Source organism: Rhopalosiphum padi, chromosome 3 (genome assembly GCF_020882245.1).
Source record: "Rhopalosiphum padi isolate XX-2018 chromosome 3, ASM2088224v1, whole genome shotgun sequence".
Classification (NCBI taxonomy): Eukaryota; Metazoa; Arthropoda; class Insecta; order Hemiptera; family Aphididae; genus Rhopalosiphum; species Rhopalosiphum padi.
The window spans coordinates 79,767,209-79,828,156 of NC_083599.1; the positions used below are offsets into that span (position 1 = coordinate 79,767,209).

The window sequence follows — 60,948 nt, forward strand, 5'->3', positions numbered from 1 at the left end:
TCCAACAGATATTTTGAAAGTTCGATGGTAGATTTAATTGTAACTCTTAATCCTTCAGCTGTTTGCTGGGTTAAAAATTCATTTGAAGATATGAGTCCATCTGTAACTTTTGACTCCCAAGAATCTAACCATTTCATTGCATTTTCAAGAATCTAAGTACATTATTTGAAAAATGGACATGAATTAATTAGGTAATTAATAAAATAGTGTTCTTTACATTGAGGTAAAAATATTTCCACAAAGTTTTTCTAATACTACACAAAATATAAAAACATTACTTAAACGTAACTCTATTTTTATATTATTATAGTTTTGAACAATAAACTACAAAAGCATCATGCAACATAAAGATATGAACATAAAACACAAAACAGCTATATCGAATATCAAATGCCAACAAACATAAATATTTGTTAAACATAAAGAAAAACCTCAAAATCATAAGAATTTTTTCTGATTCCTTCTGCAGGAAATTAACGGTTTAACGTATCAAATAAATTATTTATAAACAAGGCAAATTTTTCTGTTTCTTCAGAATTTATAAGATTTTTTTCGTTTCTATTTCTATAAAATTGTATACCTACAGCCATTGAGTTACTGAAAAGCTAACATAATTATTACAATTAGTTGATAATTTTTAATAGCATTATTATTTAAAACATTACTAAATTAGATATCAGATTTACCTGAGTTGCAAACTTAACTTTCATTTATGACAAATTAGTTAGATATATATGATTACTAGTAATTTTTGGACATACTTTCCCTAGTTTATTTTTATCAAGCCTGTACACTTCAGAAAAATGTTCCCATTTTACTAATGGTTTGGAAGGATCCAACTAAATTTATAACATATAATGTAAGTATATAAAAAAACCTTTTTATGTATTTATATTACCTTTAAACATTTTTTTTCATATAAGCGATTACGTATCGTCTTAATGAGGCGAGGTGCGTCACTAAAAACAAAAACTTTTCTAGTTTCATCAAATGAATTACAAAAACTATTATTTGTATTCCCTATCTTTTCTGAAATGTCTAAATTATTCCACATAGTCTTGTTAGTCCCAAGACCTGTGCTCCTGCATTCTCTAATAACAGTATTGCTTTTACTACTAATTTGGTCAAATCCATTCCTTAAAATTGTTTAAATTTTTGTATATTAAATCTGAATTTTTCTAATCAATTATAATTTATATACCTTTTACAGGATCTTTGGAGGCAAAAACTGCAATAGGTTGTGTAAAACTATCTGCAAGAATAGACCACATAAAGACCAAACCATGGTCTGCTTTTTCAGTGTCTCTACTTGGAAGTTCTCCTCCAAAATCTTCCAATCCCGAATAACTTAAAGTATGACTGTTGACTGATATACTTGATCTTAAATATACCTCATCTAATAGTAAAATGCCTTTTTTTTTATAGTCACTTTTACTTAACATTTTTTTTTTTTAGAAGTTTTAAGAAATTGAGGTCAAATCCACATTCATTATTAATTGCCAAAAGATACTTCTAACAGTTTTTACACAGGGAAGTGGAAGTATGTTTTGGTTTCTTAGAAATCTATATCCACTTGGGCTTCTGAAAATTATTAATTTGTATGATTATTTATTCATATTATATTTTGTAATAACTTACCTAATCTGTAAAATTAAGCATAATATAATCCAGTTATCACTATACCTTCTCTGGTTCTTACATTTAACTTTAGCAGCATTACTAATTTCATTGACCAAATTAGATTGACAGTCAGATTTCTGAATTATTTCATTTAATGTCGATGATGAGACGTTGGATATTTTAGTTTTGATATTATTCAACTGCAATTTCAAATTTTTAACTGTTTTATGTGCTCTTGAGAACTTTTGGCTTACAATTTTTTTGGATTTAAGAATTGTTTTGAATTTGTTTTTTTTGCTCGATGTTAAAGGTACTCTCAAAGACTTTCCAGCTGATAATATTTTGAATTTTTTATTTATGGTGTATTTTAATCTATTACACCATACACATAATTGTCTATTTAGAACAAAATTAAATTATAAATGTTATTATTTTAAAATTAATTTATTAAGGAAAATTTAAAATTTTTCAGAATTTAATACCTAGCGCCATCTTCTATAATATTTAAGCAATTTGCATGTCTCCAGTGACCATTGAATTCTATAAATTGAGAGCCAAAAGAAGTTTTTAAATTTTTATCAGTTTTTACACCTCGACAAACTTTAACTTTTACAAGTATATTTAGCATGTATTCGACATTCAATACATCATAATTATCTATTCCAACTTGTGATAACTGAATTTGTTTCTCATTAAGGTAAAATTTAAAAATTTTGGCTCAAAATCTATAAATATATATTTATGGTAAAGTTAAGTTTGTGTCGGAAGTAAACAAATTTTTTTTTTTTAAACTGAAAAATTATTATGTACTATACTAGTTATTATGACAAATATTTAGATGTAGATGTAACTATTGTTTACTTGCCTTTTGATATAACTAATCGTTTTTCCACAATTCTTTTATTGTATACTTGAAATGGACTGAGAGTAAAATAATTTTTTGCTATAACAGATTCATTATTAGTAGTAACATCACAAAACCAATTCATGGGTAGGGAAATTGAACTTTCTTCATTTATCAATACATTATCTTGAATTACTACCTCAGATATTGATTCAATCACACCGTCAGATAACTGGGCATTTAAAATAAATTTATTTTTAATTTACTTTTGTTATTGTTATCAAAATTATAATTTATTCAAACCTCAATACATGCTCGTTTAGCAAATGGTGGTTCAAACTCATAATTTCGTTTAACTTTAAAATAATTATGTTCGTTAAGGATTGTCATTGTTTCATTCATCTAATAATATGTTTAAATTAGTAAAAATAAAATATTTGATTAATATACCTACCTAATATTAAATTAGTATTTAATTATTTAATAAACCTATCTATAATCTATACTATTTCCCAAACTAACCTGGTTTATATCATTTACTTTATAACTTAAATTATTGATTGGTACAACTCCAGATTTTAATCGTGGCTTTCTTAAACAAATCTAAAAAAAAAAACCTATTATTAAACCAACCAAAAAAATTTGAATCTAATAAATTTTAATTGTATTAGGTAATCATATATGATTATACCGAGATTTGGCTACTACCATTACCAGACTCCCATGATGATGTAATATCACTAGGTTTAAAATGGTTTGCACAAACTCTTGAATTCCTGTTTAAAGGACACCCAATAATATTTTCCCAAACATTAATCATGTTTTTAGGAACACCAAATTTAGATATAGCACTTTGACTACACCCAGGAACACAACACTTGTTGGAAACCATATTGGAATAAAGTAAAATATTTTATTTGTAAAGTTCACAAAATAAACTATTAAAAATTAAAACTGTGTTTCAAATGGATATTGGTGCAACACTGCTGAAAAGCAAACTATTGAGGATTGTTTAATAATCTTAATGCCAAACTCTGAAATATCCACTATCCAATAATAAACATTCGCGGGTAAATGTTTAAAGATAACATTTATAATGAATAATATTGTTTTTGAACGCAGGAGCGCTTAGCAACTATTCTCACGCAAACCATCAGCTGTTTATATTCGAGAATCATTGGTTATCATTTTCTGTAGTTACTTTTAATGTGTAGTTTCGTAACCTGTTTATCTTAAGCCATGCTATGAAGCCAGCATTGCTGTAGCTGATTAGACGGCCGCCATGTTTTCAGTTGGCAAAACATTACATTCATTATACAGAATGCATTAGGAATAACAGTTTAAAATGGTAAAATAGAATAATAATAATTCTAAAAAATGCATAAAAAATAATTATATTTTTAAAAGAAACAATTAAATATTAAGCATTAATTAATAGGTACTACCAAATATAGTAAGTACTAATGTAATGATTTAATTTATAATTATTAATTTAAAAAAATATGTACTATTTAAAGTATGTACATCAAATAGATACATTGATATAAATATATATATTGTGACATAAATAAATATAAAAGATAATATTATTGATTATTAAATAAAATTAACTTAGTTAATTACATACGACGTTTACTAACAACTGTGGAATTTTTTGTCTTAGCAACATAATGCAAACGAATTTTTAAATATTCTTTGCATATAATTGTCACTAAATCTAGTTTATGGCTATCCAATAAACTTTCTTCGGAACATCTAATAGTTTTAAAAATATTATAATTAAAAACATAATTTTTTGTTAAAATTATTATTTTAGATGTTAAAGGCGAGGTAATAGTAGTAAAATTGCTTGTAAAATCAATAAGTTTATGTTCAATAAACCGAACTATTTTAATAACAGCATCTGAACATTTAATTAATTCTCCTCTATTTTTTAGATCTAATAATATTGAATAATTATATTTATGATTATAATTATGCTCATTAAAATTATTTTCTAATAAATTGTCTGTACAAGTAGAACAGTCAATTTTTTTTAGTAGGTTTTTCACAATAAAACCACATATGTAATATAGTATATTGTCTTTAACAACATCAAAATCTTGGCCTTCAAAAGATTTAAATAATGAAATACTTGAAAGAGATTCTTCATTAGAATCTGTATTTAATAAATCATTAGATTGTTTACGCCAACGTATTTCAAAAATACTTTCTGATATATTGTCAAAAGCAATACAATTAGCGGCATAAGATTTTTAAGATTGCATTTTTTAATAACATTTTTTTAATGATGTTTTTAACTCAACAACATTAGGGTTATTGTTGTTACCAAGTCTTTGGCGGATTTTAGAAAAAAGAATTTCTAAATGATCTTAAGAACATTTATAAGTTAACAGATATTTATATTGGTGATTACTATTAAAAAGATCTTCAACCATAGAAAACACAGATTTTACTGCAATAGTAAATCTTAAAGAATATATAACATTTTATTATTTAGGTATTTAAGAATAACTTACAACTATCATTTTTCAAACTTTCAATTAAATCTTTTAAGCTGTGTACTTTTGTTTGTGTCCTGCGTAACTTTTGTTGGAGATATTTAATTTTCTTTCGTAATTTTAATTTATTGGTGTATGAACTATATGTTTGTACTTCTTTATTACAATACGTTTTTAATGCGTTTTCATCTATGGAACTATTTGAACCACGGATGGGTTCACAAATAGGTTCAAAAATGGGTTCATCTAAAATGTTATAACTGGTATTATACATTAATGCAACATCAATAAATTTGTTATAATTATATTGTTGTATTTTTTTTAAAATTTATCTCATAAAAAAAAGTGCCCATAGGTTAAATTAATTTGGAATTTAGTTTAGTATATCAAAATAATAATAATTATGTATAAACAATATGTAAATTGTAAATACCTGCACCATTAGGTAACTCATTTCTTTGTGCAGGTAGTTTTCTAATTTTTTTTGGTTTTGGTTGTAAATGAGATGGAAAGCTCTTAAAAATAGAAGGCACAGAATCAACTTTTAATAATGGTCTTTCCGAATCAGGTCTATGTACAAAATGTTCTGTGGTAAAATGTTCACTACAAATTTTACTCCACTTTGTAGGTGTTAAGTTTTTTCTCTTTAAAGCATTTACCCATTTTTTTAATAAAATTCTATTCTTTAAAAGAAAACTGAAAATAATGTTAACAACAACATTTATTAAACAATAAACCTGGGATGGAAAACGTTTTTAATTTTTCCATTTCCGTTATTGTTTATTGATTTAAAAAAATATAGTTTTTGTTTAAAATTTTTGATAATTTCGTTTTCTTTTTTTTTATATTCTTGTAACTTATATGAGTTATTATAGTACCGCGCAATATAGGTAGATACAAAAAATTAATTAATTAATAGGCGTAATTAGAGGGGGGCTTGGGCAGAATTTATGGGTAAATTGTAAAATATGTATATGCATATAAACATTAGTACCTATTAACTTAATTTTTGCTTAATTTTAATTTAACTTAATATAATAAAATATAATGTTTCATATTAACCAATAATCATTCAAATCAGTTGCAAATACCAATAGAAACAATAAATAATAATCAAATTAAAAATTAAAACATTTTTAGGAATTTAGCACCCCTAACTTAAGGGACTAGTTACGCTTGTATTTTAACGGCTGTGTGTATTTTTATTTTAATCATAATTTATATAAAATTCAAAATTTCAAATTAAAATGTTTTTAAATTTTAAAAATGCATGGGTAAACTACTAAATAGCAAATCGTAAGTATAATAGTAAAGATAAACACTGATTAAAACTAAAAATAAAATAAAATAAGTTGTTTTTTATTTAATAAATGATAATAATTTAATATTCAATAATATTAAGTTATAGCCAAGAATGACTTTTTCTTAAACTACAACTTAATAACAACTTTTATTTTTTTTTAATTATTACAGAAATATAATTCTTATATATTTTTTTTTTCGTGGTATAATTTGTTTTTGTTTTAATTTTTAATTTTGTTATAGCATTATTTTCGTTTTTTTGGATTTTTCGTTATGGTTTTAAAGTTATTTGTGTTATTTTTTGATTAATAACGTTTTCCGTCCCTTCAATAAACACATTCACTTAATAAGCGCAAAATCTTGATATTTTAAAAAGTTAATAAAATACTGAATGGAAAAAATGTATTGATTGTCCCTTTTTAAATCTATTGGAACAACCATAGACCGAACAAGAGACAACCATGATGATGGACAAATTATGAATTAATTTCAAAAAGAATATTGTGTAGAAATACTAGACAAATTCTTTCATATAGGTACTTTTTTGTGGTAATATATTCCCTATTTACTGCATAACAAATATGCATTATAATAATGTTTTGCAAACTGAAAACATGGCGTACGATGGCGGCAACTGATAATCAATGCTTCAATTGATAACGGTAGTTCGCAATCTAGTATATAGAAATCTGTCAACACGGTCGTATTATCATTATTATTGTTACTATACTCCTTTTGTTTTTGTAGACGTAAATTTTTTTAATATTATTACATTTGAACGTTTACGTATAAATATTATTATTTACTCAATGTAATTCGTGGAGACGTCCACCATTATTATTTTTATAATTATTTACTTGAAAATTATAACGCGGTCGAAAAGACTGGTCGGCTAAGACGAGATTAGAAATTGCCTAAATGTTACCCCTTAAGTAATAGCCGTAGCGAGGCCCAACTATTAACTACTAGATTTTTGATTATGATTTATGATGTTTTATTAAATATTTATATATTTGACATAATATATACACTACACGTATACTTTCAATGGTCCCCCCACCACCGAAAAACAATCTTAGTTGCTGCTGAATATCTACTTAATTAATATTTATTTTTATTTTTGATGAATTGATTTTACCTGAATAATATAACATATTAACATGAACTAGTGGAGTACCCGAGTTTGGTAGTTTGGTTGTATACTATATCATGATTATATGTTAAACAATATAAACTATGTAATATTCGTGTATATAGGTGATAAGTGCCTATAATATATTAGTGAAGAAATGGGAGTCCCAAAAATAGGTAATTCAAAAAATAAACTTGAATTTTGAATCACTTAACAGTAAATGTTTTATTTTTAGGTACATAAATATTATTGATTCGATTCATCAAGACCATCTACTATCCAGCTTCCATCATACATACAGAGATTATCAAATGATGGTGTAACATTAAAGACAGAATCAACTGATCTAACAAATGTATTATTATTTATTATTAACTGTATCAATCACTGGTGGATTTCAGTTCAAGAGGACAAAGAATTATAAGTTATAAATAATTTATAACTATTACAGGAAATCAATGTAGTATTTATCTAAGGTCTTTTATAAATATAAAATTAAAATCACAAGGGTCACCAACCCAGAAATCCTTAAAATCAAAAAAGTATAATAATAATATAATATAATTATAATTATAATTATATAATATAATATAGAGTAGTTAACTAAGGTTATAATGAAGGACTGGGTTTTAATAGGTCCATTGATTAAGAGTATATTGAAACAATGAATTTTTCATTATTAAAATTGATGATTATTAAATTAAAAATAATATACCATGGTAGTACCAAACACTCTATGTTAGCACAATCAAAATAAATGTATGTTATAATATTATATTGATATAATAATATTATTATTATACCTTATAAGGGAAATAAAATGATGATTTACTACTAATTATTATTATTAAAAATTAAATTATGCTTTAGATTTTAAATTCAATTAACTTTTGAATAATTACTTGATTTATTTAAATTGTATTTTTTTTCTTTTAGGTTTATTATTACAAATCTGACGTGGTTGGTTCTGAATTTACAAAGAAAGCATATACATTACTCGATGAAGGAAAAAGAGCTTCCACAACGGTTGTACATTATTTTGGCTTAATTGAGGGAATTGTAGAGACCTCACATGGAAATAGAAAAGGCAAAATTACAATACCACATGTTATGACCACAAAATCGGAATTACATTCACAACAATGTGATTTGAAAGAGCAGCCTAAAAAGTATATAGAAAACATACACAAATTGATGTTCACCCAGGTTTAATTCCAGTTTTGGCTCCAAGGGATGCGAAACAGTGTGCAAACTCTGTAGGAAATGAGCGTAAAAAGCGTTTGTTATCTAACGATGATGTAATTGGGCTGTAACTAACACATAATGAAATACCGGAGTATATTCATGTCATGCAATTAATTCCAGAGTTTGTTTTAGTGTTTTTCACTATGCCCATGATGACTTTGTTTGATGAAGTAATTCATATGCCTGAACTAGTTCTTCACTATGACACAACGTTCAACATAACAGGCTCTAACAGCCTATTATCTGACTTGAAGATTTTTACAAATTTCAAATATAATATAAATTAGTTAAAATTAATTTAATGATGCCTATTTTAGTAATACAGAGTATTCTGATATGTTGGCTATTTTTTATGAATGTGGTAAAAATACACTAAATGCTTCTCGTCAATATTTACAAAAATATCCAGAACGAAGACAACCTTCACGAGCTACATTTATCAATGTAGCAAAAACATTGCACCAAACAGGTAGAATTAAATTTTAATAATTAACAATAATATAAAAATTTTATAAATTATATTAGTACCTACTTACAATCTATTATAGAAAATATTTTGTAAACAAATATTAAATAAAGCGCAACTTGGTTTTATTTAAAAAAATACAGTTTATTCCTTAATACATAATACACTATAAATTAAAATGAAAGATTATAATACAAACATGAATTTAAATAAATAGGTATCAATTAGACAATAATTAAATGGTACTCGGCATTAACATATTTAAAATAAGACACAAAATACACTAAAAATAAAAATTTTGTACAGGCAAGTTTCCAGATGGCCATCGATCAAAAAATCACCCTGCTGTAGATGATTGTCATACTGTTGGTGTTTTAGCTGCATTTAGTTTCACACCACAGGCATCAATAAGATCCGTAGCTCGGTAAACAAATATTAGTAAATCAACTGTACATCGCATAGGTACTAAAAAACAATTCATTTCACCAGTTCAAATTGCATTGTGTTCAAGAGTTGAAACCATCTAATCCAGAAAGAAAATTGCAATTCATATCAGTAATTGTAAGCTTATATGATCAAGATAGCTATACATTGAACAAAATATTATGGACTGATGAAAGTCTTTTTAACAATAATGGCATGGTAAATCGCCATAATGCACATTATTGGAATGATTCAAATCCATTTTGGACAAGAGAAACAAAGTACCAAGTTCGATGGTCCATAAATGTACGTGTGTGAAGTTGGGGGACCAAAGCTAGGAGACTATTTTATGGTGATAATAATCCTTGAAAGCCCGGGGCATTTTATTATAATCCAGTCGCCCGACAGTTATATTGCTAAAAACCGCAAGATAGCGCTATGTAATTCAAAAGTATGCCTCAAACAAACATACAGTCCTAGTCGACCGACCGGACTATTTTACATATAAGATCGCGGTACGCGCGGACTTGCAGTTTTTGATTTTTTCGACTGTTCCGGGAGGTGTCGCAAGATGAAATTTACATATTCGGAAAGCCAGGAAAATTCCAGAAAACTTGATTCCAACAGGTTCTGTCGAATATAAATTGATGGCAACGTTGGATGTTGGACCATAAAAAAAAGTATATAATTCACTATAAAAATTTGAAGCAAGCTATCGCCAACGGGTTGATTGTAGAAAAGGTGAAATTTTTTTTTAATTATTTATTTTATGTGTCCGTGATTGTAATTTTTTATCGGAATTATTTTAGGTTCATAGGGTAATCGAATTTCGACAATCACCATGGCTTGCAAAATACATTGAATTAAATACCGAAATGAGGAAAAGAGTAACCAATGAATTTGAAAAGGACTTCTATAAGCTTACGAATAATTCCATTTTCGGTAGGAATTCATTAATTAATATATAATTAAATATAATAACTAAATATTATTATAGGTAAAACAATGGAGTCAATGCGTAAGTGAATGATAATGGAATTATCTTCATGCCCACGGAGGTTAAAAAAACTTTTCAAGAAGCTGGTTTACAAAGACTGCCATTCATATGGCGATAATTTAATGGCAGTCACATTACATAATAAAATTATTAATTTTTGTAAACCAATGTATATAGGTATGGAAACAATTTAATATCAATCTCGCTCCATAATCAAATTAATTAATTTTTTGTAATGTATATAGGCTTTGCTGTATTGGAAACTAGTAAGACGCTCATGTACGATTATCATTACAATACCATAAAAAGGCATTTTAATGATATAGAGCTAATGTACACGGACACAGGTGATATTTATTAACAATTTCACATTTAATTATTTATTTTTTTTTATTTTTATTTTTATAGACTCTGATATACCATGTTTCAACTGAAGATTTCTACGAAGATCTTAAGAACAAACTTGGTCTATTAGAGTGTATGGATACATCGAGTCTACCTCAAGACCATCCATGCTATACTTCTGCACGGAAAAAGGTACCTGGGCTATTCTCCGATGAAACCGATGGGCGTCTTATTAGCGAGTTCTGTGCATTGAAGGCAAAGTCATACGCTTATGTTATAGCTGGAGATGAGATAATCAAGGCTAAAGGGGTTCGATGACATGTGGTTAAAAATCATATGTCTTTTGATGACCATAAAGTGTGCCTATTTTCTACTGATGAGGGTGATCACGACCCCTACAGAGAAATGTATCTATTCGATCATATAACCATGAAATAAAAACAATAAGGTCTAGAAAGATGGCTTTGAACAGATTTGATGATAAAAGAGTTGTATTAAATGATCGAATACATACTTTAGCACATGGCCATTTTAGGAATAAAATTGTAAAATAATTGCATGTTTATTTTACGTATTTGTAAATAATTTAAAATGTATTATATATTTTGTAAAAAAATTCAATATGTATTATATATTTTTGTAAAATAATTGCATGTTTATTATATTATACTTGCAAATAATACAATATGTATTTTATATTTAGAAAAAATATTTATGTTTGTATATTTATTTATGAATTACGCTTATAAATGATTGTATATCAGGTTATATTTGAAAAAAAAAAACATTGTTAAAATATAATATTCGTTTATTACATATAATAATATATATTGTATACAATTAAATTTCACGAGTTGTTTATAAACCAATTTTTTATAGCAAATACTTTATGAAATGTACATTGTTTAGTATTAAATTCCATATGGAAAATACAGCACGGTAAAGATTCATCATTGCATATTTGATCCAATCGAAGGCAGCCTATGTCTTCAAAGTTAATGATTGTAACGTGTGGTATGAAGTCTATAAGAAGTTGCTTTTTCTGCTCACCTTTGACGTAAATGCATTTAATATTCTGACGACTTCTTCATACTCGATATCTCCGTGTTCGATAGTTAATTGATGGAAATTACGTTCCAACCACTTATTAGTTTTCCTACTTTTATTGTCCTGTTTCAAGTTTGAATTTTTAAAAATCCAGTGTTGAGTTGCATATGATTCTATGTCTACAATAGACATCTCTTTAATCATGTATGTATTATTCATACCAAGCAAACATTGCATGTCTAAGATGGCCGAAGACATTATTTAAAAAAAAAAATGTTTGAATAGAATATACTCAAAATTATTTAGTTTTTTCTAAATGAGAAAAATCATATCGAATAAGAGATATTGCAGTAGAAACTTCAGCATAATTATTAAATAGATCTGAAATACGTTGTTCAGAACTTGATAAATTATTTTCCACGGATTTTTTATATTCTTGAAGATTTTGAATATTACTTTTCATAACATCTATTTCTAATTTCAAGTGCTACATCATTTTGAATTTTTTTAATCAAGTCTTCGAGTTTTGATAGTTTTTTTAGCTTCACCAGCTTGAGAACTACCAAACACATTCATGTCTGCAGCACAACTAAAGTTATTTTTTAATGTCATGTATATTTATCCAACTTATGCGTATTATCAAATCCAATCCATTTTACATTTATTTGTTTCCCCTTTCTACGAATAATTTTTTCGACTAAATAGTCGTTTGGAAAATTTGTTTTACTTATTTCTTGTGCATAAAAACAACCTTCAATAGGACTTCCATAATAATCTTGTAACTTGTATGTGGTGGGTAACGTTTTATTTATTTTAATAATCTTGAATATTTCTGTAGACCACTTTGGTAAATAACCTTTTGTAAAAACAGTTTTATATGTGCTTATACGAACGTTATCACCAACGTTAAATTTAGTTTTTACATTTATAATTTTACGTTGTTTTATTCTCACTGATGTAGGATTTTCATCAGCTTGCTTTGGTGACATTCCTATTGTTTTAAGTTTTGAATTATTGTACTCATTAATTAATAATGGCAAAATAGAAATCCATCACGTTTAGACATTTGGAATGCGTTTTATTATCCCCGCTTCACATAATTCTTCGTAAATCGAAAGTATTTCGTTTGAAACACCTGTATTACCAGCTTTCTTTGATGCTAGAAGCAAACTTAAACGAGAAACAAGCTCGTTTGGATTGTTCCAAAATATATAATTATGTGATTGCAGATTCATAAATAACCCACTACCAGACGGGAATAGATTTTTGATTATATCTTTATATTTTTTTCCACCTTGTCGTATTTTTGACCCATCAGCTGTTAAATGTGCCGATGTTTGAATTAATATAGTTTTATAAGTTTTTAAATCGTTGTCTGTATATAATTTCGGAGTTTTCGAAAATATTAAATTGACAAGTCCCGGTGTCAATGTGTAAACAGTGTCCTCAATAGTCAACGTATTGTCAAAAATATTAATTTTTTTTCCTAATTTTATGTGCCCGTTTGATTTTTGTTTAGGACCACACGTCTTATCTGTGTTAAAAGAATCAAACCAGTCACCAGTGTCTTGAATATGATCGTCTGTAAAAGCACTGGATTCGTTGTTTATTTCAGAATGTTGTTAAGTTGCAGGTTGCGAATAATGTTGTATTTCGTTTAACGGCTCGATAATCGGTTTAAATGTTTCTGATACTAGTGATTGAATATCAGCTTTTCCGTGTTTTAATGCTGTGTACTTGCGTTTAATGTTATTTTTTGCTTTAATCAATTCTTCGAGTACTTCACTATTGGGAGTCAAGTTTGTGAATGAAGTATTTTTCTAAAAAGCATTAGCTTATATAACAACAAACGTGTCGAACCCGTGACGATACCGGCCGTTATCACGTTCACTGTCTTTGTTTATAACGATAAACTCAAATCTCCCTTTACGCCAACATGATGTGCAAAACTCTTTAAACTCTGAATATGACATATCACTGGAGCAATGCTCCATGTAAACATGTTTTAAGTTAGTCTCATCTTGTTTAAATAATACAATAAAATTAGCATTATCGCGTAAAAGTTGTTTCGGGACTTTTGAATAACTCTGTGCCAGGTAACAAACATCTATTAAATTGTGCCTAGCCCTTGAATAATAAGTTCTAGCCGTTACTTGGTTCTTTGAAATAATATCATCAAAATGAACACAGAGTTAGGTAGAGCTTTTTCAGGTTGGATAACTTCGTAGTTTTCGTAAAATTTAAATAATTGAACACCGTTTATGTCTGATAAAATATCACTAAACATTTTATATTTAGGCTGATCCAATGTTTTCGAATATATGTAAACGTTATGAAATCTTATTCCATTAATATTAGTTAATAAAGAATAAATTAAATTCGTTTTTCCGCAGCCTGAAGGTCCCACAATAAGAGCTCGTATCGTATAAATATAACACTATAAACTGTGGACACTTGTGTTTAAAATTTTTATCATGTACACGTTGACGTTAAACGGTAACTAGTGAATTATCATGCCGGACTATGCCAGATGGTTTTAATTAAAAGCAAACATTAACACATTAAAGTGTTCGATATCGTGCAGTCATGAGATTGACTTTTCAATCAAAGATAAAATAGCACCATTGTTGGGTTTTAGAAATGTCGTATATACTACTAATGCCACTCATGAATCTGAAAATACTGTTAACATAATGAAAATAAACTGTATAAAAGTAGAGTGCAACTTGATAACCGGTTCATTCTGTGACGGAGCGCCGAGAGTCAAGCTATACACGAACTTTATCCAACTGTCGCGGCGGGTTATAAAATCGTCGAAGTACCTAGGCATCTAGTTTTTTATGGCCTTATTACGACGTCGATAAGTAAAGTTAATACTGTGTTAAAAGATCAAAATGATTGTCTGTTAAATCTACGTGGCGAACCAATTACTATTCGTTTACAAATAACAAACTGATATGGCACTCAAATTCAACGTAAATATAAATAGAGCTACAATAAAAAAAACCGTCAGTATAGTGCCTACTGTTAAGAAGTCAACATCTATATCTAAACCGAAAAAAACCGGAATAAAGTTAAAGAAAAATAATTCAGATTTTCTCCGTACTTTACAAGTATAATTATGGATGACGCATATTTATATGTGACAGCCGGCTATGTCGATGATTGTAAAATAACACAAATGAAATATCAATCATTTACTCCGTATTCAACAACGTCTTTGTCAAATAACGATGAAATTAGGATAAATATTCAAAATATGGATTCTTACACTTTACCGTGTGAGAGTTATATATACATCGAGGGAAAAATAAATAAGCCTGCCGACGCTGTTGGAGACGTACGTTTTTCAAATAATGGATTGGCATTTTTATTTTCCGAAATGCGGTACGAGATAAACAGAATAGAAATTCAGAAATTAAAATCACCCGGCATATCGTCTTGTCTGAAAGGGTACTGCTCGTATACTCCTAACGATTTACATACACTAAAGAATGCTGCTTGGGCCGTGTCATTGGATAATATCGATAATAATAAAAAATTTATGACCAACAATGTATTTACTGGGTGGTATCCCTTTAAAACATTTTTTCGGTTTTTGTGAAGATTATAAAAAAATATTACTAAAATTGTAATCAACAGTTGATTTTAAATCGGTCATCTATTGATCTTGATGTAATACATGTTGTGGGTACCGATGCTGCTAATAACGTTGAGAAAAATAAAAAAAATCACTGTTGAGCTGACTAAGGTACATTGGAAAATGCCTATTATCAAAGTTAGCGATACAGAAAAATTAAAACTGATAAAAGTATTAGATTCCCGTAAAACTTTATCATCAGTGCTTCCTAAAAACACGTCGCATTTATGGACGATAAAGTCTACCAATTTACTTGAAAAACCCAGATTTGTCTTGATCGGATTTCAAACAGACCGAAAAAATAATATAAAAGTCGATGCAGGCCAATTCGATCACTGTCGAATGAAAAATCTTAAGGTATACTTGAATTCCGAAGTGTACCCATATGAAGATTTGCGTGCAGACTTTAAAAATAATATGACGTCCATATTGTATAAGGATTATACAGATTTTCAAAAATCGTATTACGAAAGAGATTACTGTGAACCACTATTATCAAAACATATTTACCAAGCCCATGTCCCATAGCTGTTGTTGATCTATCACGCCAGAATGATAACGTTAAATCGTCTTCAGTCGACCTTCGCATAGAATTTGAAACTGATGGGTCCATTCCAGAAAAGACGTCGGCTTATTGTTTAATATTACATGACCAGATTATAACTTATAACCCGTTTAGTGGTGATGTTAGAAAATTTTAAATTGTTTATGTATATATATTTTATATTTTTTTTTTTTTTTGATTAATTATTTTGATAATATTTATGATTCTAACTACTTAATTATGTAAATATATTTTTTTTAAATATAATTTTTTGTTTTTATTTTTTACATAAAATTAATATAACACACAATCATTATTAAAATAGTTTACGTTTAACTTTACACGGTGTAGCTGGGAACTCTGCGAATGTTGTTTGAATCATATTAGGCGGAGTATTGTATTGATTGAAAAACATTGGTCCGTCAACATTGGTGCGACTATAATGAAATGAATATTACAATAAACTGGAATATTTTTTTTTCAAATAAAATAAATTACCTGGACATGTGGTAAACCTTTAGGTTGATGAGAAATAAAATTTGGCGGTGATAAGTCGAATGTAGTCAACTCTGAATATTCTTTTACGCATGACTAAAATAATAATTTATATCAATAACGAAAAAAAAAAAATATATATTTTAGTTTTTTTACCATATCTTTTTTCCATCTTATTAAAAACATCGACTGCAAGCTGCTCGCTGGCTAGTATTTTTAACTGGCTTATAAAACTTTGTTCGATGTCGAGAATCGAGGATTTGATTAACCCATCTTGAATGTTTGAAATTTTTAAACTTATATCTTCGACTGTCATGGGTTGATCAATTATTTTTTTCATATATGTAGATATTTGATCAAACTGATGTAGTATCAACGGTAAAACAAATTTATTTTTTCGTTCAATCGTTTCAATTATAGAATATTCAATATTCTGCAGTGATAATAGATCTGTTCGATTTAATAGTATGCGACACTCTTTTTCAATTTTTGATTCGATTACCAACATATTATCTTCACGGTACTTCATAGTCGATAACTTGTAATATTCAGTTTCCAAAAAAATTATTCTTTTGAAAACAGGGTCTAGTATGATCGAAAATACATATCCCATCAACGAAAATACCTTTTTTAAAAATGCTGGTGTTAATTTCACATAACGCGAAGGCGTCACTATTTGAATAATTATGTTGAAATTGTCAGCCGGATCTAGTCCTGTTGTAATAAACTTGCGTGTATGGATGTCGAGAATGAAAACTCTTTCATCTATAAGTCTTCTCGGGGTCGGTGGCGCGATGTACTTAAATAATTTAGTAGTAGAGCCGGCCATATTATTTTAACTTTTCGGAAAAAAATAAAATCGTAGAATAAACTGTTTACAACAGGAGAGCACAACACATACTGATTTTATTTCATTCTCATCCCCTCGTCGAAATATTAGGTTTTTACTAATTTCCGAGAAGGGGTAAAATATACATGAAAATTATATATCACTATAATATCAGTTATCATAATATAATAATACGTATGGTTAAAATAATTTATGAAAATATTTACCATTAGTTATAATATGATAAGAGAACTTATTAAAATAAAATAATTTGAATAAATTAAAATGGTGTGCCGTGGTGTGCATGGTGTGCCATGGTGTGTATGGTGCGCCATATGATAAAAAATAAATTAATAAGTTAAATTAATTTATGTTAACGAGTGTAAATGGAAATGGTGTGCGCCGGACTATGGTATGCTATGAAGGTGTGCCGGGGTTGAGCCGGGTGCGTTGGCTGAGGTGTGTATGGTGCGCCGTGGTGTGCATGGTGTGCAGGGGTGCGCCGGGGTATGCATGGTGTGCAGAGGTGTGCAGGGGTGTGCATGGTGTGCAATGGTGTGCAGGGTGCGCATGGTGTGCAATGGTGTGCATGGTGTGGACCTAGAACCGGCTTTTTTATACTACTTGTACTGATACTTTTTCAACATAGAAAAAAAATAAGAGGACGTTATACCCGCATTTGTTGTCTCTGTCTTACTAATATAGGTCATATCAAATTTGCGTTCAGCAGAACAGATTTTGTGATGTTAGCTTTAATATTAGAGTAAACTTAATTTCAAACTTAAAGGTAATAATATTATCTAGGGCATCTCCATAGGCTTTTATTGATATTTTAATTTTTAAGCGAATTACGAGCATTTTTAAGTTTTTATATTTTACATAACTATAACTCATTTAAAAATTAAGATATCAATAAAAGACTATGAGATGCCCTATATAATATTGTCGTATATGTCACGCGATGGTTTACGTATAAAATAGGTATCTCGGTATCCGATTCCCAAACCGTCAAACAAGTAGTACCGACACCTGCGGTAAGCGCTTACTCAACAATCCTTTGGTGACCACGATAACGAGTACTGCGCAAAGGACAATTTAATAATACCTCGCAGGGTTTATAACAACTCTAAGGTTGCTTTACTCTCAAACAACTGACCACGATAACGAGTACTGGATGTTTGAGAGTGAGATCTCTTTAACCTGGACAAAATCGTACTATTTCTCAACTGACCACGATAACGAGTACTGGAAGAGAAATAAGGTATTATAGTGTCTTGCTATTTTCTACTAAAGTGTTTCCTCGCCACAAACGCTTGGGTGCGTACCTCGATATGAGAAAAAAAAACAAAGTTATATTAATTGAAATAAAATAAGCATATAATAACACAACGAAATAATTTAAAGATATTAAATAATTAATAAAACAGTTGTTAGCCGTAACACACCACGACTGCCTGATCGCTCCGTTTCCGTCATCGCCGTTGACAATTTAATAATTAATTTTTGTCGAATCGGTATTTGTTGACTCCCGCCTCGTATATTCCGTTATATATACAACATTACAACAATATTATTACCTTTAAGTTTGATAATAAGTAAATTGACTCTAATATTAAAGCTAACATCACAAAATCTGTTCTGCTGAACGCAAATTTGCTATGACTTACATTAGTAAAGCAGAAACAGAACATGCGGGAATAACATCCTCTTAAGAGAATGCACAGAATGCACACTGCCAACACTCATATTATGTGTTGCTTCGTCTCACTCAACGCAGTAGACATGGTGGAGAGTCTCCTTACAACATGAAGAGTATATACGTGTATTTATTTATTATACAATATGTAATTATTGTAATTAATATAATAACCCTCCCCCCCACCATATTAAATTCTTCACCAGCATGGTACATAGCAAATTTGGATTGCTAATTAATAATTACATTCTATGCAATAAGCTTGAATTATGAATGATTTTACATTTTACTAAAATTGAGTAACAACACATACAAACGTTTCTCCTTCAAACAATACAAATTTGGATCATAATTTAAATTAAATATAAAATGTGAAAAGGATACAACAATATTGTGTTCAATAACAGATTCAACGATGAGTTCTTATGATAAATAACAATATTTTAACAGTAAATATAGATGTTAGGGCTGCAGAAGATAAATGATTTATTCTTGTCGTCAAATTAATTTTGTTACATCTTATGAATTGAAATCTGCTATTCATGCTGAAACTCAATTAAAAAATATACATTTCTATAAACTATTAAGGAATGTTTTTATTGTTACACATCATATTTTACGTTAACCGTTTATGTTAATTTTTAATAATATATTATTAAAAAGGTAACTCTTATTAGTAATAACTAATTATTCAATGGAATATTATTGTACAATGGACAATGATATATTTATTTAGTATGCAAACAGAATTTTGGTATAAAATACTTACTTATCTTTGAATTATTTATATAGGTATAAATTATATTTTAAATGGGAAAGTTTTTCAACATCTAAAAAACATTTATTATTAATCAAAATTGACAACAAAGTGAAAATGTTTTAGTATTAGTTGACAAATTTATTATTTTTTATAAATCATATTTTTTATTATATTTTAATTCTTTAAAGGATAATAGTTGATAATAGTTTATAAAAAAGACATTTAAATACTATACAACACTGTAGTATGTAACATTACATAGTTGAATGTTGAATGTGTAGTTCTATGAAATTAAATTTTTATATTTAATACAAATATATGTATTATTATAACATAGACAATACTTTTGGGAATATTTTACAATACATATTGTTTTGAAAATTGATTTTGAATAATCATAATTCTTAAATAATAATAGAGTTGACAGTAATATTATACATACCTGTTTCCGTAAAATATGTTGTTTTAAATACTTCAAGTTAAAAAAAAACAGATTCAAACTCTTAATAATTAACTGAAGTAAACTGTGAAGAATGAGTTTCGAAAAACGTGTATTACATTTTAATATTTTATAGTCTATACTTCTATAGAGAAATTTTAAATTTATAACCTAACTTTTCATTATTATATTTTATTTGTATATTTTCGTGATAATGACGCAACAGAGTTTATTCATTTTATTTATAAACTTTTAAAACAATTCACAACAATTCTTGCGTGACATAAGGCGACATCTATTTTACTTTATTTTTCGGTATCAGTGTAATAGTGCAGCACTCCCGAAATTATATGACATGCAACACAACGTACAAGGTTTGTTATCACTATAAAATAGTTCCCTAACTTCACACACATATAAATGTATGGTGTGGTATATTAAATAATACATTAATAGGACCTTACTTTTATGAAGGAACATTAACTGGTGTACGTTATTTGAATTTTATAGAAAACATTTTGCCATTATTGCTAGAAAATGTTCCTCTTCATACTCGGGAATGTTTGTGGGTACAGCAAGATGGTGCTCCACCACATAATGCCAATATAGTTAAGAATTATTTGAACAATACTTTTCCTTTGCGATGGACAGGTACAAATGGTCCAGTTAAATGGCCACCACGTTCTCCAGATCTTACTCCGTTGGATTTTTTTTATGGGGATATTTTTAAATATTGTGTTTATACTTAACAAACATCTTCACTTGATAATTTGAAAGAGCGTATTATTGCGGAATGCTCGTCCATAACATCGGAAATGTTAATGTCTGTGACAGCATCAATGTGCATCAATGAAAAATGTGTATCAAACAACGGTGGACATTTTGAAAATACACTAAAGTAATTTAACAATTTTTTCAAAAATAAATATTTAACTATTAAAATAAAATTATTTTTTTTCATTATAAAAGGTAGATTATAAATTTAATTTATAAATTAAAATATTTGGTTGATCTTGAATCTGAAATACTAATAACTATCCGTTATCACTATTTATTATTGATTAATGATAATTGATATTTTGATCCAATTGAGAAAACTTAATAATTGATAATGATAATACAGTTTTATATAATACGATATATTCGTTATCATTAATATTGGTTATTTTTATAATATAGCTGTAACGACATGTTTTCCCCATATACCTTATACGGAACTAGACGGAACAAGCTAGTAGTTCCCGCGGTAAACGGTGGCTGCGCTGCACATGTTGTTCCAGAGTTCTGCGCATGTGCATAGGACAAACCAGGTTGCGCATAAAACGCTTATTATTTACTTTTTGTTTTTAATATTATAATAATATTTAAATATTATACTGTTATCATCTCGTGTATTAAGTATTAACAATGACGAGAAAATGTGTCGTTTGTCAAAAATTGTATACTAAGACATCAGAGAAATCGTTTCATTCGTAAGTACAATAATTTTTATTAGAACATTTAAAATATTCAATTTGCATTAAATGTTTGGTGTTTTATTATTTTAGTTTTCCTAAAAATGAAGATCGTAAGTTATTGTGGTTAAAAGCTTGTAATTTAAAATTGTGCTTGCCATCTTACAAGGTATGCAATGATCATTTTTTGCCAGAAAATTATCTACCCAGTGGGTATCTCAAAAGTAATGCTGTTCCATTCCTAGCATCTACAAGTACAGGTTTGTATCAATATATTCATTATACAACATTATTTGCAATAAATATAACATAACAGTCTTAATGTGTTAATATTATTAAATATAAGATATCAAACTTTTGGACTATCATAGTACATCTAGCCTTTGTCCAAGTCCTATGAAACGGCCATGTGTTGAACCCAAAGCTTCTACGAGTACAGGTATGCATACATTTATTTATTATCCAACATTATTTTCATTTATAACATAACAATCTTAATGTATTAATATTATTTATTTTAAGATATTGAACCTTTGAACTATCATGGTACTGGTACATCTAGCTCTTGTTCAAGTCCTATAAAACGGTCATATGTTGAACCCAAAGCTTCTATGAGTACAGGCATGTATCAATACATATTTTATTATCACACATTATTTTGATGCATAACATATCAGTCTAAATGTATTAATTGAATTATTTAATTTTAGATATTGACCATGATTATTTAAGTCATTGTCAAAGTCCTATAAAACGCAAGGTGTTAAATTCCAACTCAATTGGAGTTTTATCACCAAGTCATTTTAGAACTCCGAGAAAGGCAAAGAGACATTTAAACATGGTAAAGAACAAATATAAGGAAAAGCAAATTGAAAATGAAAACCTCAAAAAACGATTAAAAAGACTAACAGAAAAACTTAATACTTATGATGATCTTGTTCTGAAATTACATCAAAAACAATTTTTAACTGAGAATGCATCTGTCCACTTGCAGGTAAATTGTTGATCTACTTATATACAGAGTGATTTTTTTATCGAAGAACACTCATTATTTCTGAAAGTATTCATGTTTTTGAAAATATTTTTTTACATATGTTCAAGTTGCTAAAAAAACAACATTTTTATTAAAAATTTATATTTTTAAATATTTGTTATCCTTATATTTTTTTAAGTTTTTAAAAAAATATCCAGCAAGACCATGATTGTTTATAGCAACCGAAAAGACATATACATGTACCTTAAAATTGTATTAAATGTTATAATAAATAATTTTGTTTTTATTTCATTCTTTTATTTAGTCTATTGGTTCTGAATCATTGCGTACTTTAGTTGAGCTTAATATGAAGGGTAAAAAGCTTCCATTTACACCAGAAATGAGGAAATTTGCCATAACTTTACAATTTTACTCAAATAAGGCTTATAATTTTGTGAGAAAGAGTTTTAAAAATGTACTCCCACATCCCAAAACAATAAGTAAATGGTATAAAGTTGTGAATGGGGACCCAGGTTTTACTCAAGAAGCATTCCAATTGATAGAGGAGAAAGCAAAGAATGAGACTGTGATTTGCAACATTGTTTTAGATGAGATGAGCATAAGAGAAAAAATTGAATGGGATGGAACAAAAATGCATGGCTTTGTTGATATGGGTACTAATATTGACACAGAGAATGATAACTCGGTTCACGCAAAAAATGTACTAGTTTTTATGGCTGTAGGAGTTAATGGACACTGGAAAATGCCAATAGGTTATTTTCTTGTTGCGGGGCTAAATGGAACTGAAAGAAGTAACTTATTAAAACAGTGTTTAATTCTCATGGGTGATACGGGTGCTAAAGTTCATTCAATCACTTTTGATGGAGCTTATAGTAATAGTAAAATGTGTTCAAATCTTGGTGCTTCGTTTGATATGAATAACGAATTCAGTTTTAGTTTTGAAAATCCATATAATAATGAGCCAATATATATATATTTTATGATGCTTGCCATATGATCAAGTTGGTTAGAAACATTTTGGGAGATATGGGGTGTCTATTTAATCAAGAAGGAAAGAAAATAAGTTGGGACCATATTAAAATGTTGTACTTTAAAGAAAAAAATGAAGGTTTAAAAGCAGCCACAAAATTGACGAATAAACATATATACTATTACAACGAGAAAATGAATGTTAAGTTAGCAACACAGGTGTTGAGTAATAGTGTTGGAAATGGCCTGAAATTTTGCAAATCTTTAGGATGTGATGAATTTAAAGATATTGATGCTACAGCAGAGTTTTGTTTGATGATGAATGATGCATTTGATATACTTAATTGCAGGAGTAAATATTCAAAAAATCCCTCCTGTCAGGCACTTGATGAAAAAAAATTTGAAAAATATGAACATTTTAGTATGAAGTTTTATAACTATGTATCAGGTTTATCGTTGCCCAATGGTAAAAAAGTAATAGAGTCAGGAAGAAAAACTGGCTTTGTTGGACTCATAAAAGCATTAGATAATATATTAAAATTGTATACTTGTCTAGAAAAAAAATATTCTCTTGCTTACTTATTGTCTTTTAAATTGTCTCAAGACCACATAGAGACATTTTTTAGTTCAATAAGACAAAGAGGTGGGTTTAACAACAACCCATCTTGTAAACAATTTAAATCAGCTTATAAAAAATTACTGGTCCATAATGAAATTAGTGGTTCACAGTATGGCAATTGTGTTGCAATACTTGATAGCACTCAAATGTCTGTGGTTAATGTGGGCCCAGATTCTATCATAAATAATGATATTGAAGAAGATGTAAATGTAGTTGAACAAGATCATGATTATTTACAATCTTTAAGTAGACTGACACCATTTTTAAATGAAGTAACAAATTATATTGCTGGTTTTGTGGTGAAAAAAAAAAAAATTAACTTGTGATATATGTCACCCATTTTTAATTGATTGCACAAATCATAACTTCAAATTAATAATGATAAAAGATCGAAATAACGCTTTGATAAAACCCAGTCAGGATGTAGTAGAAATATGTCAAGAAGCAGAAAGAACTTTTAGATCTTTTAATGTTTTTTTACCAAATATTAAATACAAAATGTTTAATAAAATAAAACAAAAAATATACCAGAAACCAAATATTTTCAATGAATTAAATGATCATTGTAAAGGCCAACAATTATTTAATACACACAAGGATCAAATAATAAGTTTGGCTATTCTCACATATCTAAATATTCGTTTTCACCATGCTGCTGCATCAATAGAAAAAAAAATAGCATTTCTACGAGGAAAAAATTTACAAAAATTGTTTTATTTCGAAATGAGTAAAAATGTAAAATTAATGACATTAGTTTTTTTTTTATTATTTAACCTATTTTGTTATGAACTTTTAATAAAAATATGTATTTTTGAAATATCAAAATCAAATTACACTACAATTTCTTACAATCAAATACCTATATAGCTATAATACATGGATTATATTTTAGTCTAACTATTCCTATACCGGCTATACCACTTAAAATAATAACTTGCGTTAGACCAGACAAATATATATTAAGTCTAGACTATGTTTTATAATAATTAACAGGGCTTGGGACTATGTGTTTAAAATCAAAAATATGTGTATATTTAAGCATCCAACAATATAAAATGTGTGTTAATGTAAGTTATTCACAATTTAAAGAAGACATAAATCATGAGTATGCTTTAAGTATCAAAAAATCTATCACCATTAACTTATTTTACTTAGGTTAGGTATAATATATTTATAATGGTTTTTGTCTTTAAGTTTCATTAGTTTAAATGCTGTCCTTAAAACCAAATATTTATTATGTAAATAATTAAAAAAATTCCTATTTAAAAAAAAAAAAGATAAAATATGCATTATAAATTTTAAAAAATATGCATAGGTATGTGCAAAAAACTTTTAAATTTCAAATCCAGACACCACAAAACAAATTTATAATGAATCAGATTTATTCTATTTGCTTTCTGAACACATTTTTTGCGAATTTGAAATTTGTAAATGCATAATCCTGAGCCCTAATAATTATGTTACAACATTAATATCTTAATAATATAAATAAATAAACATATTTTATATTATCAGAAATGACAACACTGCTGAGAGGATAGCTATGACCGCACCACCCAACCCCGCCAACCAGTGATGCTCCGTCTATGAGTATAAGGTCTATGGTTTTCCCAGTGATTCAAAAAACGAGTGCCACAGAATTGATATCTACCAAATTAGTACCTATGACAATAAACTATTGTACACACAATTTATGGTCTTTCTTCAGATAAAAGATATTAATATTTGAACTACTGGTTTTTAATAAATATAGATAGTAAGATTACGCTACGCAATACCACAGGCAAGCGTCTCTTATTATAACTGCATTTTTAAATAACCGTAATCTGCGAACGGATTATTTAACATGAAAAGTATAAATGCTAAAATTAATTGTAAAAATAGTATTATACATTTCTGGTAATAAACACATGCATTATTTAATCAATAATTGCGGGTATCATTGTATTAATATAGTTTATACACCAGTACACCACTTATTCTTATAATAAATACAATAAAAAAATAGTTAGATTTTAACATGTACCTATTTAAAAATATTCATATAAAATATTTTTAAAAAAAATTATATTTTTTGAAATTATAATGATTCTAACATAAACTAGATCGTAAGTTAGTCAACGAGAATATTGATATTTAAAAAAATTGTAAAAAATCAGCCAATTGACTTAAATAAATGTTTTTACCATATAAATTTTTCTGAAAATCAAATTTACAAATTGGCTATTTTGAATATTTTGGAAATTTTTTTTTATTAATTTTTAAGGTTTTTAATTTCAGTATTAAAAAATAAAAAATAAAAAATTAATACTAAACATGTAGCGCAATTGTCTATGAATTATATTTAAAAGAAATTTTTTAAAAATATTGATTAGAACAAAAGTTATTTCACTTGTCAGATCTCCGTGGGACAACCTGTATGTATTGAATATTGATTGTACAACGCATGCACTACGACAATGGTATTATTAATTAATGAGTAATTCACATTAATACAAACTTTACCTATGGATAACCATGCATTTATCGTATTTGTATTTGAAATAAAAATAATTGTGCGAAGTAAAAGTTTTTAAAAGTTATGATATTGACTTTTTAATTGTTAGGCGGATGCTGTTTTGTTCGTAAAATATTTAAAGCCAAATCTATGGTAAAAATCAGTTTACACAAAAATAAACCTACCAGGTAAGCAATCCAACTTCGCACAACAAATTAATTATTGCGTTATAACTAAAATACTAAAATATGGCCGATCGGCGCAAATTGTTACGGGGCAAACTGTTATAATGTTAAATATTAATATCATAGTAAAATTTGATAATATTTTAAATAAATTTGTTTTAGTCTTTGTATACATTTAATTATTAATTTATTGTTAGTTTATTTATTGATTGTTACAATGATCAGAAATTATAAAAGAAAAACCAATTTTGGAACTACACCTCAACATATTTATGACAAAGCAGTAAAAGAAGTAAATGATGGTAACATGACACTGAGAGCTGCAGCTAAAAAATATAATGTCAATGTGATGACTTTACAGCGATACAAAATTAAAATATCTGATCCTAGTGAGTAATTTAAGTTTATTTAATTTGTATTTTTCTTTATCAATAATAATTGGTACCTATCTATATTAATTGTTAGATATTAAAGTACCAGCTTCCATTGGATGGCCTAAGCACACAGTATTTACACACAATCAAGAAACAAAGTTGATTTATTTATATAAAGCAGTCATCGAGAATATATTTTGGACTTTCTGGAACAGATCTCAGGAGTTTGGCTTTTCAATTTGGAAAGGCAAATAATGTTAAAATGCCTGATAATTGGTACAATAATTGTAGTGCTGGTGAAGATTGGTTATATTGTTTTTAAAAACGAAATAAAGATTTGTCATTAAGAACACCTCAAGCAACAAGTTTAAGTAGAGCAACTAGCTTTAATAAACATAATTTCAAATCATTTTTTGAAAATTTATGTAAACTATATGATCTTTTAAATTTGAACCACATAATATTCGTAACGTTGATAAAACTGGAGTTACTACTATCCACAGGCCATCTAAAATTTTAGTTGTTAAAGGAACTAAATAAGTTGAAGCTATAACATCTGGAGAAAGAGGAACACTTGTAACTGTAGCATTAGCTGTCAGTGCTATAGGTAATACGGTGCATCTTATGCTTCTTTTTCTTCGAAAAAAAATGAAACCATGGTTTTTAACAAATAGTCCAGTTAGGTTTATAGGAAATGCCAATTCATCAGGTTGGATGACAGGAGATTATTTTCTAATATTTATTAAACATTTTTGTAAAAATATAAAGCCATCCATTGATCAACCTATTCATTTACTTTTGGATAATCATGAGTCTTATTTAAATATTGAAGTACTCAAATTTTGTAAATTAAATGATATTGTACTATTATCATTCCCCCCACATTGTTCGCATAAATTACAATCATTGGACTGATCTGTGTTTAGATCTTTTAAAATAGCCATACATAAATTTATGATTCATGGATGAGAAATAATCATGGTAGACCAGTGTCTATCTATGATATTCCATTAATTGTTAAACAGGCATTACCCGTGGCTGCAACTATGTCTAATATTCAATCTGGGTTTAGAGTATCTGGTATATGGCCTTATAATCCAGATATATTCACTGATGGAGAATTTCTACCTAGTTATATTACTGATCGACCACAAGAAACAAATAATTTAAATACTACCACTGATGAAACTAATTAAAATAATATTAATGAACTACCAATTCAAAGTCCTTCCACTTCACAATTACAAATCATTCAAACTCTTCAACCATGTGATAATTATATATCACCAGAACAAATAAGACCATTCCCAAAAGCTGGTATCCGTATAATAAATAGTTAAGTTCAAAGAAGAAAAAGAAAATCAACTATTCTCACAGATACCCCTGAAAAAGAAAAAATCCAAAATGAACATAATGCTAGAGAAGAAAAGAAAAACAAGGTCAAACCAATAATAGTATGCAAAAAATTAAAATTTGATAAACGAGATGACTCAGAGGATGAAACATTTTGTCTGATGTGTAATGGACCATATTCTCAATCAAGAGCTTCGGAAAAAGATTGGATTCAATGCTTACAATGTAAACTTTGGGCACATGTGAAGTGTACAACTAAAAAAAATCTATTAACTTTTACCTGTGCAATATGCTTAACAGACTAATTTTTACTTTTAAGAAAGCAATAACTTAATTTTTAATTTGAATTAATTACAGTTCTTATTTAGGTTGTATTTGATTTTTAACAATATGTTAAATTCACAATATAAATATATATACATTATAAGATAGGTTAGATATAGATAAGTTTTATGAGGAAAACAACTCACAATTTTTATATTTTAATAATATTAATTAAAAAATAATAATATTAATCATGAAAGTAATTAGTTATTTTTATTTATTAAGTTTAAAAAGAAATTTTAAATTTTATACCAGTTATATAACATATTGTTTAATTTTATATTAATGAATTTTATTTGTTTTTTATTGTTATTAAATATTAAATTAGTTATGACAAACTATTAAAGTTATTAACTATATTTATTATGCTCAAGAGGAAGCTAACTTTTAAATTTTTTTCTCAAATTTTATCTTATTAGGTATAAAGTTATATTTTGTTCTATTGTTATGCTTATGTTATTTTTTGAAATGTTTTTTCTGTTATACTTGCTTTTATTATATACAGGGTGATTTTTTTATCGAAGAACACTCATTATTTCAAAAAGTATTCAATTTTTTCAATTTTTTTTTTTTTCAAAATTTTTAGTTTTATGCTTTTCTAAAACTATGTATAATTTTTATTTTTTTCACTTTAATATTTAATAGTGAAATCACTATCAACTTTTGATTTTCAAATGGCAACCTATACTTAAAATGTTATAAAATAGTAGGGATATTTTTTTTATGAATCCTAACGTTTAAATTACTATTTTTCATTTAACCGTTCGCGAGTTATAGCTGCTCAAAGTTGGGTGGTTTGAGGTTTTTAGGTGTTAGTCCCAAAGGTTATTACGGCTGTGCAGTGGCGCCGAACCATATTTTAACAAGGTGGGCCATTGGTTGGTTAAAATTTATACGCACCACCACCCCCCTTTACAAAACTACCTCGTGGGGGGCTTTGCCCCCCACACCCCCGAACAACACTTGTATCCTATTCCAGCAGTTCTCAGTCTTTTTGAGGACGCGACTCCCTATAATTTTTTGGACTAAGCACACAATAAATTATAAATTTTATTATTAAAGTTATATATATTGGCAACCTCCAGTTTGAGACCACATTCCATATTAATATTTTATTTTTAACTTCTATTACTCTTCTTAATTTTCACTCAATACACTTTGATGTCTCATGTTCCATAATATGCCACGAACTACGTTAGTTTAGCCATCTAATCTAATGTGGCAATGTATATAATGTATAAAAAATTAACATAATTATAAATATTATATTTTACATATTAAGCATTTATACTATTATATCAAAAACTATTAGTTATAAGTTAATTACATTAAATACATTATAATATCACTAGATAATAGTATGCAAACATTACAAAGAAAATAAATACCTATGAAATTAATAGCTACTATTACAATATATTATAAGTTTTAATTAATAGAAAAGAGAATTAAATAGTTTTAATTATTATAATAATAGACAAAAAATTATATTTTATTATCTATTATACGTATAGTATAATTAAGTTAACAGTTTTGTCAGGACTGAACTGTATGATGCTATTTGCTGTATAATGTCGTTTGGATCAACTGAAATATCTTTTTCACACGACATTATCATCAGTCCTTCAAGTCTATTTTCACACATAGTACTTCTAAGACGTGTTTTGATCAGCTTTAGTTTTGAAAACGCTCTCTCTGGTGAAGCACTTGATATTGGTAGTGTGAGGGCTATGCTTAGAGCTATGTATAGTGAAGGAAATATATCATTTAAACCTGTCTTACAGCATACATTGTATATTGTATGTATAGTTCCCTCAGTTTCACTGTTAAAATCATCATCGTCACTGTTTTGACTATTTTCTGTATCAGAATGGAGTACATCTATAATATCTTCTTTTTGTTTGTGTAATTTTTTTGGTAGGGTTACAGAATTTTCTAATTTCAAATAAACACTTGCAAATTGTATATACTCTTTTCTCAAATTTTCTGCAGTTACAAATTTTCCATACACTTGCTCGAAACCGTTAAATGCATCAGCAGGAATATTTGCTGATTTTGTTATTTCTACTAATCGTTTCTTTTGAAAAAGAGCTAAATCTTTGATTAAAGGTATTGAACATTCATTAAACCTCTCTGATAATTGAGTATTAACAATGTCTATAATAATGAAGTAGGTGTTTATTTTAAAATTTTGAATTGGATTTTGACTCTGCTGTTCATCCAATGTCATATCTCCGGCCATAACCTTTTTACGTCTCATGCGAGTTTGAATAAGAGGGGTTATATAAAACTCATCATTTTTTGATGTAATAAATTCTTCTTTTTCTTTCAACAAGACATGGAATTCATTTTCACTTCTAAGTGATAGAATTTTTTTTTCGACACATTTGACATATGAAACAGCAGCCAATAAATCAATATTTTTGCCTTGCAAAAATAAACTCAAAGGGCTAATAATATCAAAAAAATTTTTAAATGTCAATCCAGTTAATACAAAGCGTTCTGATAACATATATTCATATAAACTTTTAGCTTTTACACAACACATTCGATCTGAAGTAATGTCATCTTGCAAGTAGTTTAATGTATCTAAAATTGAGTCATAAGTATAAAATATAGTTTGTAATGCAGTAGAATGTGATGACCATCTAGTAGTATCGACTCTTTCCAACCTGCGTAAAGGTTTACCAGGATAACGTTTAGTTTGGTATTCAGAATATAGACTTGTACGTTTTTTACTACTACCGATAAAATCATAGAGAGTTTCTAAATTACCAAATAAATCTCTGGCTTCAGTACAACTGCTAACAGCATCAACAATAACAAGACTTAATCGATGTGCCCAACACCAAACATATGTTGCACTAGGATTTTGTTGTTTTATTATCGCCTGGAGACCATTGTATACACCCCTCATTGATGCCGCTCCATCATATGATTGACCTATAAGATGTGTTTTCCATTCAATGTTCATTTCTTTACATATTTCTTCGATTAACAAAAAAAGTTGTTGACCTGTAGTCATCACAGTTTCTCGTACAGCTACTAGTCTTTCATTCACTATACAATTTTCTGAGTCTTTATTAATATACCGAAAAACTACAGATACTTGTTCTTTTTTTGAAACATCAAATGTTGTATCTAATGATATGCTAAAAAACCTTGCATTTAAAATTTCTTTTTGTATAGTATTTTTAATGTTTGTAGAAATAGCTTGGATAAATTGATTTTGACGTTGCCATGATAAGAAATTGTTCATTTTTCTTCCCTTTAATTTTACTTCAATAATATATGCTGATAATGCTGGGGAGTATTTAGCTAACAGTAAAGCTAAATCTTTAAAATTTCCTGTCAATTTTTCATTCCAGCCTTCTCTGTGGCCACGGAATGGAAGACAATGCCTCCCAAGAAACAATGTAATATCAATTAAGTGATGCATAATTTGTTTATTAAAAACAATATTCGCATTTTTTTTTTTCATTTAATGATTTGATTAAAGGAAAAGCTGCTTCTTTACACATCGCTTTAATAGATGCCATTACATGTGCTTCAGAAGTTTCATGAATAACTATTTTTAGTATTCCATTTTTCCAGTTGCAAATGCCTTCATTTACCCAGTTGGTTTTATAATTATTTCCAAATAGAGCACAAAATAGACAATACAATTTGTTTTTAGTCAAAGAATATGATAACCATTTTCTACGCACAACTTCACCACTGGCTATTGTCTTCCAGTACCAATTCTCATGAAAAGATCGACCATGGGAGTCTATTGGAAAACATCTATTTTCCAATTCATTTGCAGTTGGTTGTGCTGCTCCAGTTTTAAAAAAATGATCAATCAATTCAGGACTTAATTTTTTGACATGACTAAAGACTGCTGGATCATTTCCAAATTTAAGCACTAAAACAAAGTATCAAGATATTATTTATGCACAAAATTCCCAAATGAAAATACATTAATAAAATATCCTTACATTGGTTTTCTGCCAAATTCTCTGTAACACCCAGTTTAAAATTATCATTGGTTTCAATTTATAAAGCAACACCTAATTAACAAACTATTTTTAGTTAGTAGGTATTAGTGATTTTCTACTATGTGAATTGTGCAATAACCTATCAATATTTAATACTATTATCTACTAAATATATCAGCCATGCAAATAAAAATTCCAAATTAATGTATTATTTCAAATAACTTCAGTTGGAACTAATTTATTAAGCAGCTATTAAAATATAATTCTCACATAAATGTTATTTACTTACTTACCACTATTAAGTAATTAATAATATGTTATTATTAGTTTTAGTTAACCTGTATTAATTAATATTTAATTACACAATATACAACACATGTCCACAGTTAAATAAAATATTTAAATTAACAAATATAACCAATAAACAACATTTTTAAAAAGCTAAACTTCAGAGATTGATGGTTCAATAAATGAAACTATTATTTTATCAAAAACTTTTAGTTGTTATTGTGTTTAATTTGTTATTATATATTTATATAGTAATAAATATATTAACTATGAAGACAATAATCAATAATTAAAATAATAATTTATTATTATTGAAAAAATTAAACAACAATTACCTATTAAAACACTTAACCATACATTTTATCATATAAGTTAGATAATAATATCATGTATTTTTAATAAGTAGCTACACCTATTATTTACAAGTTTTAAATTTTTATACTTATTATTTGTTTTAATTTATATTTATATAAGATGTTTAAAACTAATAACTAATAAGTAGACAAATAAACATATTATTTATTGGTAACAAATGATAATTATTAAAACCCATGTATTACATAATACAAATTAATTTAATTTAAATTCTAGATTGTTACATTAACATTCTAATTTAAATTATTAAATATAGACAGCAGAAAACAAATATATCTAAAACAAATAAAAATATTACACATATTAGTTACATACATGATATATTTAATAACCATTAAAATCTAATGAATATACAATTATTGTACTTTATTTATATAACTAATTGAAAATTAAAATCACCTTCATTGACTGTAGGAAAAGGTATTTCAGCAAGATATTTATCTGGATTTTCATTACTTACTACAGTTGTAACATTTTCTTGACCATTAATTTTTTCTTGAATATTAAACCAAACATTTTTAATATAGATAGTTTGTAACGCAAAATAATTCAAAATAAAGTTACCTTCATAGACGATATCATTGGTCATAGCATTCAAACAAATTTCATGTGCATTACTATTGGCTACTACATTTTCAATAATTTTTTGACCTTAAATGGTTTTTTTTTTTATTATTATGATTTAACACAGTAAATATTTACAAAAATAATATAAGACTAAATTACCTTCATTTGTCATCACATCTAAAGTAATTTTTGTTGTATCTTTTTGAACATCCAACGTTTTAGAATTATCTTGATCTTTTAAGTAAATTTAAAATTTAAATACTCACGTTTAATTATTTTTAACATAATAATATAATGTACCTATAGAAAACTAAAATTACCTGAAACTGCAGCACATTTTGTTTCAACTGAATTTCTTGAATTAGTTGGATTGAAAAACTTGGTAATATTAGTACAGTTATTTTGAGATGCTGAATAGCTCAATTTAATTCTTTTACTTTTGCATGATTTTTTGTGCCTTGACCAATTTGTACTGTTCATAGGGCCTCTTTTTCTACCACAATCACACACACTGTTCATGATTCACACAGATTTAAACTTTAACTTTTAAACAGCAAAATTTAATCTAAACATTCTAAACTCATCTAATCACCTTCAACGGCTTAAAGTAGTTCAAATATCAAATAATAATATAATTTTCAACAAAAATATTCCCAAAATAAAAAAACCATATTCTATGGTTAAAATAAATATTATTTACATTACTACCAACTGTTAAATATATCATAATTGTTAACTGATAATTGATAACTAATAACATTAGGTATCCATGTTTATAAAATAAAATATTATAAATGATAAATGAATATATTTTACATGGTTTAAATTGTATACTGCAATCTATAAATATATAATAGTCAATGGACTAGTGTATGACGTATACTACGTGTATACCATACGGCGTATATACTGTTTTTATCTTTATAATAATTAATAAGCTAAATTATAGAACATTAGCTTATACTTTATATATTATTATAAATTATAATCAAGTTATCAACCTCATTCTTCAGTGGCTCAGACACCCACCCATTAAAAGAAGGGTGGCAATCGCCACCCTTGACTTATGGTTTCGGCGCCACTGCGGCTGTGAGACATTGATTAGAACACAATTATTATTTGCAAAGACCAGTAGTTCAAGTTATAAATCGTTATTGTTCGACCAAAGGTACTAATATCGTTTTAGTTTAATTTGTACCTCCTACTACCTACATGAATACAGAATACGAACTATGGACTATCGTCGACTATGGCACTATATCCGTAATATTAAAGATTATGATTAATAATAAATCAGATGAAACAGATCTTATCATTTTAAATTTTTATTATCGTGGTTTTATTATGATAACAATATCATAATATCAAAATACCTCCTATATAAACCACGTGACAAATGATAATACTTTAATCACAGATAAACTCTCATCGAACCAAACCGTTGGTATTCCCAATAAAAATAAATACAAATGTTTACTTTTCAGTGCTATGGCCTATGCTAATATGCCAAATAATGTCCTATAACTTTTAAACAAAAAAATATAAAATTCGTGTGACATTTAGTTTAATAAGTTTAATTTAAGTCGTCTTTTCTGTGATTGAAAATTCAATTATTTTATTACTTTCATTGCTAACGTAAAGAGTAAACACGTCATACGCCAACATTCATAATATAATTAAATATTGAAACATATTTTATTCTCTAATATAATGTTGTTAAATAAGTAAAAATTATAATAAATATGATGGGTAATCATAAGTAGTTTTTTATGACGTATTTTGTTTAACTATTTATTTAAACCTAAGTTTAATTTAAATTGGTATTACACATGTGAATACTACTTGACGACCTATCAGGAACTTGGAATAATTTATTGGTAAGTTTTACTAATTTTGTAAAAAGCTTTAAAAATTATAGTAAATAATAATAATGTATTTAAAAAATTTTAATTTCAGTTTTATCAGTTCTATACAATTTTTGGTCAAATGTATATCAATAGACAATATTATAGATCTATTATGTATTATTTATAAGTTGATAATACATAGCTTGTTTTAAAATCAAGTTGAATTTTAACTATACAGCTATTGGCTTCAATTAATCCAGAATGTTTGTTGCATACTAAAATTCTAAGATAATTACAAGCATGTACTAAGAATATTCATGGACATACAACTTGAAGAATATACATATAATACTACAATTGTATTTAGAAAAATTGAGAACAATGTGAAAACTAAAATAATACTGTTAAGGCTATTGGATGCCAGTCAATTTTTCTGTCAAAAACTACCCATTTAACTTCAAACGGTGCGATCATTGTATTGAAGTGATAATACTTTTGAAAACTAATTTGAATTCGGCATGAAGTCTACTTGAGATCGGTCGGACTACTTTTTTTAATTTTGACCTTAAAATTTCACAAATTTGATTTACATTTTTTGAAAAATATTAAATATTGTAGTAGTGTTTAACAAATATTATTTAATAAAACTGAAAAAGTGGCCTGACCGATCTCAAGTATACTTCACGCTGAATTCAGATTAATTTTCAGAAGTGTTATCGCATCAATACAACGATCGGACTGATTGAAGAAAAATTGGTAGTTTTTGACGGAAAAAATGTACGAATCCTGAACAGTAGCTGTTTTAACCGACTTGTGCGTGTGCGTACGAGAGTCACCCTCGTTGGTTTTTCTAACAATAGTCAATACGTTACGCGGTCTCCGATAAGGCGATAACGCAATATCTGGTTTTATACACAATACACAAATAGGTGAATCATTATTATAATCGATAACAATAATATTATTGTGTATGAATTGAAGACCTGGGGGCAATAACCAGACATGTCCTTTTTTTATTTTTATTCAGAAAACAAAAAAAAACATTAAAAATTCAAATTTTTAAAATTGGTAGATTTAAGTTTTAGGGTACATACAACGTATACACTTATAAGTAATGCTTTACTTTTAATAATAATTTAAGGAAGTAATAAAAACTTGTTTGAACATATCTTATTGTTGCACCAATCGATTCAGTTTTTGTTCCTATTTTATTACGTGAAAATGTGATTTTGACCAAAACATGGACATATCTTGTTGTTGACCCCAGGTCTTCAATTGAACTAATGTAAAACATTATGAAATATAATTCTGTGATCAACGACATTGAACGTTATTTGTCAAATAAACAGTCAAAAAATAAAAAAAGTCTAGTAAAACTACTGTAAAACTTTCCTTTCTTTACCCCTCTCTTTATATACATACAAATTCATATCACTTCCATAAACCATATTTATGACATTAGGCATTTTCTTGTTTATTAATTAAACAATTTATAGTTGACAAATCACTACTTGCAATTAAATAAAAATCTTTTGCCAACATATTGTGTATATGGATACGTAACTGAGCATCCGTGTCCATACTTTTACGAAATGTTGAAGCATTTTTATCAAAAGTTATAAAGTATAAGACCATAAAGATTAAGCGTTAACCAAAGAAAAAAGATTAAGTCATATCTATAAAAGATAGTCAAAAACCTATGTATTATTAAACCGGCCGCTTGGAAGCCACATTTTATTTTAGCGGTCAGTAAACCGCATACTACTTATGACAGCCAGTTGCGTTATTTATTTGAAACCTACAAGTTTTCGGACTTTCAGTTATAATTAATTGTGTGCTTTTATTTTAATCGTTGATTGTTTTAAATTAAATTAATTAACATGGAAAATATACGGCTCAAGAAAAAGCCACCATTAAGCAGAAGAAAAAAAAATAAAGGCAATACATTGACACTGTTGCAAAACCGAATAGTATCTACAATTGATACGGTTAGTATTTGCATCTCTATAATACAACATAACATTTTTTATAGCATAACATTTTATCCAAACACGAAAATAGCGAAATATTCAACAGTACTTGATAATGTGTTTTTTTAAATTTTTAGAGCACACAAAATTCAAAAAATGTGAATGTGCCTACACCTACAGCTGCTCATTTTTTATCTCCATCAGCATTTAACCAAAATTGTATTGCACATAAAGAGATAAAATTATTGAACAAGGATCTACACAGGTACTTAGGTATCACAAAATACTATGTATTACACGTTTAAATAAATTGCTCAGTACAACTAATACAACATAAATATGTAGGTATCTAATTGGTTGAAACGTAATTTTTACTTTTATATTTTTAGAAACCTTGTTGATGATAGTTTTGAAAACGATTTTTTATCATTATTACCAGAAAATCTCGTAAATGATAGTTGTGATAATTACAACCTTAAATTATCTTCACCCAATAATTTGGATGAAGAGAATAACAAGTTAGTAAATTTATCTATAAATTATATAGTTTATGTCCAAATTATCAAAGGGTTTATAAATAAATATTTTAGTATAGTTAATATTTACAATAGTTCGGACTTAAACTTTTTTTGTTTATTATAGTACAAAATTAATTTACATATTAGCGATTTATTTCAATGTATCTTTATTATTTTAGACATTTTTTAAGTGGTTGAAGAATTATTAATATTAACTATTTTTTGAATAGTTTACAATCAAACACGAATTATTCAATTATAGTATTCAAAATCTTGTTTTTAAATCAGAAATAAAAAAGGGCTTTTTTTCTGAATTTCATTTTGAATGCAACCTGTGCAAAAAAAAAGAAGTTATATTTTCCGAACCGCCAGACATAAGCGAATCTTTGTCTATTAACGCAGCAATTGTTACTGCGGCAGTAAATACTGGACAAGGATTTATAAACTTGGAACAATTTTCATCCATATTAGATATGCCATGTATGAGTAATAAGACTTATCAAAAGTACCATCCGGTTTTAGCCAAACAAACCGAAAATACCGCGTGGGAATCTATTGAGCTGGCTGGTAAGGAAGAAGCAAGACTTGCTGTTGAAAATGGTGACATAAATAGTGATGGTATACCTATGATCACTGTAGTTGCAGATGGTGCCTGGTCAAAACGATCTTATAAACATAATTACAACGCATCATCTGGTGTTGTAAGTATTATCAATGATTATATATATAGTAAATTATTATGTATCAGAGTTGGGAAAAATATTATCTAAATAATTATTTAAATAAAATATTATAAGAATGATTTTTTTAAAATTATTTGAATAAAAATGTAATTGAATAATTTTCAAACATAATGCTAATACAAAATACAAATATAATCGAATGATGCTCAACTCTGATAATACTAATAAATAATATTGTATTATTATTATTTATTAATAATATATAATATAATAATAATATATTATTACTATAATAAAGTAGTAAAAATAGTTTATTATATATCTATTATATAAACAATGTTATTATCTATGTAAAATAAATTTAAAAATTTTAAAAATGTCTGTCTATTTTTTAGGCATGTATTGTAGGTTATCGAACTAAAAAGGTATTATTTATTGGAGTTCGCAATAAATATTGCAGTATTTGCCAAAAAGCTTGTGCAAATAATAAAGACCCACCTGTACATTTGTGTTACAAAAATTGGAATGGTACTAGTACAGCAATGGAAGCTGATATAATAGTTGAGGGTTTTCGCCAGAGTATTCCAATGCATAATATAATTTACCACAAACTTATTAGAGATGGAGATTCTAGTGTTTTAAAAAAAAATTATGTTAGCAAAACCGTATGGAAATAACTTAGATGTAAAAAGATTGAATGTATCAACCACATACTCCGAAATTATTTAAATAGACTAGTAGATATAGCGACTAAACGGAAGAGCTCTAACGGTAGTGTTGTACCAGGATTACTTAGGAAAAACTTAAAAGAAAAGCGATTAAAACTGAGGTAATCACTTCATTCACCTTTTAATTATAATTTCTTATATCATTACTCAATATTTGATGCTAGATGTGCTGTGACAAACGCAATTAAATATCGTATGAAAATGATGAAAATGGATTGTCCAACAAATTATAAAGTAGCACTTTTAAAAGAAGACATAGATAATGGACCATACCATGTTTTTGGTTGTCATGATAAGTGTGCTAGGTCGTTAGAAGTCTAATTTAAATTGTGTATAAATAAAAAAATAAAAATTATAATAGTTATTATTTTTAAATTTTTAGTTATTTTTGTACTGGAGTCAAACCAGGTGAAATAAATTTAATTCCTTAAATGGAACAATGTGGCAAGATATAATTTCGGCAAAAAACCTTGTTGCTCACCATAGTGAAAGTTTAATTTTTTTTGTAAATAATAATTGCGTGGAAAATTATAATAGTATTGTAGCTAAATATACAGGTGGTAAACGAATCAACTTTTCGTTAAGGGGTAAAAAAAACAATTTAAACATTTAAATAAATATATTTTTACGATTATTTGTGGTCAATTATTTATTTTCATAGGATCATACCAGACTCGCTGTGTTACTGCTGTAACAGCATATAACTATGGACCAAGTTATATTAGATACCTCCATAAAAAAAGCCACTAATTACAGTCCAGGAATGTACACAAAAAAATTTATAAAAAGAAATATAAATTCACGAAATAAATCTACCCAAAGGAGATTACTTTTTGGTCAGTCTATAAGGTTCGTTTAACCAATTCTTAAAATTTTCTGGTTATAGATACCTAAACTATATTCAACTTAATTGTTAAACACTTTTTATAGAAATTCATCTAAAAAAAACATTTCACAAGGGCCAGATGAGGAATATGGAGTCGTTCACACTGAAAGTGAAATTATTGATATGCCATATGATGAATATGAAACAAAAAAAGCCTGTTTCTTAAAAAAGTTAGAACTCTCGTCCGAACAGTTACAACTTTTAGAACGAAATACAGCGGACCAATTAAAATGCGACGAATGGCGACGAGAACGAAAACTAAGACTCACAGCTTCTAATTTCGGTAAAGTCGCAAAATTAAGAAACACGACTTCCCGTGCAAGTACCGTGAAATATATTCTTTATGAGTTGTTTAGTGGAATTGCAGCTACAATGTACATTACGTAACAATTACATTTTTATATCTTAAAAATCAGTTTTGTTAATAATGACTTGTTAATTTTTTTTTTACTTTTATTTAGGTATGGCATTCAAAATGAACCTTTAGCAAAAGAAGCTTTGGAAATTAAACTTGGAACAAATATTATGCCATGTGGTCTGTTTGTTGATAAAAAATTAACATTTTTAGCAGCTAGCCCGGACGGTTTGATTGACAATAATTCCCTTATATAAATTAAATGTCCAGCGTCAATAAAAGATTACACACCACAAGAAGCTTTCGAAAATAAAAAATTGAAGTTTATGAATCTTATTGAAGGAGAATTAAAATTAAAAACTTCTCACGATTATTACTACCAAGTACAGGGGCAATTACACATTACTGATAGAAAATATTGTTACTTTGCCGTATGGACTCCTGAAGGTATTATTTAGTTTTATATTATTATTTTATAGCTTATAATATTACTAGCTATCCTAATCTGGCATTGCCGGGATTTAGTTTGCCATGGCTGAGAGAAATAATATTTAAAATTTTATTTTTTTCCCTAGGAATGATTGTTGATAAAATAATTAAAAACAATGAATTTTGGAAGAAAATTGAGCCTCTTTTAATAAAATTTTACATGGACTGCTTGCTCCCGGAGTTAATAGACTCGCGTTTTGACAGAGGACTTCCTTTAAGGACTGGTTTATAGTACCATTTTTTACTAATATTTTGTAATAAATATATTTTATATTTCTATAACACTATGTTGAATATATCATTGTAAAAAGTAATGTTTATTTAAATTACTTAAGTATTTATATATAATTTTTGAGTAAACAGATTTTGTAAAAAATATAGTTTGGTTGAAATAACTAGTAGCTGCTAATATTCAAATGAATATTACCAAATGGTAAAGTAAATAGAAAAGTAATCTTACATCTATATTCTATAATACTATTAACACTACAAGTATATTATATTATTTATATTTAAAAACTAGGTGTCAAAAAAAAATTTTAGGGTCATTAATAATATGCTTAATTACTTCAGATAATTTTTTTTTTTTGTAATCCTAAATAAATAGAACCAATAAGTAAATTATTTTATTATAAGGCGAATGACCTATATTATGCGACGTACGGTTGCTACAATTATTAGAATCCGCGATAAACGAAAAACTGGTTATTATTGTTTTCATTGTCAACAGACAACAATGAATTGGACCGGTGCGTTGACGGGAGGGTGTAAGATAATAACACTCACACTAATGTTCATTTACTACGCACACAACGACAACGCGTAACAGAGAAAAATCAAAAATTGCCTACCTACAACTCCTTAATTACGGCCGGTACCCAATCGCCTTAAGGGGGTCGGAGCCGGACATTTATTAAGGAGTAAAATTTAGGCAATTATATTCGCATGTTGTATCGGTCGCGAGCGGGTCGTGAATGTGTGTGAGTGTGTAAATCGATATTAGTGTGAGTGAGTTATAATTAGCGTGAGATATCGGCGGCGCTTGGATTGTGCATTTGTGTGAGTGTGTATAAATCTATAATAGTCCGCGCGTTATCTTTCCATAGAAATTATATTATTATGTTATTAGTGTTATTACTAATTTTTATTCCGTGTCACTATTATTATTATCAACCGGCAAACACAATTTTGCGTACTTCATTGCGATTTGTATCTATTTATTTTATTTTATCGCAAATAATTGAAGACATGGAATGCAAGAAAAAGTATGCAAATAAAAAAAAAACCGTATCAACTTATCGAAAGAAAAAAGGTATCAAAAAAAAGCGGTAAGTACAATAAGTACATTATTTAATTTACCTATAATAAAAAGAATACAGATACTGTACAGTGTACATTGAATATTATTGTGAACAAATTAATTAATTAATTTACACGTGAAATGTTAAAATGTTCATGAAATATTAATTATTTGTTTTATTTATGTTTAGTATTTTGGAAAAAGTTAATCATTTTTCATATGATGCAACACAAGATAAACCGGATAAACCATGTTGTTCTAAAACATTAGATGTACTATCAACTCATTCTAGAGAAGAAATTATAACTGATAGTTTAAATCAGTTGTATGTTATTTTTTTAAATTTATATTTAGAAACTTTAAAATCATATTATTTATTACATCGAAATTTGTATTTTCTTTGTGTATATATTGCGTTGTATTGCATTTAGCTATGATCACCTCATTTGGTACAGCTACTTCATCCAAAAGGGATTTAAAGGTTACAGTAGAAAAAATATTCCTTATGTACTTTGTGTGGGGGGGGGTGTCTCCAAAGTTTTTAAAAACGAAAAAAAATATATTGATTTTACAATGATAAGTTTTATTTTTATTTGTTTATTTTTTAAATAACACTTCAATTTTCAAATCAGATATAGTTGGTACTTTCGGGGAGTCAAAATCAAAAATTCCTAACATTTTTATGTGTCGGGGAAAAATAATTATGGAAAAACGGAAATTAAAAGTTTTTGACAAAATCAATTTTTTTTCTTTACACAATATAATTTTCAAAATATTTCGCCTATTTTGAAGTTTTCTATAGGCATTTGAAATATTTTGAAAATACGTAGGCACACATTTTTTTAGCGTTTAAGTTTTACGTTTTTTTTTGTTTTTAGATTTAATGTTAAAGGTCGTCGTATAGTTGATATTGGTTATTTATTTGCAAAAATTGCTAAAATCAATCATCAACCATATGGTTGTAATTTTAGTAATTTACTTTTGGTCGGAGAGCGAAAAATTGGTTTTTTAAGTGAATTTATGTTTAATTGTAACATGTGTGGCAAACGTGAGGTTATTGAATCTGAAAATCCAAAATCTCTATTAATGGACGTTAATACAGCAACAGTTACGGCAATTGTGAATTCGGGGCAAGGTTTTGCTCAGCTGGAAACTTTTTCTGCTATTATGAACATGCCGAATATGTGCAATAAGTTGTATCAGAAACTACATGAGGATGTTCATAAATTTACAAGTGAAACTGCTTGGGAAGCAATGTCACTAGCAGCAGAGGAGGAGGCTAAGCTTGCAATGGAAAATGGTGATGTTAGAGAAGATGGTGTTCCTATGATCACTGTTATTGCTGATGGTGCATGGTCAAAAAGAAGCTACAAGTCAAATAACAATGCTTTGTCTGGAGTTGTAAGTAATAATGATAAAACTCGTCAATATATCTATAGAAGATATTCTGTAAATAAAAAATATTTCCAATAGGGTTGTATTGTTGGTGAAAAAACCAAAAAAGTTCTATTTTTGGGAATTAGAAACAAGTATTGTTCAGTTTGTATGAAAGCAGAGGCAACCTCCAAAGAACCTCCAACACACAAGTGTTATAAAAATTGGGAAGGCACATCAACAGCTATGGAATCAGATATAATACTTGAGGGATTCAGACAAAGCATAAATATGCATAATTTAATATACCATAAACTTATTGGAGATGGCGATAGTTCGGTCACCAAAAAATTAAGTATTGCCCAACCGTATGGACCCAATTGTCTAATAAAAAAGATTGAGTGTAAAAACCACATTTTGCGAAACTATATAAGCAAAATTAATGACATGGCAGCCAAGCGAAAAAGTTCCAGTGGTAAGGTGGTACCGGGATTTTTAAGAAAACTTTTAAAAGATAATAAGCTTCGAATTAGGCAAGTTTTTAGAAAATTAAAAAATATTTTCATCATAATAACTTTGTTTTTTTTATTTTTAGATATGGAATAACAAAAGCAATTGAACATTGGAAAAATAATGAAAATTTAACTTACAATCAAAAGGCAAAATTTCTGAAAAAAGATATCGACAATGGGCCATATCATGTGTTTGGGTGTCACGACAATTGCGACCCGTATAAAAAATATTGATTACTTTTACATATTTTATAAAAAATAATAATTATTATGATTTTATTTTAGATATTTTTGTAAAGCTGAATCTAATAGCATAAATTATGTGCCCGAAATGGAGAACTGTGGTTTGTGGCAAGATATTTCTGCAGCTAAAAATTTAGTATCCTTCAATTCAGATAGCCTAATTTATGATCTGACTAATAATTATGTTGAATCATACAATAGTATTGTAGCTAAATTCGTCGGCGGAAAGAGGGTAAATTATTCATTGAGAGGTAATTAATTTTATTGTATATCTGTATGTTATTAATTATTTACATTATATATATATATAAATATATATATATATATTTACTCACAATATATACCAACCAATATTTTAGGGTCATACAATACTAGGTGCATGACAGCAGTATTGGCATTTAACTTTGGTCCTGAATATATACGAAGACTACATAAGACAGCTACAAAAGAAAGCCCTGGAAAATTTACGAAGAGTTTTATTTCCAAGTCGCTGAGGGCAAAAGAAGTTAGGTCAAAAACAAAGAAGAAACTAAACTTTAAACCATCAACTAAAATGTATGCTTTCCAAAAATTATACTCGAATTATTATTTTTTTTATTGTAAAACTAATCTTTATTTTATTCTAGAACTCGGGGTAAAAATTTCAGTGGAGCTGATAAATATTATGGGGACCTAGATGAATTAGGTTGTGCCGAACTGGATATTTCACCAGAAGAACTGGAGGCCAAACGTTCAACTGTTTTAAATAGCTTAAAACTTAGTTCCAAAGAAATATATGAACTAGAAAGAAACACAATAGACCAGGTTTGGAATATAAATTATACTAAATAAAAATAATACTTTAGAACTCGAATTTATAATAAATTGTGTCAATGTAATCCACAGAGTAAATGTGATACTTGGCATACTGCAAGAAAACATCGGCTGACTGCCTCTAACTTCGGTAGAGTATGTAAGCTCAGAAAAAGTACTCCTCGTACCAATACTGTCAAGTACATATTGTACGCAGAAGATTTCACATCAAGGACTCCAGCAATAACGTAAGATTAATTACAGTGTATCCCCACTAGCCACTATCACATCCCAAAACTGGGATTTAAGTATTTTTAGTTCAAAAATAAAATAATTTTTGTTGATTTAAAAAAAAAGTTTTATTCATTATTTATTTTTTGTATTTTTATTAGTACAGGTGGGTTAGTTAATTGTTATTCCATTTTGTTTTGTTTGCAAATAGATACGGAATACAATATGAACCAGTGGCTAAGGAAGCATTTGAAACTTTATTCAATTTAAAAGTATTATTAGCCGGTTTATTTGTAGACGAGCAATACAATTTTTTAGCTGCTTCTCCCGACGGATTGGTGGGAGAAAATGAAATTGTCGAAATAAAATGCCCACATAACAGTAAAGATATGACACCTCACCAAGGAGTTGTAGCTAAAAAAATTAAATTTTTAAATATTTGTAATAATGGTGATCTGCAGTTGAACAAAAATCATAATTATTACTACCAGGTTCAAGGTCAATTAAGAGTAGCCAATAAATTATCCTGCTATTTTATAGTGTGGACTCCAAAAGGTAATGAAATAACGAAAAACAATATACGATACAATATAATTCGTATTATAAGCAAATGTTTTTTTTTTACACAAACTAAATAAATTAGTAGATACAAGTAATACAGAACAAGCTACAGATATAACGACGTATATTTTTTTTTGTTTTCAGATATGTTTGTAGAAATAATAATGCGTGATGAGTGATGACGACTTCTGGAGGGATAAAATGGAAACACAGTTGGTTGAATTTTATAATAGTCATTTATTACAAGAAATTGTAGATCCTAAAATTTTAAAATAAATGACAATTTTTTAACAATTATTATTATTGTAATTAAACATGTATTATTATCATGGCAGTATAGTACTGTGAATACTACTTATTATTGTATGTTTTATTTACGTATTATTCATATAAATGTATACAGTAATAAGACCGCTATTATATTTGTAACTATAGTACGCGAGGCGAAAAGTGAGCCGCGATCGTCGCGCGCCAAGCGGTCATTTTTTCTGGTTTCAGGGGTTCTACGTTTGTGTGCAATGGAAACAGCTGCCGCGCATTTTAAAAACGGCAGGTGGTAATTTATTGTATAATTCATTGTATTTTGGAGACCAATTTATTTTCCTTTAGCAGTAGGCGCCAGTAGCTGCTGTTGCATACCACAATATTTTGTTAACGTTTGGTTAGTCATTCGACATTCGAGATACGAGTTTACACGTGTTTTTATTCGCTTATTATCTACGTTTGTAATCATATTTCCCGCGTTCTTACGTGGTTGGTTTTTAAAGTGCGCGCTTTTAAAGTTTGAATGTTTGTAATATTTTAATTATTTCTTTAATAATTACTCGTATACAAAAATAGTTTTAAAATGGCATATCAAGACACACATTCTCAAACGAAGAAAGTTATTTTTCATGTTTATAATTATTTCAAAACATTGGCTGGTGACAAAGGTAAGCCAGAAATTAGTAATTTTTTTCGTCAAACTCGTGAAATGACTGCTGAAGCGTGTGGCGTAAGTCTTGCTTGTGTTAAACGAGTTTGTGCTGAAGGGAAAAAATTATCTGTGGGTGAAAATCAACTAGCTGCCGAACCTTCTTCATTTAAGTCTCCAAGGAAAACTTATAAACGTGCCAAACCTATGACCAACTTGGACGATTTTGACAATGAAGTTGTCAGAAGAACAGTTCATAGTTTTTATGATAATGGTCAGTATCCAACTAGTGCAAAAATATTGGGAGCGTTGCATGAAAAAATTAATTATTCGGGTTCACAATGGTCCGTGCGACATATTTTGCGTAGTTTGAATTTCAAATACAAAAAATGTAATGATGGGCGTAAATTTCTAATGGAAAGAAATGATATTGTTTGTTCTCGGGTTAAGTTTTTGAGAAAAATGAACGAGTTTAGACGTAATAACGATACAAGGCCAATTGTTTACTTAGACGAAACATGGGTAAACCAAAATCATACGCGAGGACACATATGGCAAAACTCCGACAACACCGAAGGATTAAAAGTACCTATTGGTAAGGGCGGTCGGCTTATTGTGTGTCATGCTGGGTCACCTTCATTTGGTTTTGTCAAAAATTCAAAACTGGTTTTTCGTTGCAAGTCGGGATCGCAGGCTGACTATCATTCTCAAATGAACGCCACCGTTTTTCAAAAATGGTTTATAGATATGTTGGGCAATTTAGAAGAACCTTGTATAATTGTAATGGACAATGCCACATACCATTCTACCTTAACAGAAGAATATCCTAAGGCAAATACTCGAAAGGCAGATGTACAAAAATGGTTACAAGACAAATCTGTAGACTTTTCTCCAGTAGAGACATTAAGCGAACTACGGGAAAAAGTCAAATTGACGATGCCAAAAGAAAAAAAATATAAATTGGACGAAATTGCACTACAAATGGGCCATGAAGTGGTAAGACTTCCTCCTTACCACTGCCAATATAACCCAATCGAATTAATCTGGGCGCAAGTTAAGGGTAAAGTCGCGGAAAAAAATAACACCTTCAAAATGGCAGATATAGAAGTGTTAGTAAATAGTGCTTTAGATGCAGTCACAACAGAAGATTGGGCAAAATGTGGCGATCACTGCGATAAAATTCAAGAAGACGATTTGGTAAAAGAAGGATTAAGAGATGAAATTTTGGAGCCTATTATAATGACAATTAATCCCGACGACAGTTCTACTGACGAAGACGATGATGAAGACGATATGATTAATTAAAAAAAATGTATTATATGTATTACTTGTGTTATTTGTATTTTATTATGTTTTTTTTTATTATAATTTATTAAAAACATCTACATTACGTCGTTTGAAATTACTTTATAGGCGGGAAAACAGTAGGAATAGGCGGAGTAACCCTGACGAAAAACAGCCGCTTGGCGCGCGACGATCGCGGCTCACTTTTCGCCTCGCGTACTATAATAAAGGATAAGCGGCATCGTCAAAAGCAAGTTATTTATAAATAATTAAATAAACTACTTTATTTCTATACGTAATAGACCGGTTGTGCGCGGTGTCACAACGCACGCACAGATAAAGATATTTACGCACGCGCATGCACATGTCAACAAATGACCGATCACTATTTTATCGAAGCACTATTTAGATGTAAAAAAATGCTTTTACAGGAAAAACTCTAACGCCCTGTAGAATAGTCGGATTTTGTTAATTTTTTTTTCATTTAAAATATGAGAACATTTTATAGTTCGGATCAAAGCCCAAATTTTCATTTTACTTTGAATAGTGCTAAAAAAAGATTTTTTAAAAACAACGAATATTTTGCATTATTTAAATGTATATTAGAGCTTCTATAATTATAATTTCGAAAAACGGGCTTTGATCCGACTTGGAAAATATTCTCATATTTTAAATAAAAAAAAAATTAATAAAATCCGACTTTTCTACGGGGCGCTAGAGTTTTTCCTGTAAGACGTCTTTTTGTACTAAAAACGTACCGGCTCCGACCGCCTTAACCGATATCGAATTTTATATTTCGTGTATTATTATTCTGCACGCCGTATTAAAGATCTCACGTTATTATAAAATTATTATAATTTGTTTAATAAAAGTACGATTTGAATAATTATTTATTTAATCTTGAAGAGAATTTGATGATTTAGTTAATTTTATTTACGCTGAACCACATATGAAAAAAAAATTATGAAATTTAAATCGATATATCAAAAAAACACCTTAGGTACCTACAATCTGCACGGTTACATATGAATAAATAATAGCCTGTTGAATAAAGTGACAAATGTAATTAATGTACTTACGATATAACTCGATAACTTATAATAGTCTAAATAATAAGTGATTTAAATCCCTAATATATTAATTATTTACATAAATCAGTCAAATACTGTAATTATTTTTAATTAGTAGGAAGGTCTATTACAGATTATTTATTTATTAAATTTAATAATAACAAATAAACAAATTTAATCCAATTCAAAATATGACAAAACTAGTTGGCACCAATATACATTTTTTTTTAAATATTAGAAACGGTTTTATTTATTTTTCATTTATTACTTTCATTTTTTAATTTTCGCTTTTTTTGTTTTTATATTTTCCAAAATATGTTGAGGATCTAAAATTTTGAAAATTACCAAAAAATGTGTATTTAGATATTACCTATCTCCTCCCAAAAACTCCATACCAATCTGAAGTCATTGGACTTATAAAAAGAAACACAATGTCATATTGTAATTCACATTGACTTATTTTATTGGCTTTTGGTAATTTTTTTTTAGAGTAATAATAGGTATCACATATGAAAATTTAGTTAGGTACAAACTATAAATTCTTCGAAAACCAAATACAATATACAAATTAAACTTCATAGAAAATATAAACAAGTTAATTTGGCATATTTAACTGTGCAATCAATATAAATTGATTAAATTAAAATTGAATTACTTTTTACAAAATATTAATAATCATACAATTTATTATAAAAAAATACTTAGACACAATTTTTTTTTTTAATATGTATTTGAAGTTAAGCTCTACACAGGGCCGTTTTCAGCCTTTTTGAGGCCCTGGTCAGTAAATTTATTTAATTTAATTTATTCGCAAAGTAAAAATGCTTAAACAATTTAAAACAATGCTCTTTATAAGTTATTTATTTCTCAGTTACGAAATATCGAAAAATGTATTTTCAGAATTTTTTCACTAGGGTTTTAAGTTAGTATTTTGATAAAATTCATTAAAATCTCAAAAATATATAAACTATATAATAAGAAATTTATAAAAATTTCTTCACAAACAATTTTGATATTTTGTAATACTCATTTTTTAAAATAAATAATACTCGTAAATAAATAAAATAACAGTAGGTACCTATATATGTATATTTGAAATTTTCACCAAATGTTTATATTATTATATTTATTATAAAATACAATTTTCAAAATTCTTTAACTCTTTTTGAACTACTTATATAGGCGTGACAAATATTCATCTATTTAATTTTTTTTCTTCCATAAATGGTTCAACATTTTTAAACATTTAATACAAGATCCTAAATAACTTAATTTTTTATGTGTATAAAAATATAAAATACATAAGCGCAATTTTTTATAAATGCATTTGAAGTTTAAGCTTCATTTTAGTCCCTTTAATTGTGTTTAACAAAGGTTCTACAACAGGTTTCATTATACCACAGAAAATTCTTTAATCTATTCTGTGATTATACCTTGGAATTGTGCCTTGAGGATTGAATTAAAATAAAAACGAATTAAATTATATAATCCTTATTTAATTAATAATTATTAAAAAAAATATTCGTGTTTTATAAAAATATTGTTTTGGATACGAATTGCTAAAATGTCCTCATTCAAGAACTCTTGATTTTTTTTTTTTGATATCGGTTTTTGTTTTTAATATATTCATTTTACGTACGGAGATGATTTGTCAGTCTATAGGATAATTAGTATAGCATATATTATATGATAACTTATATTTAAATAATTGTGATGTACAATATTTTACTTGATTTCGTAAACAAATTAATTTCATATCCTCATAAAAATTTTTCTATATTGACGCTGGAATTTTTTTTATAGTTATTTGAAGAAAAAGTTATGGATAATCTTTTGTTGTGTTTTTTTAACCTTAGATATAAATTATTACGAAAATTTTATGAATTTTCAACTTCAAAATGCCTTGCAAATTTTCGCAATTTTGATATATTTTGTAAACATTTGAACTTTTAATGCTTATAAGCAAAAAATGTGACTAACGATTTTTGATTTTTTTTTTTACTACCATAAGAACAACTTATAATAAACCTTATATTAAATTTTAAAGATTTTTTGAAAGCCGAATTTGTTTTATCGATATTTCAAGAAAAAAATTCCCGTTTTTCCGTTACTTTTTCAAGGTGTTTCCTGACGCTTTTGAAAACTACTGCACACCATATTTTACTTTTGACCACAAAGTACCAACTACATTCAATTTCCTTTTCAAAGAGGGACTGAAGTCAAAAATCAAAGCACTATTACTACTCTAAAACGTGATGACAGACACAAAAATAAAAATAATAAAAACATTCATATACGTACATAAACATAATAAAATAAAAATTTAATGAGAAAATAAGTGTGACAAAATTAAATTAGTATACCTAACAGTGATTCATGTTTACTTGCTTACACGTACATACCTACTTAGATTTATAACTGTAAATAAATAAAACGACAAACATAATCGTAATACGACATTTTATTTTGAATTTTTTGCATATTTTTCAATAATTTTATCGTTTAGTGTATATAATAGGTAATCTATTTTTCAGCAATTACAATAAATTTTTGTTACCAAATTTCGATAGATAATGAAAAAATAAATATTTTTTTTTAAATAGGATTTGATATATTTTAAATACACACCAATTTCGTCTATTGGTATCTAATATTTGAGATAAATTTATGAATACATATAGTACATTCATTTATATTATTTTATACATTTTTTATTCAACTATAATATGTTTAGTTTTTTTTTTAAATCTACGAGGTAAAAAGTATAAAATTGTCAAATATTTATATTATTATATTGCATTTAAAATAAACATAAATTGAAAGTAAAATCGTATTATTTAAAAGGAATTTTTTTTTTTTTTCGATTCGAGATCTTTATTTATTAAAGACATATTATCTACATGTTTTGACGATTTTAAGTGTGTATTAGTGCATGCTTTTTTAACTAATTTTTAATACATGAATTTCCGGGTCATATATTTATAAATAAAATGTATTTTCTTAGGTTTAGTATCAGAAAATACCAAGGTATTCAATTTAAATATTTGATAGACAAAAACATTTTTGGAAAAATGGTGGAAGACAAATTTTTTAAATTATGGGGTTGGTTTACGGCGTGTTGGGGATAACGATGGGGATATTCTTCGTTGCAATAGTTATATTAACTATACTTGTGGACACATTTTTGTATCAAACTTTTTGGCAAGACTTTTTTCTAGCATTACCTACCCATATAATTTAATACTTCGGTCTCATAAACACAGCTATAGGTACTCGTACATTAAATCAAGAGTTTGATGCGTTGGAAATAATAAACTTTCAGTGTCATAAAAAAAAAACAATAATTATCCGAATTTGTAGCATGAAATGGTTTAAAACCATCAAAATTAATAATGTATGTATTTATTTATATGAATGAATGTAGTGATTAATATATTGATTTGTTTAATTTGTATGTACATTTATTATATTTATATTTATAACTATAAATTAAATTATAATTATATTTTATTCATAACGTTATATTAATCGATGGCAATAATTTATAAATTATTAGTATTATTAAATTGTTACTGATAGTTTTTTAAATAATAACTATATGTTGTAAAATAGCTTTTATAGTTTAGTTTAAGTATTTCCATACATATTTAGGGAACAGAAACTTCAATCAATAATACGATAAATAAGTTTATGAACGCGCAAGCGAGCGCGTGCTTATCAAATTCAAATTTCAAATTACCCCAGTAATATAAATACAAAATAGCATTGACGCAAAACGTTCTAGACGGCGGTCCGTGAAATAATAATGTGCCGCTCCTGAGACTATTGCGCGTAGCCCCTCTTTGGTAAAAGTGGGCGTGGTTACGGGTGACCGCCGCCGCGGCGATATGAAATTCAACGCCATCTCTTGAGCGTTGTATACGTTTCACTTTTACCAGAACGGCCTCTTAAAGAATAATTAAATGCACACCATATATTGTACATACAATTATTAATTTTTAATGATCATAAATTATGATATGTTTTACTACTAGCAATCATCACTTAAATGTCATAATATTTATATAATTAATAAGTTGTGTTATGAATCGTAACACTAGCTGTTATAGTTAAATTAATATTATTTATTAATAATATTAAAAATATTAATATATATTTGTCTGAAACTAATTTTAGTATTATTATTATATTAGTAAAATTTATATTTATATTTTTTTATGTGCCTATATAATATAATAGCATAAAAATATGTAATTGTTTATTGTTTAATCTTTATATAATAAATAATAATGCTATAAAGTTATCTATATATATATATATATTAAATTTAACAAAAAAAGGACAATTATTATAACTGTATATATTTATGAGTTGTGAATATAAAAATTACCATTAAGCATAGATAATACATCTTCATTTACATCAATACTTTTATTTAGAGAATTCAATACATTCATATCCCATTCCACCTCATCTGTAGAATTATGATTACTTTCTATAGTTATGACCTCATTAAAATTGTCAATTGATATAACTTTTGTATATTAATTTAAAACTAGTTAACATGATATTTATTACAGTAATTTATACTTAATAAGCTTGATAATAAATATAAACATAAAAACATACCGATACCTACCATTATTATTCTCATTGTTTTCAGTTGCATATGGTAATATATCGCTAGTTAATTCATCATTATGTTCTTTTGGCAAAACTAAAATAAATCATAAAATTTAAACAATTATTTATACAAATTTAAATATATTTAAAAGTTCATTTGATTGTTCCATGTGAAATTATACAATATTATTAGTTTATTTGTAATGTCACAATTAAACCAAGCGGACAAATGTAACGTGGAAGACTTTAAAATATTAAAATATTATTAAAAAAACCTAAACTAATATTAATGTGACAAGTACGGTCTTTGCTATTAATATGAGTAAATGATAATATGCCTATTTAAAAGTGTATGCATATTATATTTTATAATGTTTATGTATAGTACCTATATTTATTTACCATTGTTTATTTTTATTTGTGGAAAATCTGGAAGAATTGCAGTGTTTATTTTACTAGTTTTGTTTTTAGTTTGCAATTCTTCATCCGACGACGATTGTGATACATTTCTTTTCTTTTTAATTATTTTTCTCTTCAATGTATCATCGGTTGACTCTTTTAGTTTTAGAGTTTCGCAGTCTGATGTAAACTGTGCTTTATTATTGTAGCATTGTGGAAATTGGTAATTAGAGATTTGCTGAGGATTTTAATAGGACATTTTATCCAATCTTTTGAAGGTTGTAAGCTGTTTCGAATTGCTCCAGATATTTTCAATGGGCCACAATTTGTTAGGCCAAAGACATTCACTAAAATTAACTATCTAATTGCTGGGTATTAATTCTACAGTGTTCTCTTCGACAAATTGTGCCACATACCATCCAGCCATGATACGCTATATAATAATTATGCGATATACTCACATTTGAAAAAAAATATATAAAATTATTATAATATACAATTTTAACATATTGTTATGATTTAATTAAATAAAAATATTATACTAACTGTTTGTTTGTAAAATATATATACTATTAATATTATTTATATTTTCTTAAATATTTAAAAATTATGCTTTAATCTTTAACTTAAAAATGAAATTTACTAAAAAATTATTAATGAATATTATTAGAAGTTAAAATCTTATACTTAAAATAAAATTTAATATACATATTTACATAAATTATTTACTGATTTAAATATACACTATTATATAATTGTATGTAGAAGCGGAAAAACTACAAATCCAGTTTTATAAGGCCTAGCGCACACGATGCAACTGTTTTGGGACAAAAGTAGCAAATAAGTTGCACGCGCAACTGTTTTGTGACCTTGGCATCGTATAGCTGTGGCGTCCGCACACGAGGCGATAAAACTAAAATTAGTTTACAATCAGTTTACAATCGGTTGTACACAACCGTTTCCCGCGGTTGCAGTTGCGTTGCAGTTGTTTATTTTATTTTTTTTTTGTTTATATTTAGAATTAACCACGTGCAGTATTTGTATTCGTTCTATTATAATATTATATTCAGTTTGTTTTTTTGCGATTTCTGAAAATGGGTGACCAGGAACTTAACTTAAAGCTTGTCAATGAGGTAGAGAAGCATGAAGAGCTCTATAACTATAAACTTCCTGCGTATTCCAGGAAAGATTTGACGGAAAAAGCATGGCAAGATGTGGCTTCCCAAGTTAATATGCCAGGTATGAAAACTTCAGTAATTTATTACTATTTAAAATGTATTGTATTTGTATTTTGTAAACGTAGAGAAAATTCGCATTAAAATATTACCTATATAGTTACAAGATTGCATTGTGGTATATATATTGTACAGTAGTCGCCGCTTATTGTAATCACGGTTAATGTTATCAATCGTTTATTGTCTATAAGTACGAGCCGGAGTAATACGCCGCATAATGTTATCAGTTTGAGGTCATAAAATCAACATTATGTACGAGATATTGTTTTAAACATGGAGGTTTTGCAGTATCGAGTAGGAGGAAGAAGAAGAATATGAAGAAATAGACTTTGTTTTTAAAAATTGGTATAAAAATTGATGAAAATATACCTACTAAATCAACCGAAGAAGATGTTTTACATGCTTTATTACAAACATATAAACTTGAAGAAATTGAGCTTTAGCCACAAACGGATACGTACTAAAAAACCTTACAATTTTTTTTGAATGAGAGAGACCCTATAAATATTACTAAGTGGAGTGCAACATCACTCATCAAATTTTAAGTAACATTATAAATATGAACATTTTATCAATGATCTGTTAACGATACAATAAAAAAATATTATAAAATTAGTATTAATTAATATAATTTGTAGGTACAAATTAATATTAATATATAATTACATTTTATTTGATGGTGCGAGTGGACACTTAAAATAAATAAAGATCGGACATAGTGATGCCAAAAAAAATCAGAATCAGACATACGTATTATTAATTTATTGTCACATAACACACGCCGTACTCAACAGTCGACGGGCGGTGATGACTAACTACTGACTTATTTTAAATATTTTCAATAATACAAAATAATAATCTGTCGTCGCAGTGGTCGGCTTGGATCGGCGGGCCGATGCATGCCGACAACGGCTACGACGCAAACAAAAATATTACACAAATAAGTTTATCGGTCGGTCGGTCGGTCCGCACGACACACGACAAGCCATACATATAAGATATAACATATTATAATATATAGATAGACATAATAATAATAATAGTAATAATGATAATAATCACTACAGTTCGGCCAATCCTGACATTTGTTCGTCCCGAACAAGGTTGTAGACTGTAGTAATTTGAACAATGTTTACAAATACAAATAAAATAAAAATGGGAAGAAAACGTGTTATCACATCGACCAGCTTATGTAAAAAAAAGAAAATTAATTAATAAGGGAAAAAAAACATAACATCAAAAAAAAAATGCTAAAGCAAGTATGTTAGACCTTAATCCACATTTTCATTCTGTCCAGACCAACGATAGTCTCGAATGGACGTTGTGTTACCTGAAACCCAACTATATCACCAATAACGTATCTGTCGTGTTTCAAAACTTTACGTACTACATACGGACCTCGGAACTTAGGGATTAATTTTTTGTTATGACCTACGGTAACGTCTACGTTAGTAATCATCACGTAATCATTTTCTTTGTAAACTGTCGGGGTCTTTCGTTTAGAATTATATTGAGCTGTGTTACTCTCTTGTGCTCTGTCGATACATTCGACGGCTATTGCTCTCGCTTCATCTAAGTCTACAGAACTCGTATTTATTTCGTTATCTAATATTAGCCGTATCTCGTCGTTCACTATGCCGACCTGGTTTACTCCAAATAATAGAACGCTTGGACTCTGACCGGTTGACCTATGTATGGTATTATTAATTGCAAATCCGACTACATTTAATACTCGGTCCCATTTATTTGTAGATTCGGATAATTTTGCTAACATGGGTACAACGGATTTATTGACAATCTCCACCTGGCCGTTGGCCCTAGGTGTTCCTGCAGCAACTAACACTAAGCTTACAGATTCGTTCTCCAGAAATTCTTTAAATGTTAAGGACGTAAATGACGTACCACGATCACTGATTATTTTGCGGGGCTTCGAATATGTTTGAAAATAAATACGCAAATGTTTTATTACTTCTTCCGTTTTTGTACTACGACAGGGATATAATTTTACGAATTTTGTAAATGCGTCAATCACGACAAAAATAAACTTGTTTTTGTTTCCTGTTTTCTCCAGGGGACCCAGGTGGTCTACGTGTATTACTAAAAATGGTTTATCTCCCTTCGGAATACAATTAAGAAAACCTTCTTTTTTCCCACTAGGAACTGTGAACTCGATACATTTTAAGCAGTTATTTATATAATTACGTACTTTCGTTTTCATGTCCGGGAACCAAAATACGCGCGAAATGTTTTCGATGACCTTAGATAAGCCAACATGTGCCATATCGTCGTGGCACGTTCGTATATTAGATTCCATAGACAGTGTAACATAAAATTTAACATTTTTCTTTTCTTTTCTGTACACCAGTCCATTGCGTAATTCAAATAGTTTGCTATCTTTCGTTAATAACTCGTCTCTAATTTTACTAATGTCATCATCTGTATTTTGCCTAAGGGCGAGCACCTGTTCAAATGAGTTAGATTCTAACACTAAGATAGCATGGCACCTACTAAATGCGTCTACGTGCTGCATTTTTGTGTTCGGACGGTGAAAAATGTTGAAATCATAGTTTTGCAAAAATAACGCCCACCTGGAAATTCGTGGGTTTATTTCTTTTTTACTCAAAGTGAGACGAAAACTATCGCAATCAGTCATGACCTTGAACGTTATGCCGGCTAAATAAACATGGAAACGTTTGATAACGTATACTACGGCGAGACATTCTAATTCAAAACTATGAAATTTGGACTCGCTCGGGGACGTGCGTTGACTAAAATAGAATACTGGTTTTAATATGTTATCTTTCTGTTTTTGGAGTAATATTGCACCAAACCCCGACGAGCTTGCGTCGCAATGTAACTCCGTATCTGCGTCGGGTGAATAAATAGCCAATACTGGTGACTCGGTCAGTGTTGTACACAAAAATCTAAAAACGCTTTGTTCCTTATCTCCGAACATAAAATGTGTATTTTTCTTAACGAGATCGTAAAGTGGCTTAGCGACCGTCGAGAAATTAGGAATAAAGCGGCGAAAATAACTGGCTAACCCTAAAAATTGCCTTACTTGTTTTTGGTTTTTTGGAATAGGATAGGTGAGCATTGCCTCGATGTGTCTTGAACTGGGACGTACGTCATGTTCATTAATTAGATACCCGAGGTACTCGACCTCTTTAAAACCGAAAAAACATTTATCCAACCGAAATTGTAAGTTGTGTTTCGCCGCTCGGCGGAAAACTTCTTTTAATATTGCGAAGTGTTCGTTATAATTTTGGGTTGCAATCATCATATCATCTAAATATACTAATAGGTCGCCCCGGCGGATTAAATCGTGGAAAACAAACTGAATAAATCGACCGAATACTCTGGGCGAGTTGGTTAAACCATTGATTTTATAATATACAGATAAGCCATAGCATAAGAGTTTTCGGTGACCAAAATATTGTTTATTTTAGTTGTCGGTAGGTATCGTTAGCTGTTCGGTGTCGTATTTGTAATTTGTATACAATAATATTTTCTATGAAATCAGAATCTATTTTTACTATTTATTGCCTGTGGCGTCGCGTCATGGTGAACACGAACATGCGGGTACGGGCGCACAGCAGTCGACAGCTTGTCGTAATAATGTAATATCGAGTGCATCATAGTGATTAGTGAATAAAATATGCCATATAGGCCATATGCCCATAGAGCATAAAAATATTGTTTCGTACCTTCGCTTACTGAAGTAGTTAACAATAAAAATATTAATAATTATTATAAATATTAATTTTATCTAGAATAGTATTGAGTCTTATTTTTGATATTTCAAAATACATTTAAATATTGGATTTAAAAAATATCGAAAATCGGACTCTATACGATTGTTCAAACGCGGCTGACTTCCCGCCGAATTGTCTACTTGACAACTTCGCCAAAGGCTTTACAAGTCTCAGGCGATCGGTGCGGAATGTCCGCGACAGTCATCTCCCCTCTACGTAAGCTCGGCCGTCCGATGTCCACTGCAACTTTTGCACGGTCATCGCGTTTCTGTCTTTCGCCAACGGCCGAACCTGGCGTGTCCGAGTGCCGGTCCGTTCGTTCCGCTTAGTTTTTTTCTTGTTCTTTTGACCACGTGGTCAACCGACTTGAGTTGGAGTCCGTTAAAATTTACTTACCGTTTACCTAGTGTGCGCAATTTTGTCGTAAGCTCTGAGACAGTCAGGGCTTGACGTGTGCGTCACACTTCGTCGCTTATATTATAATTCCGTGCGACATTATAACTATATTATTATACATATACCTACGTGGCTACGTCTCATACGTCAAAAGGCTGTCGCCTTACCAGCCCGGATTTGTGGTCTTGCCGATTAGCAGCACAGGTGATCGTTTATTTCATTATTGTGTTATTATATTTATATTGTATGATTTGTATGTAAACAAAAATCTTTTTATTTATTACTAATTATTATTATTGTTAGGAATAATACGGGCCCGCATAGTTACTATTATTATTTTTATTATTATTATTAATGTTTTATACACGTTGTTTCTGTGATAAATATTATATTATATCTGGCGCCCAGCGTCCCTTTGTTCTATTATAACATATTGTTCTAATATTTAATATCATAGGTGATCCTCCTCCCGCTCACAACATT

At 28.2% G+C, this 60,948-nt stretch overlaps 4 protein-coding genes and 1 pseudogene across 4 annotated transcripts in view; 3 read left to right on the forward strand and 2 right to left on the reverse strand.

Annotated features, from left to right (window-relative positions):
* LOC132926017 (uncharacterized) overlaps window positions 1-137 on the reverse strand; it is an 864-nt gene extending 727 nt beyond the window's left edge. Inside the window, exon 1 of the mRNA XM_060990368.1 lies at window positions 1-137. This exon is cut by the window's left edge and continues 19 nt beyond it. Coding sequence (XP_060846351.1) covers window positions 1-137 — 137 coding nt within the window.
* A 10,401-nt stretch (window positions 138-10,538) lies between these two features.
* Window positions 10,539-11,388, forward strand: LOC132926805 (uncharacterized; annotated as a pseudogene).
* A 10,344-nt stretch (window positions 11,389-21,732) lies between these two features.
* On the forward strand, window positions 21,733-22,785 carry LOC132923865 (uncharacterized). Its single transcript, XM_060987846.1, has 5 exons — window positions 21,733-21,797; window positions 21,873-22,039; window positions 22,126-22,218; window positions 22,302-22,400; window positions 22,490-22,785. The coding sequence occupies exons 1-5, from the start codon at window positions 21,733-21,735 to the stop codon at window positions 22,783-22,785; spliced, it is 720 nt and encodes a 239-aa protein (XP_060843829.1).
* Window positions 22,786-30,613: 7,828 nt separating this feature from the next.
* LOC132926019 (zinc finger MYM-type protein 1-like) lies at window positions 30,614-34,820 on the reverse strand. Its single transcript, XM_060990369.1, has 6 exons — window positions 34,622-34,820; window positions 34,461-34,535; window positions 34,134-34,229; window positions 33,072-33,092; window positions 32,614-32,998; window positions 30,614-32,495 (listed from the first exon to the last, which is right to left on the reverse strand). The coding sequence occupies exons 1-6, from the start codon at window positions 34,818-34,820 to the stop codon at window positions 30,614-30,616; spliced, it is 2,658 nt and encodes an 885-aa protein (XP_060846352.1).
* A 12,817-nt stretch (window positions 34,821-47,637) lies between these two features.
* LOC132926020 (uncharacterized) lies at window positions 47,638-49,008 on the forward strand. Its single transcript, XM_060990370.1, has one exon. It carries the CDS (start codon window positions 47,638-47,640, stop codon window positions 49,006-49,008), a length of 1,371 nt encoding a protein of 456 aa, XP_060846353.1.
* Window positions 49,009-60,948: the final 11,940 nt, after the last annotated feature.

Bases quoted from the DNA above. Each gene is read 5' to 3' on its own strand.
- LOC132923865 (XM_060987846.1), top strand. From the start codon at position 21,733: ATGACGAGAAAATGTGTCGTTTGTCAAAAATTGTATACTAAGACATCA. The intron at 21,798-21,872 runs GTAAGTACAATA...TTATTATTTTAG, and splicing joins TCAGAGAAATCGTTTCATTC to TTTTCCTAAAAATGAAGATC. The intron at 22,219-22,301 runs GTATGCATACAT...ATTTATTTTAAG, and splicing joins CAAAGCTTCTACGAGTACAG to ATATTGAACCTTTGAACTAT.
- LOC132926019 (XM_060990369.1), bottom strand. From the start codon at position 34,820: ATGAACAGTGTGTGTGATTGTGGTAGAAAAAGAGGCCCTATGAACAGT. The intron at 34,536-34,621 runs GTAATTTTAGTT...TTTACTTAAAAG, and splicing joins AAAATGTGCTGCAGTTTCAG to ATCAAGATAATTCTAAAACG. The intron at 34,230-34,460 runs GTAATTTAGTCT...TTAATATTCAAG, and splicing joins AGATGTGATGACAAATGAAG to AAAAAATTAATGGTCAAGAA.
- LOC132926020 (XM_060990370.1), top strand. From the start codon at position 47,638: ATGGCATATCAAGACACACATTCTCAAACGAAGAAAGTTATTTTTCAT.